Source organism: Pseudorasbora parva, chromosome 20, assembly GCF_024679245.1.
Source record: "Pseudorasbora parva isolate DD20220531a chromosome 20, ASM2467924v1, whole genome shotgun sequence".
In the NCBI taxonomy this organism is placed as follows: Eukaryota; Metazoa; Chordata; class Actinopteri; order Cypriniformes; family Gobionidae; genus Pseudorasbora; species Pseudorasbora parva.
This window is the reverse complement of record NC_090191.1, coordinates 16701538-16769791: the sequence shown is the minus strand read 5'-3', so window position 1 is coordinate 16769791 and position 68254 is coordinate 16701538. Positions and strand designations below refer to the sequence as shown.

The following is a 68254-nucleotide window of genomic DNA, read 5'->3' as shown; positions in this document are numbered from 1 at the left end:
AAAGATTTGAAGAGACTGGAGACGTTTTTGACAAGCCCAGGTCAGGCAGACCCCGCAAGACAACTGCTCGAGAGGAACATTTGTTGGCTCAAAAATCCAAGGCCAGCCCATTTTCCACTGCAGCAGAGCTCCACGAGACCTGGTCACCTGAAGTCCCTGTGTCAACCAGAACTGTTTGTCAGATTCTGTCTCAAAATGGCCTCCATGGTCGAATCAGTGCCCAGAAGCCAGCACTAAACAAAAGACAATTGAAAAACCGTGTGGCATTTGCTAAGGCCCACAGCCTGCTAAAAGGATGGACGCTGGAAAAGTGGCAGAAGGTGGATTTTTCAGATGAATCTTCTGTTGAATTACACCACAGTCGCCGCAAATATTGCAGGAGACCTACTGGAGCCAGAATGGATCAGAGATTCACCCAGAAAACAGTGAAGTTTGGTGGCGGAAAAATCATGGTCTGGGGTTACATCCAGTATGGGGGTATGCGAGAGATCTGCAGGGTGGAAGGCAACATCAATAGTCTAAAATACCAAGAAATCTTAGCTACCTCTTATATTCCCAACCATAAAAGAGGCCAAATTCTGCAGCAGGACGGTGCTCCATCGCATACTTCCATCTCCACATCAAAGTTCCTCAAGGCGAAGAAGATCAAGATGCTCCAGGATTGGCCAGCCCAGTCACCAGACATGAACATCATTGAGCATATGTGGGGTAGGATGAAAGAGGACGCATGGAAGACGAAACCAAAGAATATTGATGAACTCTGGGAGGCATGCAAGACTGCTTTCTTAGCTATTCCTGATGAGTTCATCAATAAATTGTATGAATCCTTGCCAAACCGCATGGATGCAGTCCTTCAAGCTCATGGAAGTCATACAAGATATTAAATTTGGATCTCACAGCACCACAACTTAGTTTGCTGACATATTTTTGTAGTTGCAGTAAATTTGTTTAATGTCTGTATAGGCTACAAAACTTTTGTCTTGCCAAAATTTGACCTTTCTGTCTTGATTAAATGATAAATATTTTTTCTGTGAAAATTACTTATTTCAGTGCATTAAACATAATTTGGGATGGTTTTAGCTTTTCATATGAGCTATTTCTAACACCAGTGAATTAATTAAAAGTCAGGTTAATATCAGGTGTTTCTAGAAAATAGATAAGCGACAAGACTTTTGTCAGGGACTGTAGAATTCTGTAGATGTAGAATTATAACTTGATTGATAATTTGATTGTCTGTTTCCTGTTCATACTGCTGCATTACTTTTATCACATAATTTGGTATTATATGTCCTTTATTTGGCAGTCTGCACTGTAAAATCCAACAAGTTCAGCTAACTCATATCATTTGAGGACACTGGTTACCTCAAACCATTTAAGTTCAAAGAGTAAAAGAGTAAAAATCAATAGATGTGAGTATTCTAAACTTATTTTAACTCCACTAAAACAAGGATATTAATTAATATACAATTACACTGCTTTTAAATACTTGACAGCTGAAACTTCCCTACATTTCCATACAAAACTTTAAGAATTTTCCCATAAATGTGTCATATATCAATGAAAATGGGAGAATCTCAGCTTTAATGTGGTATATGGCTCATATGCAGGATAGTTATGGATCAAATGTGTTGCAGTTTTAAAAATAAGCTTGTTTACATTGGAATTTCTCAAAAACATGATTTTCTGAGCCCCAAATTCAGCAAATCTTTAACATAGCCATACTCAGTTAATATTAGAGATATCAAGGTTATATTTTAACAGAATGTTCTTTACTGTAAAATCAAGGCTTACAGTTTTTCTCGATTGTTTACACACAAATACTGGTACTGGTGACACAATGAACACAACATGTAACTCCTGCACCAACCCCCTGAACCAAACAAGAACAATTAATTGCAGTTCTAAAACATACTTTTTGTTTTTTTTTAAATCACCGCACAATTCTCTGCATTTTGCATAATTTTCATGCAGAAAATCTCTTGTTCTCACAAGGAACACACTACCATTCAAATATGTACACTGACTCATCACATAGGCAAACACCTGTCACATGGTTTACAATTAGCAAACAGAGCTTTAGCATAAAAGGGTGTTTTGGAGCAATGAATGCCAATATTGGAAAACATTTTTTACTGTAACTGTATACAGTAAATTCTGTTGTTTTGTATGTAGACCACTGTGTGCAACTTTGTGTTTGGTTAGGGTTTACACTGTGTTCGTTGTTTTTGTGGGGAAAATAAAATATATTGTTTACTGTTCATGTGTGTTCTGAGAATAAAAACAATTGTCTAAAATCTAAAATATTTTTCAAAACACTTATGTTATGTCTGTAGTAAGTGTAACACTGAACCAAAAACATTGAAAACATCAGTGTTCAACTGGGTCTTAGAAATGTAAATTATCATGATGATTTGTGTGTCTCATTTGAAAACAAAAGACCATTTTGAGAAGGGGATTTTGCTGTGCACACAGCTCGTAAGTTATCAAAAGTGAAAATGCCAAGAAACCCCTCAGCAGAGTGTCTCTCTCGCACTGTATGACATGACAGACAAATAGTTGTTCAGTGCGGTTCCGTTCACACAGTGCAGTGAGTCCAGAAAATCTACGAGTTTGTTTAAAGAATGCGGTTGTCACATAACCGTATGTGTGTGAACATAACCATAATATGGACACTGTAAAAGCCAATAATTATTCTTACTTAGACTTATTAATTAACTTTACTTAATTACATTAAAAAATGTAATCTGAACTATTTGCATGCCAATGCATTTGTTACTCAGAAAACCCAAGTAAACATTACTTGACTGGTTTGAGAAACATTTTGCCAAAGCAAAAAAATTTATAAAATAAAATAAAAAAAACAGGTGGGCGGGCAAAAGGTTGAGGCGGGGCAATTCTTAATTGACTTTTCACAAATTTCCTCCACTTATGCAGTAATCGTTCTTCTTAGTTGCATTCACTCATTTTCCAGTCATCTTGAATGTTATTGACAATACAACTAAATACTTTAGGAGAGCATCACATAAGCTGACTTCATAAATTTCTCAACATTATGGTGAACAGTGTTCCCTTTGGTTGGGCACTTGGAACTAAATTTCTATTACTGTAAATCTCTTCCTACTGATGCAGCAATGCATCACGAAATCACAGTTATCTGATTTCAAATCAGCACTGAGTGTTGCTTTCTTATGGAACTATTTTCCTCGGTTAAATAATGGGTGAAATGGAACAGAAAAGGCTGTTTGGATCTAAAATTTAAGTAACGTATTAATATTAATTAGGCTACTTGTTTATTGAACTAGGCTACACCATTCATGCTACACAATTCACGATTGCAAAGTCGACTTGTGTTATTAACAATATCATAAATTATAAATATCAACAACTACAAAAAGCTTTTCTTCAGTGATTCTGCTCATTATCATCAGGTGTTCATCATTCATTCTCAATCATCACTTAATTATCTAATTAACGGCAACACTGCTTCAATGGTACTTTAACTTAGTAGTGAGCACACACATGAACACCGGGAAGTGTTAATTTAACATGAGCATTTTTCTGTTTAATTTGTGTATAACTGGCATATATCAATCACATTCAGTTTATTAATACAATTACATAAATCTTACCTGTTTCATACTTACAAATATGAATCACATTAAGTTTATTAATTTTTTTATGTAAAAATAATCCAAATACATTGAAAATTTATATGCAATTTAAATACATAAATCTTATGCTTTTGTTTCTTTTTTTCTTTTAGTCTTTACATTTTTATGTAATACTTACTGGTTTTATATATATATATATATATATATATACACTATAAAAAATTATTGTGATTTTAACGGTGTAAGGTTGTAATATTCTACGGTTAAAAACTGTTATTTGGTAAACAGAAAGTTTCCGTAGAAAACAGTACAGGTTCTGTACTATATACGGTGAATAACTGTAATAGATCTAACCTTATGCCTGTAAAATTTACAGAACAACAATGTAAAATCCCAACAGAGTATTATTGGAAACCCCAAAACATATATTTTTTGTTTAAATCACAATGAACTTTTGTAAACAGAATATTGTGTTATATTTACAACAATATGTGATTATAAACAAATTTGTTTGTTAAACCTACAAATATTGGTATCAAAAACAGAGAAATACTGTAATACTGTAAAAACTATTTAATTTGATATCTAAATATTGTAAAAAGTAAAGTTTTAGTCAGTTGTTCTTAGAAATGTAAGTCATTTTACAAGTTTATGCACTTAAAAAAATGTCTAAACATGTATGTGAATTGCATATAAATGTTCCATGCATTTTGATTATGCAATTTCGACAAACAAATTAATAAATGTAATGAAAATCTTATTTGTAAATCAAGCATAAATGAAACAGGTAAGATTCTCAGATGAGAAGCTCACTACTGAGTTAAAGTACCATTGAACCAGTGTTGAAGTTAATGAGATAATTAAGAGCCGATTGAACATTAATGATGAACACCTGATGATAATAAGCAGAATCACTGAAGGAAAGAGAAACACGAGAACTACAACTGACTTCAGACACAGCCTTAGATGAAATCAACTGAAGATAAAAGAAGACATTAAATCTCTGAAGATCTCATCAGAGGATTAAACAACTACACAAACAGCATTACCAGCTTCACACATTACTAACCAGACTGACTTTATTTGTGTAATTTATGTTTTAATGAAAATAATAGTTTTATTTGAAGTCACCATAATGGTGAACAGTGTTTTCTTTAGTTGGGCTCTTGACCCTTGACTCTCCAACATTAGTTTTCTGGCAGCTTTAATTGTGTTTATAGCACTATTGTTATGGCAAGGAAAGCAAAGCAAAAGGTTTTAATCTATGGCAATTATCAGACACATACAGATATCAAGAATCAGCGTATGAATCTCAACAATGGTGACAATCAATGAAAAGCTTCATGCTGCAGTGCATGCTGGGTACCACCAATCAAAACTCTCCCATGGGCACCAGCATGCATTGCGGCATGAAGAAATTATGCATCTGAATTGACAAATTTTCTTTGATTCTTGCTATTTTTTTTTTACTTTTGCCGTTTTTCTTGTGACGTTTTATAGTAGCTTGTGTCATGTTAAGAGTAGATGTTTATCTGATTTTTTTTTTTTTTTTTTTTTTTTTTTACTTGTCACCATTGTAGAGATACATACACTGATTCTTGATGTCTGTGTGTGTCTATATAATGCTGTAGTTTAAAACTTTTTTTTTTATAAACCTGCATATTGTGTGATTACGACAACAATACTTGATATCATACTGTAAACCACATGGCTATTATTACACATATTACACAATTAACACATTACCTTTATAACCAGAGCATTAGAATCTGAATGAGCTCAGTGATTCAACCACTACATGATGATTATAATCATCATTAAAGAGCCAAATAACCTGGCCATGTTTCTGTCTTGGCTTTCCATGCTGTAACAAAAGTGCTTTATAACCACAGTTAAAGCAGCCAGAAAACTAATGTGAAAGAGATAAGGGTCAAGAGCCCAACTAAAGCAAACACTGTTCACCATCATGGTTATCATCAGGTGTTCACCACTAATGCTCAATCATCACTTAATTATCTCATTAACGTCAACACTGCTTCAATGGTACTTTAACTCAGTAGTGAGCACACACATGAACACTTGGAAGTGTTAATTTAACATGAGCATTTTTCTGTGTGCTTTTCCATAATTCTTAACTGTTTAATTTACGTATAACTGGCATATATCAATCACATTCAGTTTATTAATACATTTACACAAATCTTACCTGTTTCATTTATGTATACTTAAAAATATGAATCACATTAAGTTTATTAATTTGTTTATGTAAAAAAAATCCAAATCCATTGAAAATTTATATGCAATATAAAAAATCTTATGCTTTTTGTTTCCTTTTTTCTTTTAGTCTTTACATTTTATGTAATACTTACTGGTTTTATATTTATATTTATGTAAAAAAAACACACACAAAAAAAAAAAACAGTGCCTCCTCTAACCACGCCTAATTTTGAATTTCATAGTGTGCATAGTTTCATAATTCTCTGGTAAAGCCAGCTGCAGCGTTTTCCCGTAAAAACAACAGTTTTTCCCCATAAAATTTACGGTAAAAAAACGGCAGCTGTGGTTGCCTGAACTTTACTGTAAAAAAGTAACGTACGGCAGTAACGTTTTAGGTTTTACGGGACAGCACCATATAATTTAAAGGTTTATAATGTAATAATTACGGTTAAAAATCATTTATTTTACAGGTTAAAACTGCACTGAAAAAAATGACTTTGTGGTATTGTAAAATCTATTACATTAATTCATGTAATTTATACATTGTAAAATCAAGATTAAGTTGGAACTATATATCTTATGTAAAATTTACACAATTTATTAATGTAATAAATTAACTGAGAAGAGAGAGTACATTTTACTATATATTTACAAATAGTATTTAATGTTTTATAGTCACAGCACATTCACCTAAAAATACTAAGTAAATTTTAATCTGAAAAGCAAAGTGAATCTGCCCGCCCGTTTTTGTTGTTGCTCAAAAAGATCCCGGTTCAGTGGCAGAGACGGTCGGTTTGGGATGTCGCTTTTACATGGCTGACTTATTCTCGGTAAGTTCTGACTTTTCTATTTTAGATTTGTGATAACGATGTACTTCGTTTTGATGGTTTGATTATTGCATAGACGTTACGGTTTAAAATTGACTAAAAGTGAGTTTTAATCACAATAACGGTAGCTAAAGCTAAAGCATTATCCACTTCTATAAAGTTGAGACTGGTGTTTAGTCAAAGATAGAGGGGATTAAATGTAGTTAGCCACGTTCTTGTAGAAAAAGTCACCCTGTCTGGTTAACTTCAAAATAATTTAATGTTAGCTGGCCGTGATTAAGTGCTTTTTCAAAGCATTTTTTAAAAGTGTCTAAGTTAGTTGTTTTTATATCCACTGAAAATTTCACAGCAATTATTATATCAAAGCATAAGTTAGTCTGCACTCTGCACTAAAGAAGGAAAGTTTGGATGGCAGGTGAACTCTGATACCAAATAAGCATTGATGTATAACGTTAGCAACAAGTGCATGAATGTCAGCAATTCTATTTTAGTGAGCTAACGACATGAAGGTCCGGTCACCTTTTTAATGAAAATAAAATGTAATGTTATAAATGTAATTCTATTTCTTAAATGGAATTGTGTTCTTACTTTCTTACAAACTGTATGCAGGAGGACAGTCGCAGTGTTAAGATGGTCGTCCATGGAGCTGATTGAGAGGATCCAGTCGATGAATGAGCATTAAGGAAAAGTGACCATTCTGTTTCAGCTGGACTATGCATGTGCTCGTCATTAAAGGGTTAAGTTAGTTCAGTTCAGTCAAAAATGAAATGTCTGTCATTAACTCCTCTCCCTAATGTCGCTCCACACCCGTAAGACCTCCGTTCATCTTCACACACAGTTTAAGATATTTTATATTTAGTCCGAGAGCGTATGCAAGTGTATGCACACTATACTGTCCATGTCCAGAAAGGGAATAAAAACATCATCACAGTAGTCCATATGAGACATCAGTGGGTTAATTAGAGTCTCTTGAAGCATCCAAAATGCATTTGGGTCCAAAAATAACAAAAACTACGACTTTATTCAGCATTGGCTTCTCTTCACCGTTTGAATCTTTATTTGAGGATTGAACACAAACACGGAAGAGAAGACAATGCTGAATAAAGTCGTAGTTTTTGTTATTTTTGGACTCAAATGTGATACATTTCATATTTGGCTGAACTAACCCTTTAATGTTAGTTATGCCACTGTTGGCTGCTGATGTTTAGTTGAACCATACATGGTTAATTCTACAGTTATTGTAAATTATAATGAATGTAACTTAACTACTTAATCAGTTGATGTGAACATTACTGATTTCATGGTTAATTGTAAATTTTGACATAATAAACTGTTCAACTTCATTGTATTTATGTGTGATTTGTGATAAATGTATTTGATGCAGAGAAAATTATTACATTTATTTGGTTTTAAATAGCAACATTTACATAATAATAGTGAGTAATATAAATTAATTCAACTAAGTAATTCAAAATGTCAAATGGACAAACATTATAAAATTTACTTAATTACTTCATAAGAGTAAATAATACAGATTTATAAAATTTTCACAATAGTTATGCTCCTTTTAAAATTAAATTTACTTGATTACTTTTAATAAATACAACATGCTAAGTTAAATATAATTAAGTAACATTTACTTAATGTCTTTGCAAATGTTACATTTATAGATAAGTACATTTTACTTAATATTGGCAAGTAAGTTGTACTTGATATCGCAGCAGTAAATTTTACTTAGAAAAACTGAGTGCAAATTGTTACAAAGATTTTATCAAGTAAATCTTACAAGTTGTTTTTATATAATTTAAAAGTTTATACATTTTATTTTATTTACAGTAAAACACCGTTAAATGTACAGTTTTTCGAAGTGAAAAAGAACAGGTCATTGTGTAATTAACAGTGAAAAACCATAAATTGACATTCCCAGAATTCCCCACGTGACACTTCGCATTTGATGCATTTTCATTGTCAGACCACAATTTGACCTTAATTGTAAGAAAGTTGACAAAACAACAATTTTTATATAAACAAGAGGGCAAAAGTTTCTTCAATATCATACCAAAGTCCCTAGTTAGTCAATTTGAGGAGAAATTAAAGCACCTGGACTGGAATGATGTTCTGCTGTCTGGCGATATAGAAAAAGCATTTAATACTATGATGGATATAGTTAATAAGACTAAAAATGAATTTTGTAAAAATGTATGTTACTCGAGTAAAATGAATCTGCCATGGTTGACTGAACATCTCCGGAAGCTAATGAAGCAGAGAGACGTGGCATTAAAGGCTGCTCTAAAATCTAAATTACCCCATGACAAGAGAAAATTCCAGGATTTGCAAAACAAAGTAGTAAAGGAATAAAGACAGGCCAAAGCTGATTTTTTTATTAAGTTGATTAATGATTCTAAAGGAAATAGTAAATTAATTTGGAAAAATATTGATAAAATTACAAAGAAAGAGAATAAATCAGCATCAAGTCGTTTTTCAGCCCCTTGAGGTCCCTCAGTTCTCGACATCGTTGGAAAGCCACGCCCATATTTACTTGTGTTTGATTTCTTTGTTTATCCAAAGACTTCTTGTGCATTGCCTTTACTTGTAGGCCTACTGTCTTCCTTTTTTTTTGCATTGTTTGCCTTCGCTGACTGCAAAACCCGGCACCGTGCATTTTGAATGCTTTTGCTCTTCTTAGGGTTGTGCACGTGTGGGCAGAACCTGTAGCGGTGGTTGCCATGGTAGCGAGAGAGAGTGACAGTAGCCCAAGTCAATCATTTGTTTCATCCCGAACGAAAATAATGAGTGGTGTTTATTGCAGATTAAACAGTCAAGAGTTACTTGATTTTTATACTCTCTTTTTCAAAGTACTTACATTTTAATTATGTATTGACATATAAAAACATTTTAAACAAATTTGGACAAAAGTGTTTTAGATCATTCCTACCTACCCTACCTTTAAGAAAATAACGATTCCCAAGTTGTATAATAAAATAAGAGGGGACTGCAAACCAAACATTCAGGTTCATAAGCAGGATTTTCTTTAAAGAAAAATAAGCTATTTTACATGGTCAAAAAGAAATCTACCTTTGGGTCTTCATCTTATATCTTTTATTTAACACTTTTTCTAGATTACTGTGGAAGTCCATTAGAGAACAATTGTGATGTTTATTTTCCAAGCATGTCATGCATTATGCATTTAAAGAAATTAATTCTAAATTCCAAAAAGTGGCAGTAGTCTAAATACAATTTATTAAACAAAACTAGCATACAACATAAATAATTACAGTGCGCAGTACATAATTATGTCATGAAAAAGTTGTATAAAAATAAAGCATATGTCTTTGTTATGCACAGCAATTAAAACTTGTGATGAAATACAAAAGCTTCTCTTCTGTTCTTGTTCAATGAGGGGAAAGTCTTTCTGGTCCGTTATACAAAAACTCTGTGAAGAAAAATACATGGAATTTATTAGATACACACAAACATAAAAACATGGCATCAATGCTAATTTAAAAATGGAAATTTCAATCAACTTCCCTTTTCTTCATTACTAATGACTAACAGGAAAAATCTAGCATGGGTCTAGATTTTGTCCTTTGGGAATTGAAGGGGCCGTTGCAAACTAAATGGAAGAGGGTTTCATAAGAGTGATGGTTGCTGGAGGAGAGGGATTGAAACTTGAATAGCTAATAGACAACTGTACTGCATCTATATACCCACTTCCAATGTATTCCCAATGTACAAAATCTAGTCCCATGCTATATTTGGGGTGAAGAGGCCTATTGTTTTCCTTGGGTAAATCCAAATGCAACTTTCGGACGCCATCTTTTTCCCCCAACCCAACTTTCACAGAATGGAACACACAGGCTTGTGGGATATCAAAGGCAGCAAAAGATACATATATGTTGTCTTCAAAAATCTATCAGATGAAGGTATCTCAAGAGACAGGAAGTGAAGCTAACATCTGATTCGTACGTGCCTTGATGCCTCCCTGCCTTTAAATGTGTCCTCCGAATGCAGCATTTTCTAGGTTTTGGACACAGCACTTGTGTTTATCTTTCATTCAGTGAGTCTGCTCATTATCATCAGGTGTTTATCATTAATGGCCAATCATAAATTATTTAATCTCTTAATTATGGTACCAGAATAATATACCCTGAGCAGTGTTGATTTAACACTGGGGATTTTGCTGTGTATGCACATTTCACAGAGTTCACATTAACGAAAGCTAAATATTCGAGCTGCATCTTATCATCAGCGGATTTCAAGATCACAGGCCCCTAACGAGCTTAAAATATGGGTACACAAGATAACAGTTTAAAGTATGTTTTTATATTTATTCATCACACTGTTAATATTGACAGCATTTTATTCCATAGGGAGCTTCAAAAAAGATGCATGTGTCCTGTGTTTTTCAGTATCCAATTATATTTTTGGGTAAAAAAATAAAGTAAAAATGAATTTGATAATTTTTTCCCCAAGGTTTGTATAGACATCGCGATATATATGGATATCGTGAATTCTTTTGGCCACAATAACTGTGGTGTGAAAAATCTAATATCGTGACAGCCCTAGTTTGAATGTTTGATTTTTTTTTTTAAACAATTAGGCTCTGGCTTTTTATCTGCTTCTCCTATGGGATTCACACGATTCACACATAATTTGTGAACATGGTGGCAAGATATTGAAGATGTTAAATTCTTAACGGATATTGGATATCTCAAGCAGTGTTGCCATGGCGAGCTTTATAGTAATGACAAAAAGAGAAACAGGAAGAGTCTCATATCTTGACATAATCCTTTTACATTTACCCAGTTTAAATGCATATTGACTGTACAGTCTCTCTAAAACCTCTGGTGTGGCGATGACGGGCCAAAGGCCTGGTGGCATCGCTGCTTGCAGCTGTATTATGTCTTGTTTCTACAGCTATTAGTAATGAAGTAGAGGGAAGAATAATGGATCTCAATTTTTGTTTTAAAATTTATAAACCACTGCAACATTTAGATGTTATGGTCTTGTTGCAAATAGTGTGTAAAATTGCATCCATTAAATGTTTAAGTGAAACATAGACACATACAATACTTACGTTTATAACAAGTTGTTATAGATGGGGAAAAGAGGGTTATCTCGTTCACAGCAAAGTTTCCGAGCCCTCAAAACATCCCGCACACACTGATGGATATAAGCATACTGACACTGCAAAAGACAAGCCCATCACATTAGGGTGCATATAAACCAATTAATATATTTCATTAAACCTACAGAGGCAATACAGTAACTACAGTAAGGATAAGTAATTACATGTTTAGTCAATTGATTTCTGTCTTATGGTCTGTTCACCAAAGACGATAATTATAACAGTAACTATAAAGTAAAAAAAAACCCAAATCTAATTCTATGAGAATATGGAAGTCCATATCTGCAGGGTAAAATGTTCTAATCAAATTTAGGGATTTTTTTAAGGCCTGCACAAATAAAATGAATACCATATGCATAGGGCAATGTTTATGGTAATTAAAAGATTTTAAAAATCTGCCCATTATTCAACAATCTCAGTGGTGCAATCAGTAAAGCGTATGGCTATTGGATCACTGTTGTCACGATCAACACGGTTTCTAATACGCCTTTTGTAGAGCTTGCTCTTCCCTCTTTTCTCATCACAAATCACATTGGAAAGGCCTTTGTTTTTTTTGTTTTTTTTTAAATAAAATGTTCTAAATGTGGAAATAAGGTGCCTAACAAACTGTTTAATTATAATAAAAGCATTTATGGGGTAGGGTTAGGGATAGGTGTAGAGAGAGCTTTTAGTGTTCCTTTAAGGCTGCATCCATTTAATAATTTAAATAAAAATAATTACTATTCTGTTATTATTGAATCCTGTTTATGTACAACAATAATACTGAGGGTGCAAAATAGTATGTATCTGTCAAAATAAAGTATAAATTACATGTAATTACTATTTATATTACAAAGAACTGCAACTTTATATAATGTGAATAAAAATACATAGAATACATCACTATTTTCACTTAGTAAGAAAATATATTTTTCCTATACCCTCAAATAGGGTATTATTTAAGGGGACAGCCATTTGTAGGGGTGTCCGGACGTTATTGAGTGCACTCATTCAATCCCACATTGCACCGCAATAACGAGTGTAGTTTGTATTTGAAACGTCCACATCATTGCATTCTGTTTTTATTAACATTTTTTTTTGGAATCGGGTTTGTACAAACAATGGCTTTCCAAATTCACTCACTCGTTTTTATTCACTCCTTTAAGTTAACTGAATTAGTGGACTAACATAGGGAATAGTTAATGAGGGATTAGTTCAAAACTAGGAAAGACATGTTTTTATAAAATGTAGTGGAGTAAAAAGTTATGATGTTATGCTTTGGAATGTATGAAGTAAAATTAAGTGTCCCAAAATAAAAATACTCTGATTAAGTACATGAATACTTGAATAATGTACTTAAGTACAGTAACAAAATAAAAATACTTTTGTTACTGTCCACCACTGGAATGGGCCTATAGACTGTGGTCTTTATAGTTATCGTTCTTGGTGTGAATGTGCCTGTAGACTGTGATCTGTTCTGATCAACTCTGTTCCCGTGTTGCCATTTGTAAATGTTGCTGATGTCATTACACACAGACTCATACCTCAGTTTGTACCATGTATGAACGATGCAGACGTAGATCAACCACACAGCCGTAAATGTCCACTGTGCCGTTCCTGTCTAGTTGCTGTAAAACACGATCCAACACGATGAAAGTGCCAGTTCGGCCCACACCAGCACTGAGAGAGAGAAAAAAAAAAAAACATATCCATTATAGATATGATTTTGTTTGTGAACACCCTGAAATGTCTTTTAAAGCTGTTTAGGAGGTGATACACAGATACCTGCAGTGTACTGCAGTTACTCCAGGACTGGTTGTCCTGTTGATGTAATCTCTGACTGTGCGCACAAACTGAATGAGTGATTGGGTTGTTTCCGGTACTCCGTGGTCTGGCCAAATGGTGTAATGGAACTGACGCACTATCCTGGGGTATCTCAGCTGACCCTCCTGAAAAAAAGACCTCGCATTATTATTTCAGAACTACTACATGTTGCTATTATATAGTAATTTGGTCGTGCACTTTCTTAGCGCATACATGCTTAAAAGAGTTTCTGTGCAAATGAAAAAATTACTTTCCAAAGAGGTTTCCCAAACTGGTAAATCTTGAAAAAGAAATTCTATTTTGCATTATGAAAATAAAACCTATTTGTAGGACAACAACAAATATTGCATTTCTGCACATTTCCTCATATTTTTCATTGTCATAACTGTTATACAGTCATGCAAATATTTGATTGCATATATATTTTATTTAAATCAGTGGAACTTGAATTCAGCGGAACAAATATAATTGCATTGATGATGCAAATAGTAGTATATGTTAATGTACACTGTATATCCAACTGTACTTTACATTAGTATATACACATAATTACTATAATAAATATTTACTACTTTTGCAAATAACAAACAGTGAACCTAATTTTTTCCCTTTTGATTATAATGAATAACCCAAAAATGTTTTTTTTACAATTTAATTTTGGGAAAAATTACACACTTCACCTTTAAGTAATGAATGAGTATTTCGGTTGTATACTATTTACACTTATTTAAAACTTACACATGATATCTTGAAGTCCCGAATGGTCCACTCTGGAAGGACCGTCTCAGAAAGCAGTTGCACCACAATGTCACCATAATACAAAGGTTCACTGTCAATCGGCCAGTAGCGATCACACTTCACCTGAATCATACATATATTCACATAGTTCACAAATTCAATAAATATCGTTTATTTATTTATTTATGAATTCAAAAATCAGTTTTGTATTGTAGCTTGGTTTGGGACTCTTATATTGTCAAATGGAATAGGTTGAATAGCCTTGTCAAAGCGGCAGGGAATGTCATGGGGTAAATCAAATTTAGCCTATTGACATTTATCATAGACAGGTTTTAATTAAGGCACATTCAATTGAAAGGAAATTAGATCACACATTATATAAAGATTTTTAATCGTTGCTTTCTGGGCATCATTTTGGAATGCCAGAGGTGGAAGAACAAAACGATTTAAGGTGACTGCTGGTTTAATGGACTCTTCAAAGGTAGATTACATTATGAACTATGTTTCCCTTTCAGTCGGTCACGTTCAACGTACGTCAGAACTGAACCGACGAATGGGATCTTACTTTAGAGACCAATCCTACTTCGAGTGTTTAAAAACGAGCCAATGAAATTTGGCATGCGATCCACGCATTCCACACTCCACCCCGTGGTGCGGGTATAAAACAGGAAGTGGAATGGTAGATCAGCGCTTTCTACTTCGGAGCCGAGCAGTGTTACTGTTTCCTATGAAGAGTGTTTGACTACGAGTCAGTAAAAGAGTGTTTGAGAGACTGCCAGTGCGGGTGAGACAGCGAGAGTTTTTCAGTGACTAAAAGAGCTTGTTGGTTCGGTGGGCGAGTCTCCCATTCAAAACCTGTTGGTTCGCTGGGCGTTACACACAGCACACACACAATCACTGAGAGCTCACACAGGCTTGCAGATCGAACTGTGTGGAGCCGCGGTCATCTCCCTGAGTGCTTCAGCACACTAAAAGAGCAGCTTTCCGTTCACAAAAGAGCAACACGGTTTGACCCTGCGTCTTTTTCAAGATGTCATTCAAACCGTGTGTTTCTGGGTGCGGTCGATTTCTGTCTCCGCTTGATGGGCACATTCGTTGTCTCATGTGTTTGGGCGCTCAGCACGCTGAGGCTGCGTTCGTGGATGAGTCATGTTCCCATTGCGGGAATATGACCATCGCAGTGCTACGGTCCAGCCTCCAGTACCTCAGAAGAGTTGGAGCGCCATCGTGCATCCCCCGATCTAGCGGTCCTCCAGCTGCAAAGCAGAGGGCTGCTACTTTGGCTGATGACCTTGGTGGGGACCTGAGGGTGACGGTCAGGGCAAACCCGACAGGTCTTACGGCTCCTCGGGCCCCTCCCCCCTCCACTGTGCCGGTGGAGTTTCCGGAAGGGCGTGCTGACTTCCCACGTGGAGCGCCAGTCGTCTCTTTCGGGGCTCCGGCGGAGGATCAGATGTCGGTTGCTGCATCGGGGGATGAGCTAATGGCTCTGAGGATGAAGATTCGGCTCTGCTGCCCCCTTCGGGTGTGACAGCATTGCCCGAGTCCGACCCGGAGCTTACGGCTATGCTTGCCTGGGCCGCCACAAGTGAGGTAGGCACGCTTTCCCAGCGTTATCCAATAGTCATTCTGAGTGGGTCTTGCAGAAACAGCAGTGACTGTACTCCCTGCTTGGAGCCCTGACTTCCGTACCATACTAGACGGTGCAGTGTGCTCAAGCAGGACGCTGGAAGGGCCAGCATCCTGGCGTTTTCCATAGGGATCCCATTCGTCGGTTCAGTTCTGACATACGTCGAACGTGACCGACTGAAAGGGAACGTCTCGGTTACGTATGTAACCCTCGTTCCCTGAAGGAGGGAACGGAGACGTACGTCCCGTCGCCAGGTGCTGTGCTTACGCTGGGAGTCCGGTTACCTGTCGGCTCCTCAGCAGGAAAAGTGCTGATCTACCATTCCACTTCCTGTTTTATACCCACGCCGCGGAGCGTGGAATGCTTGGATCGCATGCCAAATTTCATTGGCTCGTTTTTAAACGCTCGAAGTAGGATTGGTCTCTACAGTAAAATCCCATTAGTCGGTTCAGTTCTGACATACGTCTCCGTTCCCTCCTTCAGGGAACGAGGGTTACATACGTAACCGAGACGTTTTTTTGTGAGATGAATATTGTGTATTATCTGTGTATGTGTTAACTCCATCAAATAAAAGTAAACAAACAAAAACAAACTCACCATGCCTCGCTCCACACACTGGGTTACCATTACAAGGCTGTGCACATTTTGTTCCCACACCATGCGCCAGAAATCATCCTTGGTCCCTGGGAGAGGCCCTTGTGTGGCAATATACTCCCATTTAAAATGGTTTCCCTGTTAAACAGATACAGAAATACGTTTGAGCCTGTGGACACAAAGGAATTCTCTTGATATTCATGAACAGGGTACACAGATTTAGTCTTTTTTATTTTATAAAAAAAAAGTATTGTTAGTAAAAATCAAACAAACAATAAATAGAGATACATTTTCACATAGAGCGTTTGCTGAAGGCACAGAAGTGGTCATTTGCTGCATTTCAATTTGAAGGCTCCTTCAAATATGGCCTCGAAATGCACACTTTGTTTCTCGTGAAATAAAGTACACAACAGATGGATCCTTTGCGGCCTTGTCTACCCCAGAATTCATTGTGACAGTGACAGTGATGAGACAGGATTTTTTTTAGAGTAATTGCCCAATTACACTTTTAAATCTAAATATTGGTTATCCACTAAAATATGTAATGATACAAATATAAAAAAATATAAAAAAAAGGTTTTTTTCTTTATATCTTTACCAAGATGTGATATTATAATATACAACCCCAAATCAGAAAAAGTTGGGACAGTTTGGAAAACGCAAATAAAAAAAGAAAGTAGTGATTTCTAAATTTACTTTGACTTGTATTTATTTGCAGACAATATGAACACAAAATATTTCATGTTTTGTCTGGTCAACTTCATGTCATTTGTAAATATGCATCCTTTCCTGTCATTCAGACCTGCAACACATTTAAAAAAAAGTTGGGACAGGAGCAATTTAGGGCTAGTAATGAGGTAAAAGGGTTAAATAATGATGTGATTTGAAACAGGTGATGTCAACAGGTGATTGAAATTATGATTTGGTACAAAAGCAGCATCCAAGAAAGATCTAATCCTTTAGGAGCAAAGATGGGCAGAGGATCGCCAGTTTGCCAACAAATACGTGAGAAAAATATTGAAATGTTTAAAAACAATGTTCCTCAAAGAAAGATAGGAAGAGATGTGGATATTTCACATTCAACAGTGCATAACATAATTACAAGATTCAAGGAATCTGGAGGAATTTCAGTGCATAAAGGACAAGGCCGCAAGCCTAAGCTGAACAACCGTGATCTCCGATCCCTCAGACGGCACTGCATCAAGAATCGTCATTCATCTATAAGCGATATCACCACATGGGCTCAGGACTACTTTGGCAAACCTTTGTCAAGTACCACAATACGTAGTTACATCCACAAATGCCAGTTAAAACTGTACTGTGCCAAAAGGAAGCCTTATGTTAACAGTGTCCAGAAGTGCCGTCGACTTCTCTGGGCTCAGAGGCATCTGGGATGGACCATCACACAGTGGAAATGTGTACTGTGGTCAGATGAATCAGTATTTCAGGTATTTTTTGGGAGGAATGGACGCTGTGTGCTCCGGACCAAAGAAGAAAAGGATCATCCAGACTGTTACCAGCAACCAGTCCAAAAGCCAGGATCTGTCATGGTATGGGGTTGTGTCAGTGCCCTTGGCAAAGGTAACTTGCACTTCTGTGAAGGCACCATTAATGCTGAAAAGTACATAGAGATTTTGGAGCATAATATGCTGCCTTCAAGAAGATATCTTTTCCAGGGACGTCCATGCATATTTCAACAAGAGAATGCAAAACCACATTCTGCACACATTACAAAGTCCTGGCTGCGGAGGAAGAGGGTACGGGTACTTGACTGGCCTGCCTGCAGTCCCGACCTGTCTCCAATAGAGAATGTGTGCCGCATTTTGAAGCGCAAAATGCGACAACGAAGATCCCGTACTGTCGCCCACCTTAAGACTTGTTTGCAGGAAGAATGGGACAAAATTACACCTGAAACACTTCATCACTTGGTGTCTTCAGTCTTTTAAGTGTTGTGAAAAGGAATGGCAACATTACAAAGTGGTAAATGCTTTACTGTCCCAACTTTTTTTGAAATGTGTTGCAGGTCTGAATGACAGGAAAGGATGCATATTTACAAATGACATGAAGTTGACCAGACAAAACATGAAATATTTTGTGTTCATATTGTCTGCAATGAAATACAAGTCAAAGTAATTTTAGAAATCACTACTTTCTTTTTTTATTTGCGTTTTCCATACTGTCCCAACTTTTTCTGATTTGGGGTTGTAGTTTATACTCTTTATTATGTGCATAAATGGACCATGGTGAACATATTTAGACGGGTTATAAACTTTTGTTTTGTTTTTTAGGCAGTTGAATGTTGCTTAAGTTGAAAAACTTAAAAAAAGTCAAATGAAAAATCACGGGCAGCTTTTAAAGTTCCTAGGAGAAAGTCATCTGTAGGCTACACTGTTCAATTGAAAAACACTCAGTCTGACCTTTGCAGCCTTCGAAGGAATCTTTAATGCAACATTAAAGTGGCCTTTAATGCAAAAATATGTGTAATAATTACAGTTTTTTAACAATTGCTATGACAATTTTTTCAATACTTTTAACAAATTTCCAAAATTCTTAACTTAGCACAACATCTGTCTGTGTGGGCTATACAACTAACACATGTATTGTTGCTTTGACACAAAATACACATAGTTAACACAAATTTAAAATGCTTGTACTTATTTTTCACACAACCTCAAACAAGACCAAAACAATGGAGTTGTACAGCCAAATTTGCCAATGCTTTAACACTGTATCTCAGAACAGATAACACCATGTTCTAAACATAACCTTATAGGCTAAAGTCAAGGTAGAAAGCTGTTTATATTGTGAATTGAAACAAATACAGTCTTGTTCAAAATAATAGCAGTACAATGTGACTAACCAGAATAATCAAGGTTTTTAGTATATTTTTTATTGCTACGTGGCAAACAAGTTACCAGTAGGTTCAGTAGATTGTCAGAAAACAAACAAGACCCAGCATTCATGATATGCACGCTCTTAAGGCTGTGCAATTGGGCAATTAGTTGAAAGGGGTGTGTTCAAAAAAATTGCAGTGTCTACCTTTGACTGTACAAACTCAAAACTATTTTGTACAAACATTTTTTTTTTCTGGGATTTAGCAATCCTGTGAATCACTAAACTAATATTTAGTTGTATGACCACAGTTTTTTAAAACTGCTTGACATCTGTGTGGCATGGAGTCAACCAACTTGTGGCACCTCTCAGCTGTTATTCCACTCCATGATTCTTTAACAACATTCCACAATTCATTCACATTTCTTGGTTTTGCTTCAGAAACAGCATTTTTGATATCACCCCACAAGTTCTCAATTGGATTAAGGTCTGGAGATTGGGCTGGCCACTCCATAACATTAATTTTGTTGGTTTGGAACCAAGACTTTGCCCGTTTACTAGTGTGTTTTGGGTCATTGTCTTGTTGAAACAACCGTTTCAAGGGCATGTCCTCTTCAGCATAGGGCAACATGACCTCTTCAAGTATTTTAACATATGCAAACTGATCCATGATCCCTGGTATGCGATAAATAGGCCCAACACCATAGTAGGAGAAACATGCCCATATCATGATGCTTGCACCTCCATGCTTCACTGTGTACTGTGGCTTGAATTCAGAGTTTGGGGGTCGTCTCACAAACTGCCTGTGGCCCTTGGACCCAAAAAGAACAATTTTACTCTCATCAGTCCACAAAATGTTCCTCCATTTCTCTTTAGGCCAGTTGATTTGTTCTTTGGCAAATTGTAACCTCTTCTGCACATGCCTTTTTTTTAACAGAGGGACTTTGCGGGGGATTCTTGAAAATAGATTAGCTTCACACAGACGTCTTCTAACTGTCACAGTACTTACAGGTAACTCCAGACTGTCTTTGATCATCCTGGAGGTGATCATTGGCTGAGCCTTTGCCATTCTGGTTATTCTTCTATCCATTTTGATGGTTGTCTTCCGTTTTCTTCCACGTCTCTCTGGTTTTGCTCTCCATTTTAAGGCATTGGAGATCATTTTAGCTGAACAGCCTATCATTTTTTGCACCTCTTTATAGGTTTTCCCCTCTCTAATCAACTTTTTAATCAAAGTACGCTGTTCTTCTGAACAATGTCTTGAACGACCCATTTTCCTCAGCTTTCAAATGCATGTTCAACAAGTGTTGGCTTCATCCTTAAATAGGGGCCACCTGATTCACACCTGTTTCTTCACAAAATTGATGACCTCAGTGATTGAATGCCACACTGCTATTTTTTTGAACACACCCCTTTCAACTAATTCAACTAATTGCCCAATTGCACAGCCTTAAGAGCGTGCATATCATGAATGCTGGGTCTCATTTGTTTTCTGAGAATCTACTGAACCTACTGGTAACTTGTTTGCCACGTAGCAATAAAAAATATACTAAAAACCTTGATTATTCTGGTTAGTCACATTGTACTGCTATTATTTTGAACAAGACTGTATATCCCCTGTATTTTATTCCGTTGTTACTGAGAAACAGCTGATCGAAGTAATGCAAATATATAAATCACAGCTGATTCCCATCTAGGAAACAATCAGGGGTTGATGTTCTTTCAATCACATGACCATATGGTATACAGTACATGAGGGCCTCTTTGGGCTGATCTTGTGTGAAAAAAGGAATATAGAGCAACACAAAGAAAGTAAGTGCCTGCATGAGGGAGAGGAAGATGGGACAAGGGAAGAGGTAAAAAATTTGGAATGCATGGTGGTGCTCCAAGATGGGCCAGAATTAGGGTAACTAATTAAATAAGAGCTAATATCATAGAGAGGCTGGTGAACGAGTACGACCAAATCTAAGCCGTGATGCAGTGGCATCCATTATCCGGATTTTTCAAGAAACCAACAGGTATTGTATAAGGGCTTCTCCTACTGCAAAGTGTAAACATTTTTACCATGTATTACAGTGACTGTCTCTGGTCTCTAATATTATGTAACTGTATTTTGTCTATCTAAGGATTCAACGTCTTCCTCCCTCAGGAAAGCTCCTAAATGAAGAACAGGAACTTGCTATTGTCAACACGGTGATTGCTGATAATGAAATAAAACTGAAGGGCATTCTATAAAGCTACTTCGAGATGGGTCATTCATTTTGTGTATTGAATTTACGCAGCAAAAGAAGCAAAATGCATGCATTTACGAAACCCAACAAAACAAAAATGTGGAGAGGCTTCAATAGACACACAATCTATGATCAATAAAATAGACTGTCCATTTGTATAAGGGCAGACCTGACATAAAATAATGCCATTTCTGCAATTCCATTTGGTGTTAGTGTTTTATGACTGTGCTATGATTGACTAAATTTCCTGTTGGAAGCGAACAGTGTTTTAAAATTTGATTTGATTTGGAGACATGTTTGCAGTGTTTTGGTAAACATAGTGTATTTTGTTAGTGTATTATTGTAGTTTAAGAATTAATGTTGGAGTTAGTTTACAATGTGTGATTTTTGAGCATGAAATTAACCATTTGCCAATTGTGTGTTGTAGCGTTAACAGTTTAGAAAATATGTAAAAAAATAAATAAAAAAAAAGTATTTTGAAAAAATGGTCATAGTGATTGTAAAAAACTGTAAGAAAATGGAATGAGATGAATTGTCTTCCCAATGATGTTACTCACCTTCTTGTCTGACCATTTAAGGTGTTTTATGTTACAAATCGTGGTAACAGACAAAAGTAGATATTTAGAAATTTGTGTTCCACATAAAAAAAAGAAAGTTACACAAGTTTGAAATGACATTTGGCTGAGTAAGTTTGGTTACAATTTATTTTGATGGTCCACTTAAAAAAAAAGACAATGATTTGGAAAAAAAATATCCCCCAAAAATATTACAAGCTATATTATACAACTGTTCATCTTGCTTCTCTCTTTTGATGCTTATTAAATGTTTTATTAACAAAGTTCGGGAGTTCAAGTGATCTATCCAAAACAACTCATCATCAGCAATTACCACATTGATCCTATCAGCATGAGAGGAAGCCTATATATATATATATACACAGTCAACCCACCGACATTCCTCTACAGTTTTCAGCATCCCGCCACCACCCCAACTCCTAACTCTTGGCTTGTTCCTACTAGAGCCAAGACTACAGGGGTGGGGAGCACTCTGGGTTCAGGCCAAATACAGAGCTTTGCAGCATGCCAAATATGTGTACTAATTATTCTATATCACTTATTTGTAAGTGTGAACTCGTGAAAGTAGGAAAAGTGTGAAAAGATATGTCATCTGTCTTATTTATAGCATTGCACAGACAGCAAAACTACATTAGATACAATTAAATGTATTTAAATGCGTTAAAAAAAAATTAATTATATATCATAGCCATTATCAAATTTAAAAGACACTGTTAACAAAATCTGTTGCACTGTAACTTAAAGAATGTCATTGAACACATTTAATTACCTAGTCATTGACCACAGCATTTCAATTATCAGAAAGCATTTGCATTTGATGTCTCTGCTAGGTATCAGTATAAAATCCACAACCTCAATGAACCTTTAGCACCTAAACCACACAACTCATGATTCCACACAGATTTTAGCCAATGAACAATCAAATGAAGAATATATATTCAACTCACAGGTATGTAGTTAGCATTGATGTAGTCTGAGCAGGGGTCGTTCTCCAAGCAAGACAATCTTACCCGCGTTGAGTCATCTGCAATTAATTAGTAAGGTGGTTAATGAGAAGAGGGTCTAAACTACCAGTAGTCTTTCTTGCAATGCGTACAGGTATTAAGAACCACGTTTAATGCAAACATAAACGCTGCTGCTGTGATAATTTAAGGTTATTACTAAATATGTATTCTATGCATGTATTATTTTTTTGTATGTTGTTTAGATAATGCAAATGCCCACCTGTTTCAAATGCAGAGTTCCTCAATCTTTCCACATTATTATTAATAATCATAATGAATTTAATAATGTATCATTTATTTTTATTAAGTTAAGTTTAATTAGAATTTTAAGCTACAATAAATAAAAAATTAAATTAAAGTTGTTTTGCATTATTGTGTAGGCAACTGCACAGTAAAAATGATAGGACCCCCTAATAGCGGCCAACCAACGCAAATACTGATTAAAGACATTTGAATGCCTATACTATATCAGTGTGAAAATGATTATATCATGGCAAGTCTAATATAATCAGAATGCATTTTCTTACAATGTCATGTGTCTGTACTTACAGGGAAGTATATTGTTGTAGCGATTTTTGCTTCGGTTCCCAAGTAGACGTGCAGCACTCTGAGTTTGGGTCCGTCCCATGTCCTTTAGACCCTTTTTAACATTGGGTAAATGTTAATGCAAAATGCTACATTTGCACAACCCAAATGATATATACATGTCAGCTTATTTGCTAATAAATTATTTAAATTAGAGTAAAGTGGAATGATGACTTGACTGGGCTTTCAAGGCTGCTATTGTACAATTACTGCTTTGATGGACTTTAATATTTAGTATTCAGTTTGATTATATGCAGTGCATTACCTCAAACTCTTCAGACAAAAGGTAACTGGAATCAGCTTGAAGTTTAGCCAGATGGGACTCAAAGTGGGCTGCTTGGACTGGGCTAGTACATAATAGAAACAATTTAAAATCAATAGCATCAATGCTTATAATAATAAAATCATTAATATTAACAGAAATTGAGTATTTTGGTACCTCCTTATAGCAGAGCACATCTGTGAGGTAGGCAAGGCCTTCCACATGCACATTTTCATCACTGGACTTTCCTGCACAGCTCTTAAAGAACACAGACACAAATACTCATCAGCAAAGTAACAAACATGCACGCTGGGTTAAAACAAGTGTGTGCGTGTGTGTGTGTGTGTGTGTGTGTGTGTGTGTGTGTGTGTGTGTACTCACATTTTGTGAGCCCTCTTTCTGTAAATCAGTAAGACAGTCACAGCGAGCACCATAACGACTAGAAATGTAGCAGCCGTGATTCCCCCTGTAAGGCCACTTCGTGGTGCTGAGTGACACAAACATAAATGACAAAAAGTACACTACTTAATAAAAAAAAAAAAAAAATAGGTTGGGGTTGTGACACAATTGTAGTGCAAATGGGAAACTAGTGTAAACCTGGCCTGTGTCATATACTTGCAACCTTCAACTCAACTGTGCTGCCATTTCTAAACACTAAAAAGCACATAAGGAAAGATAACAATGTCTTACCTGAGCGAGTTAATAGTGGGAGGGAGAGGTAAGTGTCGGTGTAAAGGGGATGTGCAAATTCTCTGTTTTCTTCATCAAACAGTTGAGTGAAGGCACGAACACTTAATCTGAGACAGTAAAGTGTGAACAGATTTAGAATTACATAATCTTAAACCAGCCTGAATTGAAATTTAATATGAACCCACCCTCATATTGTACAAAACCTGTGACTTTATTTCTACTGTGGAACATTAAAGGAGATGTTAAACAGAATGTTCAGGTTGCTCTTAAGGTGCAGTCACATTTAATGTTGCAACTTGCTTGGTGAAATGTAGTCAACTGAATAAGAATCACAAGAGCTGTGTCCGAAACTGTGCCCCATCCACTATATAGTGCACTATATCGGTTGTATAAAAAGCCGATTCGAAAGATCACCGTTCGCCAGCTTCTTTGCTTACAAATAGCACGCGGAACCATCACAACTCTGCCGTCATTATGTTAAGCCCGCCCTCGGACTCGATACACGATGTGATTGGCCTGACCAGAGTTTGGTTTTACAGCTTACAATCCAATCGAGAGTTGCTAGATGACACTGGCTGCAAATTAGATTTGCTGCTGGTAGGTTGGGTCTAGATTTCTAGGCTAGCACAATCTGGTAAGTAGCAAATAAATTTATTGTTATTTTATCGTGAGATTTTTCCTCACTTTCGACTATTGCTGTACCCCTTCTAGCCACAACTCTTCTTCTCCATTTTTTGTGTATATTTGTGGCAGCGTATCATATCGTTTTGAGTCGGTTTCAGTGGTTGTGTGTGTACGCAGATATTTCTTGAGACAAGGGGGAAAAAAGGGAAAGCTCTTGCTTTGTGTGGATGTGGCCTAAGGTTTATGTACACAGAGGAAAATTAACAATCAAGACACAGCTGGAAACAATCAGACCAATGATAAGGGGAAGCAGGAACAGGACCCAAGCAAGACTACAAACTAAAAGTCCTCATACAAAACCAGGCCACAAGGACAGGAAGAGCATGACTTTGAGTTTCTTGTGAGGGCGATAAAGTTCCTCCCTCACCTCGCTGACCAATATAAACGTACTTGGGTTGAAAGTGAATTTTGTATGAGCTGTGCTTCATACATCGCTATGCTACTGACAATGAACAAAATATATATTTTTGGTGAGTAGGACCAGAAGGGCTACACTGCTGCCATGACCCAGATAAGAGTGAGGTTTTGGGGTTTTAGGTTTTGAGTGTTGCCAGCTAGTGAGAGTTGTGCAGGTAAAACCCAATCCACTGATCTCAAGAGGCGCACTAGTGACTGATGCTAAAGACTGTGGCCTTGTTAGCGTGCCTCCCATGCCATGGAGGGGTTACACATGCACTCAAAATGAATGGGGACAAATGTTATTTCTGTAATATATTAATGTAATCACTTTTTTTGTCTTTTTTAGAATTTGACAGAACCCATCACCATTAACTTTCAGAGCCCCATGAACATTCTGCTAAACATCTTTTCTGGAGTTCCACAGAAGAAGGAAAGTATGATGGTGAGTAAATGATGACTAGTTAAGGGCTGTGTTTCCCAAAAAGGATCGCAAGCTTAAGTTAAACCAATAGACTTTATGATCAATGATGCTTTTGGGAAACGCAGCCCAGGTGTGATATTCACTAACATTTTTTAAATTAGCACTTTAAATGCTAAATGGCAAAAGGTTATGTAACAATTTTTAGTTTAAATATAAAATTATTTGTATTAAAACACATTGAAGTTCAGATTAATTCATGGTTTACAACCCTAAATGTATGGTGGAAACTACAACAAATATTGAATAAAACAACAAAGCAGTACCGATATGATGTTCTGGGCTTGAGCGGCCCATCACAGAGATGTTTTCCATGCTGAATAGATTCTGGGTCCCATTTGCAAGCTCCCCCCAAACGTTTCACCCCTGCTCCGAGGTTTATCTCAAAAACACGGATCTTGCTTTCAGATCCCTCTGCACACAGACTGTGAAAGTAGCCTGTCTGGTATGTTTTGATGGAATGGTTTTGTCTGTAGTCCAGATAAGATGGCAGAGGATGTCTCTGCTCTGGCAGGACATTATCAGCATCTGTAAATAAAATGTAAATGAGGCTGAATTTGGTTTCTTGCATTAAGGCATAATCAGGGACAAATTATTTAAATTGTCTGGTACCATTTGTCTCTGTGACGATTACTGTGAAGAAACGAATGGCGCCATTAGCATCACTGAACCAGCTGCAGTTGAAATTAAATAGGATGGTGAAAGGGGTGATGACTGCAGACTGCTCACTGACCCGTACTGTCACCGGTGGGATGGGGGGCCCTTAAAAACAAATATTGACCAGCTGAGAATATGTCGTAGCATTTTGACAACTTGAGCAAATCCAAGTTATAAATTAGAAGCAGGGCTTGACATTAACTGATTTTTGCTGTGACTTTAAGATCTATGTGTATATTATATATAAAATTCAACCTTCCAAAGTGGCTAGTCGGAGTGACTGTGTTACATGCCACTGCTGATACTGTATATACCCGCATTTGGTGGGTGTTAATGTCAAGCCCTGATTAGAAGTATTCTTTATATACTGAATTTCAGGGTTCCTCAAACTCGGTCCTGGAGGGACGCTGTCCTACAGAGTTTAGCGCCGACCCTGACCCATACACACCTGAGCAAGCTAATCAAGGTGTTCAGGATCACTGGAAAATCACAGGAAAGTGTAATTAGGGTTGGAGCTAAACTCAGGACAGCGACCCTCCAGGACCAAGTTTTAGGAACCCTGCTGTAATTAGTCTGTTAAAGGCTTGAATACACTATATATATTTTCAAATGGGAATACATATTAAAACATTAGGGATCATACACTTGGCAAAAGCTGCCATCAAACATTAAATAATAATAATAAGTTTGATTTATATAGCACATTATGCAAACTCAAGGTTGCTTTACAATAAAATAACAAATAACATGACAGTGACCATAGAGAAAATGCTTAGACAAGGCAAACGTCTGGAAAATGTGGCATAATTGGTGGGCTTTGAAATGTGTAAAAGTGTGAGCTCACCAATGTGTTGGGGAATAAAACTAATGATTGTGGGGGCAGAGATACAGAAGGCCCTGTCACCAAACAATTATATTTTGTGCCAGTATTGAGCCAGAATCAGAAACTGAGAATCAGAAACTGAGGTGTAAGAATGAATAAGATCAGAGATATACAGAGCGGCAAGATTTTAATGTAGTAAGTGTCTTATATTGAATGGGATTGTGAATAGGTAGCCAGTGTTGTCTGCATAAAAATTGAGTAACATAGCAAAATTTCTTGGCATAGGTGAGGACCCTGGTGCAGAGTTCTGAATGTACCAGAGCTTATTTATTGTCCAAGTGGGCAAGCCTAAGAAGAGAGAGTTACAATGATCTAGTCAAGAAGGAATGAAAGCATGAACTAAAATCTCTGCTTCTTTAATATTAAAAAGACGTCCGTAGACAAGCAATATTACTGTAACAATCATGTCATGTTTAGTTTGGTTTTCATGGTTTCCTGAGGTCTCATTTCTAGATTGTTGCCATAGCTTCCAATTGAGTTATGCACCTTTTTCTTGTTTCATTGATTTTCCTTGTGTGTATATAAGCCCTCTGTTCCCTATAAGTCTGTCACGTTTGATCGATTAATGATTCATGAAAATTATTGTAGAGCCACTGTAGTGAGATGGACGTTTAACAACGTCTTTAGTGCCTTTTATGGGTCTTGAGAGAGAAAATTCCATTGGTGTCAATGACAGCCTTTCTGAGCCCTCGGATTTCAACACAAATATCTTCATTTATTTGAAGAAAAAAATATTTTTTTACACTGAGTAGGTTGCCCCTCATGATGTCTGTCATATGCACTGACAAAGTGACCAGAATTCTTTAATGAGAGTTTGTGATTTGAAGAAGAAGGAGCAAGATTGTGTTCTACGGTTACTTACTGTCGATCATAGTGATAACGCTGTTTTTTGTGGTTGAACTCCGCTTGTCTCCAGACATCACTGTGATGTAAATGGTGTAGTTTCTGAAGGGTTCCAGCCTGTCAAAATGCTGCGAGAGAGCATCATGTCCCAGTGTGTAATTGTACACTGGCGTCCCGGATCCCTGTGTGTGGCATTCCACAACAAAAGAGTCATAATCGGACTCTGGAGGCATCCAGGAACAGGATACAGAGGTGGAGCTCAAGGGGAAACAGTGGATGCTTGGAGATGGATGTGGAGCTGTAGAGAAAAATAAATATTTAATAAACACTAAATCTACAGCAATTTAAAGAGATTAATATTTGAGTTTGTGTTCAAATATTCATGAAATCACTCTCCAAAACCTTCACCCTCTCTTCTCCTCCACCTGAACTGTTAAACCATCACATCTTTTTAAGAAGTATCTTCTGCAAGCACTAATACTGCTGGCTCTTTGACAAAATGCTTTAGTTCCTCTTAAGTCACTTCAGATAAAAGCATCTGCTAAATGCAAATGTAGCTAAATGTACAATAATTTACATTGCAGTCAAGTTTTTGTATCTAAAAACTCAACACACAACTCAGAACTCACCCACACTTTTTTGTTAAAATTGTACCACTTATTTTTATCAACACTCCAACCTTATAAACTCTATGACCATACCAGGGCTGGAAGTTGATTCTAGAAAATCTGATCATTTTTCAGTGCCGACGAATCGACTGTGTTCATTACAAAGTACTACACATTCCAGCTGGGATGGGATTGGTTCATTCTTGTGACTAGACACTTTTGATTCTGTTCACCAAAAACTCTCAATAAGACTTATTCTCTGCTTCATTCGGACACAATTGCAGGGTACATTATTAGTCTTTAAAGTATCATGAGCAAGTATATTATATATCCACAAGTTTTTAGATTTTACTGTAGCTATGTGTTCTTTCATCAGGTAAATCACATACTTAACTTTAGTTAAAGTTTTTAATTTGTTTAATACTGTAGGATGTGAAACTGGCCACACATAACTTTCAACATAATCTGTTTTGTCAGTCCTGGTGTGAACCTCTAGTGGTTGATGAATCTGTACTCACGGGTTCTGACAGTTTGGTAAACAGGACTGCTGTAGGTCACAGGATTGTGTGTGATCCCACTGACAGTCCGTAGGCTGATATTATAGAGCCGGCCTGGATGAAGTCCTTCCAGGATGCGCTGAGTGGAATGAAGACCAGAAACCTGAAGTGTGTCCTGCGGAGACCACGTCACTTCAAAATCATCATAGTCTCCAGTATATGGGACATGCCACTTTATCTCCAAAGAGCTGGAGGAGCTGCTGACGGAAACTGATGATGGTGGTGCAGGAACTGTTTTGATATAATAGGAGTAATTTAGCTTTAGTTTTAGCAAAATGTAACAAGCTGCTTTATTTGATTAAATATTTACTGCTGAGCTCCAAAAATGTCACAAATCAGTATAAAAGTATCATGACATTTTCATTAGTATGACATGGTCACTATATTTCAAATCTTCTGAAATTGTATGATACTCTAAGTGAGAATCAGATCCAAGGTTAAATCATTAATTACAAAAAAATTATAGATGCAGCGGAGAAGAGGGTTTTAAATATAGTAATATTAAAAAAATGAAATCCAATCCAATCCAATCCACTTTATTTATATAGCACATTTAACAAACAACAATCAGTTTCCAAAGTGCTGCACAAAATTTAAAAAATAAAAAATAAAAAATAAATAATTAAAAAAAAAAAAAAAAAAATCAATAAGACACAGGACCACACAACTCACGCGGAGTTAAAAGCCAAGGAATAAAAGTGGGTCTTAAGACGAGACTTAAAACATTCAACTGTGGGAGCCGTTCTAACCAGGGGAGGCAGAGCATTCCACAACCTGGGGCCAATCACTGAGAAAGCCCGGTCCCCCCTGGTTTTAAGTCTGGTCCTAGGAACCAAAAGCTGGAGCTGGCCCTCAGACCTCAGTGAACGCGACGGTGTATAAATTTGGATGAGGTCCGTGATATACTGTGGGGCCAGTCCATTCAAAGCTTTAAAAACAAACAATAAAAATGAAATGAAATAGGCTCATCGCTATGGCATTAGATCAGTGATAATGTGAAACATAATTCTAGGGCTTTATGACTTGCAGCAGCACTGACCTGTGCGCCCTACTGCAGTCGAAGTGTTGGTCAGATCTTCACTCCAGGTCTGAATCGTAACAGGATAAAGCCGACCAGCCACTAGTCTGTGGAAGACCACCTGAGTGCTCTCTGGAGCCAAATGCTGCTCAAAGCCATCTACAGTGACTGAATAGCCAGTAAGTGCTCCAGGACCACGTGTCCAGCTCAGAAGAAGACTGTCCATTTGACCCTGATTCTCAACATGTAAGTCTATGACGGAAGCAGGAGCTGGGAAAACAAACAAGTTTTGTCAAACATTTAAACAACAAATTAAAATAGAATCCATCAAATTTTTTAACTGATAATAACTGGACAGCTTTTTACTGACAATATCTTCATATACAAAACGTGTTTACTTATGTGCTTTTGGCTTGTTATGTCAGAAATTACCTGAAATTGGGGGTTGAAGGATAAAATGAGAAAAAGTTACAAAAATGCTACATAATTTCACTGGTTAAAAAATGTTTGATGTACTGTACAGTAATATAAAATGACATCAATTCAATTCTAGGCCAGTTCAAGTTTTTTAAATTGTTGGATTTAGAATTGTATTTTGTTGTTTTGAATTTGGTTTAGATTAGTTTGGATTTTGTTGTTGTTGTTGTAATGTTTTGTTTGTTTGAAACTAAAAAAAAAAAAGTTCACTTTTGAGTGGAACTTGATGATGCTAAGCATGTCTTAACGTGCCTGGACCACAGTGAGGTGTTTTTGTTGTTTGAGACTGTATGGCCATACATTTTTTTGTTTTGTTTATGCTGTTATAATGAGACAAGAACATTTGGCATTGTGCGGAATTGTGTCGCGGAAGTCTGGTGATGAAATATGTGTGTTTTGAAAATGGGAAGCTTCAGGTGCCGCTTCTCGCTGCCTCCTTGTAGAAAGGTGAAGAGGCTTTATTCCTCATCTTTACATGATTTCTTGAAAAAGCATGATATTGAACTTTGTGCATCTGCCTTTGTCACCGCATGTTAAAGAAACTGTATGTAAGAAATGTGTTTCAATTAATCATAAAATGGTCCTGATATGTTCCTAGACATTAAGAAATCATGTTCATTTCAAATACTTATATTACTGACAACAGTAGTCCGGCCAGGATATTGTATTTTAAAAGTTGTTGTTGCAGCCCTCAACTGATTTTGATGTTGACATGTGTTTTGGCCTGAAGCTCCGCCCTCCACCTATCGACCAATCACGAAGTCAGTAGTGTTTCGCTCTGCTGGCATCCAACCCGGATGCCAGGTTGCCAGCTCTTCTCTAGTTACCACAGCTGCAGCTACAAACGTTCTTGCTGGATCCTGCAGCCTATCTGGCAACCTCGAGTCAGGGGGGAGGGGGATACACCGCTCTACAGTAATTTAAAAGTGATTGCAGTACCAGTTTTGGCCACAATCTTACATACACTACCTTTAATGAACTCTCATGTGCAAATAAAACTAATCTCTGCACAAGTATTATTTTTTCGTTATTCTATTTATTTTGTACATTTATAACACAAAAGATACTTTTTGTCAGTTTTGTAGCTGATTGTGACCAAATATACTGAGCTTCCGTTTTCACCTGTACGTGCCCATATAGATGACTGACTGCTTAGCTCCCCACTCCTGCTGATGATCACCATCTTGTACAGTGTTCCCGGCAGCAGGTGTGTGAAGGACCAGTTCAAAGCATCTTTTCCCAGTTTCCTTTGAGACTGTAGGGTCTTGCCCTGATCATACAGATCAAGATCATATCCGTCAACCTTGCCTTCCGCTGCAGTCCAGCAGAATGTGAGGTCGCTGCTTGTGTTGGAGCATATGTGTAGTCCGGTCACTGCTGCTGGACCTGAGGAGATTTGGAGAACAGGTCTTGTCCTTATTGATCGATTTGGAGCAACTCATAATGTAAAAACTGCCCATAATGTAATATGTATTACATTATTATTATAATAAAATATTTATAATGTAATAATTTTTTCAAAAAAGAATACAATCTTGAGCTAATAATGTAATAATTTTGTACATATGAGGAAATTATTACATTATAAACTAACCAAAAAAATATTTGTATTTTAATAGTTGAATATATATATATATATATATATATATATATATATATATATATATATATATATATATATATATATATATATATATATTGGTAACACTACATTAAGGGTGCACTAATATGCATTAATTAATGCTTAACTAATGCACAGATAATCATGAGCTAATGTATAACTCATGAAGAACTAAACCATTTATTAATGATTACTGTATAAGCAACTAATGAACATTCTATATGATTCATAGATTAAGTAATTCACTTACTAAAATACCACTACCACTTGTGAAAGTGGTAAGTCAGCAAGTGACAAAAAAACGTAACTAAATTGGGTCAATTTTGATTTTATGTCACTTTAAACACACAAAAGGTGTCTTACGTGTTTGCCCCTCAGTGGTGATGTCCTTGCTTTTGGCTTTGCCACTGATTGTCTGAACGTGTGTTTTGTATCGCCTTCCTGGTGTTAAATTCTTAAACAGGTAGCGGTTGTTAGCGCCGGTCACTGAGGCGTTAGCAATCACTTTGTCACTATCATCTAGTAGCTGGAGACTGTATCCATCATAAATACCCACAGCTGCCATCCAGCTTACTAACAGACTGTGTGTACTGAGTTCATTATCTGCTCGCAGGCCAGTGACTGCAGAGGGGTCTGAAAAATACACACACACACACACACACACACAAACACACACACACACACTAGACTTTAGTTTCTGGTTTCAAGCACTTGACAATATTATTGAATACATCAAATTAAGGAAGTGTTGTCTTTCCACTTGAAGTTCTTGTCCTGACATGTAAATCACCATTATTATATAATGAGTGTTTCTCACCGGTTCTGCCACTAGTTGTGCTGTTGTTTGTCCGAGTTCCACTGACCGTCTGCACAGTAACTGAATATAGTTGACCAGGTATTAGGTTGTGGAATTCTGTCTGTGTGATGTGTTTAGGGACATGTGTGATGTCCTTGATATGTGTCTCCTGAAACAGAGATACTACGTAGAAGTCCATGTCTCCATCACCAGAGGACCAAGAGGCTTTGAGACTGCTGTCTGTGGTGCCAGCACTCAGACGGACACTCCGAACCTGACTGGGTACTGGTTGGTACAAACCGATGAAAAAAAGAAAATAAATGACACAGCTGTTACACAAAGGATAGTGATGCTGATAATGATGCATCCTGTCAGGTTCAACACCTAATTGAGTGTATATAATTAGTGTATAGTCTATGATTCTTCTGTTCAGATTTATTACAAATGAAAATGATTTTACTTATTTTGAAACAAATATAATATTAAACCACTACTAAGGCAATGCTAAAATATTTAGCTTCATAATAAAGCATATTACATTTAAATCTGAATCTTATAAAAAAATATATGTAAGGTTGCTTTTGCTCCACATTTTGCCCCAAAGTCAAAACAAAATGATTTAATTAAAAATATATTTTTTTTTATAAAGAAAATTAAATTAAAATTAATGTATCAAAGGTAATATGATATTTAAATAGGATTTGGAGCAAATTACATTCAAGCAGACGTACGTGATCAATACAAATCTTGCAGTACCTGTGCGTCCCTCAAGGATCTCGGCACGCTGATATGACCCGCTGTGAGTAGACAGCACCATCTTGTAGAGCCGGCCTGGTGTGAGCGAGGAGAACAGGTGTTCCCTAACTCTGCTGCTCAGATTCACAGCTGGAGACACCTGTGTGTCATTGAAGAGAATCTGAACCTCATAATTATCCACATCTCCTGGCGCAGACGTCCAGTTCACCCTCAAAAAGCTGCTTCCACACTCCGTGAGGGACAAATTACCTACAGCACCCGGGACTGAAAAACACGAGTGTGAAATAAGATACATTTTATTGTAGTCAACTGATTACATCTTTTTCATACAAGAAAGCAAATAACAACTTCATTTTTAAGGGTCATGACATGGATAACCATTGGGCCCTATCATACACCCGGCGCAATGCAGTGTTTTTGTTTTAGTTTCAGACCGACGCAGTTATCATTTTCTCGTCCTGCTTCAATAGTTGTTTAAATAGCAGATGCATTTTAAAATTAAATGATCGTTCTTACAAATATTTCAACTTTTTGATGCAAAAACTTGGCTAAAACTTCAGTCTTTTCATAAACACTATTTTGGCCCTTCAGATGTATCCCAAAAGTTATTCCCAAAAGTATTTGTATAATTTATTTTAAGTAATTAAATGTTTTTTTAGCTCTCAGTTTAAGATAACTTCAGGTTTGGATTAATTTCAAACATGTTTTTGCAGAATTATCTGTATTAAGAAGCACATGTGGTGCTACGTACATATGCTTCTTACAGATAATTCTGCAAAAGCATACTCTGGTTGTTAATTAAATGATGTATAATATAAAATAAAACTTGATAAACAAATACAATTTTATTTTATATTATTTATTTATTCACAAGTGCAGGCATTAGCACAATGATTCATCAACATATATCAAAGCATTGTGAAGATGTGGTAGATGTGGTCAAATTAATTGATGCGAAACAAATACATAGCTTGGTATCAAAACACTTTAATTTGATATTGATTCAAAAGTTAAGTGGTGTTCACATGAAAGGTTCACATTTTTTTATTTTAATGAGAGTTTGTTGCTTATAATAAGGAAAAGAGATGCTAAAACATGATGTCACTCACATGTTCGGCCATGTATCGAGATGGCAGAGTTGTACTGCCCACTCCAAGTGCTGATGGTCACAGTGTAGAGACGTCCTGGAACCAAATCACTGAACAGACACTCACTTTGTGTCTTATTGAGTTTCTGACTTTGAAGATGTGTGTTGTTATACTCAATCGTCACTTCATAATAATCATAATCCCCAGAGGCATGATTCCAGTAAACCTTCAGAAAGTCATCTCTGGCTGAGTGGATGGCGGTGGGATTCTGGACCGTGGATGGCTCTGAAAGAGGAAATTACACATTCATGACACACATCTTTAATGTAAATATAAAGTAGTTTTTGTTAATGAAAAGTTGTAGCTTTGTCATCATCTAGCTTTAGGTTTAAAGTAATTTTAACAGTATGGTAGCACCTTGTACATTTGTGCTTCTTACAGATAAATATATGGCTATATATTCTGATTGTTTAAATTAATTTTAAATTCTGATTATTCCAACATTAAATTTGTTAATTAAAATTATCATTGATAAATAATTATATAATATTTAGTGCTGTCAAATATGTATTCAAGAAAATATGTGTATAAAATATAAAGTATTTCTGTCATTCATATATATATATATATATGTATATATGTGTGTGTGTGTGTGTGTGTGTGTGTGTGTGTGTGTGTGTGTGTGTGTGTGTGTGTGTGTGTGTGTGTGTGTGTGTGTGTGTGTGTGTGTGTGTGTGTGTGTGTGTGTGTTTATTTATATATATATAGATAGATGTGATTATTCACGATTAATCGATTTGACAGTACTAAAAATAATTATACGTAAAAAAATCTCCTAAATCTCCTAAAACATTAAACTTATCAGATGCCCTAAAATAAACTACTTCAAAAGCCAATTAATTGCCTTTTATTTGTTTGGTTGTAAAGTTAAACTTTTGAGATTTAATATAATTGTTTGATTTTCATTATTGTCATGCAGATTTATGGGAACAATATTAGTTGTGATTGGAAAGTCAACTTTTAAAAATGAAAATTTCTTAAGATTTCATTCATTCTGCGGTGGAATGCATATGTTTAGGAACTGAGAACTAAAATATGATAAAACAGAGCTACTAATATTTCTTACTTGTTCTCTCCTGTACAAACGTTTGGTTCCTATAACTGCCGCTGTGTGTGGTGATGGAGATGGTGTACAGTCGGCCGGAAACCAGGCTTCTGAACACACACTCTGTGGTTGCTTTAGATGCAGCGAGTGTGTGTATGGTCTTCTCCTGGTCCTTCAACATCACCATGTAATTGTCCACATCTCCTTCTGCTGCCTTCCACGACACATTCAGAAAGTCTGGACCACTGTTAGTGACAGTGATGTCAGAAACAGCAGCGGGTACTGAAAACAACAGAGATAATAAATATACATGATCAATATGATAGCCAAATAACAGTGCTCACTGAAGTTTGAAATGCTTTTGGAACTTGGAAATGAATTTACCGTAATGAACCACTAACACAGAGTAATGGTGCTTGCTTAGGTTATATATGATATATAGAACGGCACTTATAATCTACCTGTTTGTGAAATGTACAGCTAGTTCTGAAAAATAAGGTTATTTTTAGGAATTATATATATTATATAAGGAATATTTTCCTGTTGAACACTGTAAAACTGCGTTGAAACAATCGTCATTGTAAAAACGCTATATAAAAAAAGTTAACTTGACTTAACATACAGGTTTAAATAAAGATTATATTTAATGTGTAAACATCCAACGGGATTGTGTGATTAATGTGGACAGAGAGAAACTGGCGAACATGTGATAATTAATTGTAAGGAATATAATGAAGAAAAAGAAGTGCTAAGAGAAGAAGTATGGAAGAATTAATGGAAAGAGTTAACATTAAAGAATATATTGGACTCAGATGTAAGAAATAGTACAGTAAATGGGCAAACAACATTCAAATCCAACTCAGAACATTCCAAAAGCGAGTATGAATGTGACATGAATGAAATGTAGTATGAAATGTTTAGTGAAATGAAATGTTTTTTATAGAATATTTTCATTTGGTATTTATGGTGTCTAGTGGCTATAGTCCTCCATTGTTTGGGCAACTTCACAAGAGTTCATTAAACACTAGCTGAAAATAGAAAGAGCATTTGAGCCCAGCAGGATGTGTTTATGACCGGCTCCTTTTATGCGGAGCTTCCTGAAATTCCATAAATCCCCTTTGTATTGAACTGTGAATAGTTTTGCAGAGATGGTGTTGTGAACTTAATGTGGGAAAATAGTTACTATCTACATTAGCAATCTACTTTATATAATACATCTTTAGCATATTCTGAGATATCACATATAAATAAATGAAAATGTTGTTGTTGATGTTTTTGTTACATGAGTTAATACATTATTGTCTTAAAGATTTTTTATTCAAACATAATGTGGCAATAATTATTTATAAAAATTTGCATTTTAATATCAATATCATGTATAAAAGGTGTCAAAAAACGTGCCAATAGTCTGGCTCAACAAGAGAGTGCATTATAACTCATAGAGTGCATTATAACAATAGAAAGTGTATACCTTGCTTTTGTAAACAGAGAATGTTACCTGTGCGGCATTCAGCCTCGGCTAGTTTGGAGGTCTGTGATCCGCTGACAGTGGTAACCATTAACTTGTGTAAAGCACCTGGTCTGAGGAATGGGAGCAGGGTGGAGGTTGTGTTTGCTGAAACAGAAACGTTGTGCACCATTTGCTCGACCTGTAACAGCAGCAAGTGGTAGAAATCCAGATCCCCGGTTGGTTTCTCCCAGCTTGCAGTCAGACTGTCTGTATTTCCCTTGTTACTTAGTTTCAGGTGATTCACCTTTAATGGCACTGAGAACACATCATTTGATTACAGTCAGATTATTAGAAAATATTACATTTCCTTTAAAAATATAAAACACAGGTCTGCTTGTTAATATTTGTTAATGCAATGAAATTGAATGTTTTTATTATTAAGTTTATTCTGATTTAAAAAAAAAAAGTATTACTGGTGATTGTTAATTGATGTCAGTTCATAATGCTAGTTAGTTTTTTTTTCTTCTTCTTCTGTGACATGTGCTGAACAGGCAACACAACTTAGAAAATGTTTTAAAGGATTAGTTCATTTCAAAATGAAAATTTACTGATAATTTACTCACCCCCATTTCATCTTTCCATGTCTTTCTTTCTTCAGTATGAAAATAAATTACGTTTTTGTGGAAAACATTCCAGGATATTCCCTCACATTATAGACATCAATGGCAACCAAAATGTTAAATGTCAAAATCATGGCAGTTTCAAAGGGCTTCAGAGATTCTTGCACGATACCAGATGAGGAATGGGGTCTTATCTGGCCAAAGCATCGGCCATTTTCAAGATACATAAAAAATGTATATACTTTTTAACCTAAACTGCTCATCTTGCACTGCTCTGTGGCTCGCCATGGATTGCGCAGTCATGCCGGGAATGGTCACGCTAGACGTAGGTAATAATAATACTAATTAATAATTAGTTACATTTGTATAGCGCTTTTTCTGGATCCTCAAAGCACTTTACATTTAGAAGGGGGTAAAATCTCCTCAACCACCACCACCAATGTGCAGCATCCACCGGGATAATATAGCAGCCATATTGCGCCAGAACGCCCACCACACACCAGCTGATTGGTGGAGAGGAGACAGAGTGATTAAGCCAATCAGTATATAGGGATGATTAGGAGACCATGATGGACAATGGGCAAATTTGACCAGAATGCCAGGGTTACACCCCTACTCTTTTTCCGAAGGACATCCTGGGATTTTTAACGACCATAGAAGGTCAGGACCTTGGTTTAACGCCTCATCCGAAGGACGGTGGTCTTTGGTCTTGGGGCGGTACTTCCACCTACGGCGAGCCACAGAGCAGTGCAAGATGAGCAATTTAAGTTGAAAAGTATATTCATTAAAACTAATTCGGGGGGGTTGGGGGGGATGGCCGATGGTTTTGCTAGATAAGACCCTATTCCTCATCTCGGATCGCGCAGAAGAGCCTTTGAAGCCCTTCAAAACCCTTTGACATATAAGAAAAATCCTGGAATGTTTTCCTCAAAAAACGTAATTTCTTTTCGACAGAAGAAAGACACGGACACCTTGGATGAGATAGGGGTGAGTAAAATATCAGGGCATTTTTATTCTGAAGTGAACTAATCCTTTAACACAATTTTCCAAAGAAGAAAAACCTATAAAATCATCCGTTTCATCAGACATATTCATCTACACCGTCAGAAAATAAACACGGTTATTACTTCTAGACTCTTAAACTAAGAAAAAGTTTGTAATCTTTCTTAGAAAATGGCAAGATAAACTTACATGTTCTTCCCTTTAGTGTAGCAGAACTATGAATGTTCTTTGTCATGGTGGTTACAGTAATGTCATACAGGCGACCAGGCGTGAGGACATTAAAGGTGCACTCCCTCATGTCACGGCTCAAGTTGCGCGTTTGAATAACTGTAGACGTGTTGCTTTGGAAAAGCTGAACGATGTAGCCATTACGGGATGATGAGCCAGAGGCGTGAGTCCACAGAGCGCTTAGGGAGGTCTCATCTGAGTGACGGATGTGCAGTTTAGATACTGGTGGAAGACCTGAAAGGATGCAGACCAATAGCAAAAGAAAGATGTTACATAATCTAAAATACAATTTAAAATAATGCTGTGTTAGGAATAGCACACAACCACATTACATTTCTTTCAGTTAGTATTATTTTCAGAATTACAAAAAAAAAAAAGGTTACAGGAAGTGCATGGGGCAGGTTTTAATGTTTAAGTTATTTTTTATAAAGCAGTTAAGATAATAATGTTATAAAACCACTTAAACCAGTTTGTTTCAAGGTTTACTTTGTTACCTTTTCACATGATGCATTTCCACAGTAATCAACAAATAAAAAATTATATATAATGCTACACTTTGTGTAATATTACAAGATTTATATATATATATATATATATATATATATAATATATATATATATATATATATATATATATATATATATATATATATATATATATATATATATATATATATATATATATAATTAATTTGTATTATATAACTGACTACTTGTTAGGAGCTAGTGCGAATAGCACTTGCCAACAAGCCACGCTATTTTCACTTGTTGTAAATATACACTATATATATTTATAAGAGCAATAGATATATTAATAATACAAATTAACGTTGCTGTGAGGGTGTGTCTAATATTGTTGACTGAGTGAGTGACAGCAAATTTGATATCCATCTCTTTTCTGACTGCTGTAAATGAATATTTTGTGCTTTCCATCATTTTGACAGAATATAAATATTGCCACCTTCTGACAGAGTGATTTTGCATTTTCATTCATTTAGCTATTTCTTTTGCATTGATCAAAACAGAAAAAAAGAATTCTGTAAATATTGCATATTGTCTTGGTGTGAATGGGATTTGAAAGTTAGTCCTAAAATTCAGGTCATGCATAGCAATACAAATATTTTTAAATTATTTATAATGAATGGTAAGCGATTTTAAAACAAGTTTAATGTGTCTTCTCCTTCTTGTATTTTAGATAATAGTTATTTAGAGTATTGACAAATGGTTACCTATTTCCCCCTGGTAATAGACAGTATTAGCCAGGCCGCCATTCTCTACACTGACTGCCATGCTGTACAGTCTGCCAGGCTGTAGATGTAACCCTGGCAAGAGTATTTGCTTTGCTGTCCTGTCCACAGTTTGGTTAACCAAGATTTCGCTTCCATTTGACAGCACCACACGGATGTGCTCCCATTCTCCAGGAGGGGGTGTCCAGGTGATCTTTAGCACTCCACGATCAGACAGATTCTCCATCACAAGATCTGACACCTTCCCTGGTTCTAATTGAAAAAAAAAAAAAATGTTACACCATGTGTAAAAAACAAATTAGATTATATTTACACTCATATTACAAGCATATTTTTAGAGCAATAGATGCTATTTACAGTGTGATTATATTTATTAAAATGGTGGATGCCGCCTTAATGGGACAATAAAAGCCCTCCCTACACCTATCCCTATCCCTACCCAATAAATGCTTTTATTACTATTAAACATTTCGTTAGGCACTTTATGTCCAATAAAAAATAAAATAAAAAAATGTCTTAATGTTTATTGAAAGTAAACGCCTTTCCGATGTGATATGTGGTAAAGATGAAAGAGCGAGCTCTGAAAAAGTCAGATTCGACCCGGGTCGATCACGTCAAAAACTTGATATTTAAGCCTTATGCTTAACTGACTACTTGTTAGGAGCTAGTGCAAATAGCACTTGCCAACATGCCACGCTATTTGCACTTGTTGTAAATATACAGTATTTACTTTAATTTCTAAGTTAAGATCTGGGCTTTTGCTTTCTTCAGGCCTCAGACTAGTGTTTTGGGGTCTTCTAAACTTGGGAGATTCCTGCATTTGACTTCATTTGCCCACCACACATACACTATTTACAATTATTAAGATTTAGTTCTAGTTGACCAGCTCACAAGTAGACGATTTACACCTTGTGTTTCAGTGTTTTTCTGTTTTGTCCACTTTCGACCACTTCTGTCCTGATTCAAGGGGAAGAGCCTGGACAGGCTGTCATAACTCAAGCAGACGAAGCTCAATATACTCAAAGTAAAGTTTTTTTTTTCGTTCTTTGTTTAGGTAAAAAAAGAAAAAAGAAAAAAGACAAAAATACCTTTCCTCGCTGCTGGGAGTTACGGTTTCCTCTCAATAACAAAATAAACACGCAATAAAAATTACAACGGTGAGAAAACAGCCGTTCAGAAAGCATCTGATCATAGCAATGAGGATGTGTGTGCACCAGCTCTTCAATTCACACTCAAGTCATGTTTATTTACATTGCCCTGTATACAATAGACTCCTTTAAAGCTAGCATCACTGCAGCACAGAATATGAAAACAGTGTTAGTGTTGCTTCAATTTACAATTACAACAAAAAAATTCTACTCTAAGGCAGCTCTCCAGGGTGTTCAGGTTTTTACTTTTGTCTGACAGACTGAACAGAAGAAATTAACCAAAGATATCTACATCAAGGTGGAACCTTAGAGCCACACTTACCGATTAAAAAATCGCCACAGAGCCATGGTAGTTCAACAGTGCAAAAAATTGCTTTTCTTACTTAGTATTTTTGTGTTGTTTCTAGTCCAAACATCTAAAAATTCTTAAAACAAGAAGTATTTACTAGACAAGCAAAAGTAATTGCTTTGTTTTGGGGAAAAAATAACTCAAAATTAAGAAAGTTTTTACTTAAAATAAGCTAAATAATCTGCCAATGGGGTAAGCAAAATAATTTTAATTCAAACATAAAACAACATTATTTATTTGAAGCAAAAACTCTTATTTTTGAGTTATTGTTTCCCAAAACAATACAATAATTTGTACTTCTCTAGTAAATGTTTCTTAATGTAAGAATTTTTAAATATTTTGGCTAGAAACAAGACAAAAATATTAAATAAGAAAAGCATTTTTTGCAGTGCACGCCAGAGTGAACTTTTCTGGGAAGTACACTTTGGTTGGTCTGTTTCAAAGTCCCGAAAACGTTCTTTCATACTGATATAAAGAGGCCTGATTTTGTACGAAATTATGTCACACAAGTTCGGTTACTTAAAATTATATTGTAACTAATACATCAGTGTTTTGCTGCTGATGTTGTTGTTAGCAATCAATTATGCTGCACCAAATTTCATGCATGTATATTAATGGTGTTTTCAGATCTTTTTTAATCTAAAAAAGCATGACCATGCTGAACATTGTGGGTGCGTGTTAGAAGGTCTATTGTTTTTGTTCATCAAATGAAACTTGTGACTTCATTCTGTGAAGCTTAAATCATAGCACGCTTCCCAACAACACATCTCACAATGATTATGTATTATGAAGTGGGTAGAGATTAGTCTTTTGTGGCTGTTCAAATACATAAACCTCATGGATGTCAACACTAAAAGCACTGAAAGCTGAAAGCAAACTGGTTAATTTGCGTTTTCCAGGGCTGCGTTTTGGTCAAGTGGACAAGCTTAAAATGTTTTAGAACCTGTATACACCTGTAAACCTAGTGTCCATATGATTGGATCGGCAAACATTAATAAATCCACTACACTAACTTACTAATACTAAAAAAATATAAAATTAGTAAAGCCAACCAGCACAAGATATCTTCCCCTGTGCAGTGCACCTCCACAAAAAAAGTATGATATTTATGAATTAACTATTCAGTATTACTGAAGAAATGTAATGTACAGCCCAAAGTTAACTCATTTATCCAACAACTTGTTCTAACCATTTTTTCCTGTGATCCATGTCTTATTAGAAAGTGTTCCACTCCTGGTGCTGACTGAAACCTGGTAGGACTTTCCAGGACTCAGATTGTCAAACATCACATCTGTACTATTAGGGGACAGGGCTTTCTCAATAGAGTTTGAACCAGGTATTGTCAGACTGACAAGGTAATTGTCCACATCACCAGAGGCTTTATCCCACAGAACCATGAGGGTGTTCTGGTTGCCATGGTTCTCCACCCGTAGGTTAGAGACAGCAGCTGGTACTGTAAAGGAAGAGGGACAGGGATAGTCACATTACTCACAAAGTAGTAATTAAAATGCATTATTTTTAAAGTACAGAAAAGTTTGTCTTCATTAAGGTAAGGCTTAGGTTTTTATTTTAGTTTTTATTTTATTTTTTCAGCTTCAATGTATTTATTTATTTTTGTTGCAGTTATTTTACCAAGTATGTTTGTTATTTTTGTTTTTTTCTTTATTAATTATAATTTTAATTTTAGTCTATCAGTAATTTTTTATTGTATTTTTTTTGTATTTTATAACTCCTTTGTGTATTGTTGGTGACATTATTCCTTAGAAATTATTATTATTAAATTTGTATTATTAGTCCAGATTTTTCATAAAACTCTAGTGTATTGCTATTGACATGCAATATACAGCTGATACTGAATAAGCTTTATGTCGGACGTCAAATGTACAAACAGGAAAACAGGGCTGCGTTCAGCCCCGACAAAACGTTTCAAAATGTTTTTTAAACGGAAACGGGGGTGCGTCGAACTGATGACGCAGAAGTTGCAACAATTTTAGCTGAGAAGGCCATTCTGTGTTTAAAAAAAAAAAGCCTTATGAAATCGGTATAAATACATGTTTAATGCTGCAAAACACGCTCAATGTTACAGTCACTGCCCCTTCTGTCCAGAATAAAAGAGTGAAGGGATTTGTGGAAACTGTGTTAACCTAACTGTTGTTGTGATTCAACATTTGCCTCGCATTTCAGGATGAAACGAGACATGTATTCAATATTCGGCTGTTGAATATTGCAGCAGACACATTTGTAAATGAATTTACTTGGACCCATTGTGCGAGCTGTCTCTTTAACACCAAGCGATTTGTTGATTGGGCTGACATTTTTAACACAGCCACCAAACAAGAGAAAACATCCCTGCGTCCATATTCGCATACTATCCATACTCGAAAATAGAATTAATTTGTCCCAAATCCTAGTATGTTGAAAAGAGTATTCCAAAGAGACCCGGATGGTTTACTATTTCTGGTCAGAATCCAAAGTGCAGATAGATGCACACTCTAATGGCTGACATTGCCCACAACCCATAGCGAGTTGTACAAGGATTCGATTAGAACTACAAATTTGGATAAAAAGTGTTAAAAAACTACAAACATGGTGGATGTGCGAGTCCAACGGTTAAGTAGAGAGGTTCAGATAAAGGGGTTTGAGTGACCAACTATCAGTATTTAACCTGACAAAATATATTTATTCAGTGTTGTCCACATTATATTTCACCAGCAGTAGTATTGAGAACTTTTGTAATGACCACAGTTAGGGCAAACCTGTCGAGTGAGCCTCCGCGGGACCCTAATCCCTCACAAGCGCCGCAACCGGTGGTGCTTCCTTTGGGGCACCCGTGGACGAGCAGATGTCGATCGCTGCATCGGAGGGGGAGTTTCAGTCCTCTGGGGATGAAGATTCGGCTGTACTGCCTCCCTCTGGGAGAGTGGCAACGGTCGAGTCGGACCCGGAGTTGACCGCTATGCTTTCCCAGGCCGCCGAAAAGGTCGGGCTTGAGTGGAACCCGAAACTTATAGGTTGAACGATTGGTTTCTCGGGGCGGGCCACGCTGGTTCTCAGCGTCCCGCCCCGGTGCCTTTCGGAGGTGCATGAGGAGCTGACTAGGTCGTGGAAAGCACTGTTTAGCACCCGTGGGCGACCTAGTGGCTCCTCCCCCCTCACTACCCTTGATGGCGGGCAGGCCAGGGGGTATGAGGGTCTCCCACCGGTGGACATCTGTCCTGCCACTGGCCCCGCGGATGCCATTGTCTTGGCGTATGAAACCCAAGACGTGCCCTGCCCGCTCGGGATTAGAGCCCACTCCACTAGGGCTGTAGCTTCGTCTTGGGCGCTGGCTCGTGGCGCCTCGCTGACAGACATTTGTAGAGTTGCGGGCTGCGGACACCCAACACGCTCGCTAGATTTTATAGCCTACGTGTAGAACCTGTATCTTCCCGTATACTCACTTCTCATAGTCGGTAGCACCGAAGTGCCCGTTATAGTGTCGGCTTGCTACACCACTCCCTTCCTCATGGAACGGATATGTGCGCTTATATGCTCCAGTCGAGTTCCCCTGTATGGCAAACCCTGTCAAATCCTCCGCAACCCGCGGCAGTTAGACGTGGCGGAGCGCCTGATGCCAGGTCTAACACTCGTATGCAGTGTGGAACTTGTGTTAGGCTGGGTTCCATATGTAGTGGCCCCCACGGCGGTCCCATATGTGTATTCTCCTCGGTATGGCTCCCTACGGCAAGCCTGTGTCTTTCCCTTGGCAGAGACCGCTCTGCCGTCTCAGTGCGGTGACTGTCCCCCGCCCAACAGGGCCGGGGCCACCCCTGGGACTCCCGTATGTAACACTGCCTACGGCCAGTCCAAACGTGTAATTTCCACATGGTATCCCCTTTCGGGGTAGTGTGGCTTCCGCAGCGGCCTCCAGGGGGACGCTTTCCCAGCGTTATCCAATAGTCCACTCTTTGGGTCTTGTGGGATGGCAGTGTGACTCTCCCTACAGGATTTTCCCTACCCGCTGAGACAGGGTCCGAGGGACTCCGGCAGGGCGCTGGAAGTGGTAGTAATTGTGGCGTTTTCCATAGAGATCCCAATTCGTCAGTCCAGTCCGACATACGTCGAACGTGACCGACTGAAAGGGAACGTCTCGGTTACGTACGATAACCCTCGTTCCCTGAAGAAGAGAATGGAGACTTTCGTCCCGTTGCCACAGTTGCTGTACCATCACTGCAGTTCGAGCCACAGGTTCGGCTCCTCAGAGAAAAACAACAATGTGTAGGGATCGCTTCCGCTTTATACCCGCACAGCGGGGCGGGGTGCGATATGCAAAGCAAGCACGCCAATGTTCATTGGCCCCTTTTTCTATATCTCGAAGCTGATAGGGGCTCCCAGAAGTGATCCCAATTCGTCGGTCTAGTCCGACGTATGTCTCCGTTCCCTCCTTCAGGGAACGAGATTTACTATACGTAACCGAGACGTTTTATTCTATTTACATATCTAAATGTTAGTGGGAAAAAAAAAAAAAACCTTTTATATATCAATCTGCATATGCGATGAACAATGGTTATGCTCATGTTTGCTCGCTTCTTTGAAGGAGGCTCTATAAAATGGCTCTTTATTTAATGAAGCACATACAAAAGACCTAAACCTGAAGCGTTGAGTCCTTTTTTACAGAATACAGAAGTTTGTAGCGCATAACCCCTATATTTGAATACTGAATTGTGGACTTGCTTAATTGATATTTTAACATTTGTTATGATAGCGCACTAATGTATTTTTGCAAATATTTTCCAAAAATGTAATTTTTCTTTCCTGGAACACAACAAGGTTAATATGTTTAAAATGGAATGGGTCCCGTTTTAAAAACATAGAACAATTTACTCACGATTTATAAAAGAACTGATGCAATCTTTTGCTAATCTTTGATATCTTATGTAACACTGTATTTCATTTTTTATTTAGTCTTTTATTTTGTTTAACTGTCTTTTATATATTCTTCAAATTATTTATTCTAATTAAAAATATGTACAACTGGACCTGACAATATTAGAGACACAAAACAAAAGTACTTTTTTACGAAAGAGATCAGGAACAAACAGTACCTTAGTTAACCAAGACGTGCTGATGTAATACTCAATAATACTCATTTTAAAATAAAGTAAGTTCACTCCTTATTCTGACTACTAGTCCAAATCTGATTTTTGTGCATATCAGATTGCAATCCGAGATTTAGCAAGTGTGAATGCCAAAACATGAAATGTGATTTTACAAACACATTGTCATGTTGTAAATAAGACAACAGATCTATACTGCAAATCCCTCCATGATGCGGTTATTGTTGTTATTGGCATATACTTACCAATGCAACGTCATTGCCATAGAAAACAATGCAGATATTTAGCAAAAACAAAGGAGCGACATGGAAACACGGATCTGAACAATTGTAATACACAATGTGGACAGTCAATAATGTTAGAGTATAGATTCCAATTGGATACTTTCTTATGATTGAAATGAGCATGATATAATGTGCATGACATAATGTGACATTACAGAAGGAGACAAAGGTGACATTTCAGTGCTCAAAACAGGAAAGGGTGTTAACATATCTGCTTAAAATACAGCAGAGGAATTCATACAGGCACATATATATGATAACATCATCTGTATTGTCAAACTAATTAGTACATATGTTATTTCATTTATTACTTGATGATCCAATACAAAATACCTGTTTGTGCTTGTCTAGATGTTGAATTCTGTAGCTCTCCAACTTCTGAGATGATAGTGATGTTGTAGAGTCGTCCAGCAATAAGCCCTTTTATTGTATAAGAGGTGGTCGTGTTTTCAACTGTTGCATTCCAGATTGAACCTATGCCATTGCTGTCTATGAGCATGATTCGATATCCCTCTGTTTTGCCTAAACCAGGCTGCCATGAAACTTTTAGGCTGTTCGCATCCCCAGAAACCCAGAGGTCTTCCACTGCTGTAGGTCCTAACCAAAAGACATAAAAATACAGTCAACCATGTAGGAAAAAAAAAAAAATCATTAAAATAATAATATATAAATAATATATCATTATAATTAAATGAATGTGTGTGTGTATATGTATGTATGTATGCATATATATATATATATATATATATATAGAGAGAGAGAGAGAGAGAGAGAGAGAGAGAGAGAGAGAGAGAGAGAGAGAGAGAGAGAGAGGGGGGGGGGAGGGGACATATTTAAACCTATTTAATACGTTAAATCTTGCATACACTGTGCTAAAACGTTCTACATACAAATAGACACAAAATCAGTCTCTTTGGTCGGTTTTGTAGCCTCAGACAGATGTCATCATAACAGTCCTTCTAATATGTTATAGTGCTCTCTGTGAGAACTCTGTTAGACAGAAAGGAAAGGTGTGGACACAGTGGGTCCTGCTGTGAATTATTCTCAGTGAAAGCAGCGGAATGTCTAACAACTTATATGTGAAAACACGATAGCCCTGCTCTTTGCTTTTTTAAGAAAGCTCTTCCTGATGAGGTTTTGTTGAAACGTTATTGTGAGAGAACAGGATAAGAAACCTTTAGGGTTGAAGGTCACATTCAGGCAACCTCTTCTAATGACTTTTTCACTCTCTTTCTTCTAGGTGTATCATAGATTTTTTTCATTAACAAATATATTTTACCCATTTTAGGAGTCATTGTTGAAGAATATAGTTTATCCCATGCTTTAATTATCCAAGTTACCTAATAAAAGATAATATTGAATAGTAGAAAATGAAAATACCACCCTAACCATTGGCTTTTGTTTTAATTATATAAATATATGCAGAAGGCGCTTCTGTCCAATAAGCACTTCCAACTATGTTGCGAGTGAAAAGTTCTGTTTGTGATCTACTGACAACGTGAAAATTAAAAAACACTGAGGCATATTTCATAATGACCAACACAATCTACAAAGAGTAGTGCAAATTAGCATCTGGTTTAAGACGTGTTTTTTTGGGCGGTAAATAATGGTGCAAATACCAGTAAAGTGACAAGCGCAAACCTTAGTAAATCACCTTGTATGATTCTCCTCCCATAAATTGTGATTCTGAAATAGATACTCCTACAAATGCATATCCATTAAGGTCAGCTGCAATAATAACCGTCCGCACCTTTTTTACTGCATGTCTTAAGTAAATCCTGACAGTAGTTTTTTAACGCCAAAAGAGGGTTTGTGATGCCACAAGCTGTTAGTAAATCTGACCCTTTACCAATTACTTAGTGTCACATTAGCACTTGAATTTGTATGTAATTTTTACTTTGATATTTTGTTCTCAAATGCAATTCTAAGTATAACCTAAGTGTCCAAATGAATTTGAGGGCCACTGTACATTATATAAGTGTCACTGTAATCAGTCTGACCTCTGAGAGCTAATGAGTCTTTGTATATATTAGAACAAAAGAACAATGAGCCGGATGGGAGGGAGAGAACAGTCTGAAAGAACTGACCTACAGTCAAACTCCTGTTTTGGATTTTAGCCCAGGCACGTATACACAGGACATTATCAGCACAATCCAACCTTTCCTCATATTTAGAGAAGCTTTTGACACTTAGCCATTTGGATTTACCCAGCACATATAGTTCTAGATTTACATAATCGGTGTACACACAGTTTAAAGTTATTTTACATTGCATCAGTGAAATGTCCAAAAATATTATTGTTCATTGTTGTTTTCTGTTTAATCAAAATTTGATTAAAAAAATCTGATACAATCGACCACAGATAATCATAACAGCACTGAAAATCAGAGTATGATCGTGACGATTAAAAACATTCCTTTTTAGACAATAAACTAGTTCAATTAATAAGAAGTTTATATTAAGTAACTTACATAGTACTTAGACAGAATATTGCCTATATTTGCTTCACCATTGAAAATAGTTTGAAGATTCAGTCACTTAATGATATCTATTCTACCTTGTGATGCAATGTGTAGCATTGTTCCTATAAACATTTAAAGCGCAAAGGTGTATTAATAACTTATTTTGATGCACAGTTCAACTGTGTAACAAAATCCAAATTGTACTTTTTTACTGCAACAGTTTCTATGGGCTACTGAATTTCTCCAGTGGATCAATGGAGACAAATGACCCAAGTCATTTTGTACAACCGAAAGGGATGTGTTGTTTAAACCTGGGAGATATTTTCAGAAACCAGGTTATGCAACATACCTAGATACCTAAGTAACAACTTATTGTAAACACCTGCTCCAGAGCAGGGTTAATTTACTTCAGAGGTTTAGAGTGCTGCAGGGAAAAAAAAAAAAAATTGTAGGCCAAAACTCAGAAACAAGTTAACATTTAACATTTTTTGTCCTGAAGTCAATGGATTTTTATTTAAATGCCTGAGATAAGGTCTGCAGTTGACACATTTTAAAGTTGGGTATAAATATATATACAACTTATACATCTCCATTTACATTTATGCATTTAGCAGATTTTATCCAAAGCGACTTACAACTGAGTACAGGAAGCACTCTATCATGAAGAGGAGAAGAAACACAAAAAAGTGCCTTAAATACAATGTTTTGGACATTACTCAGAGTAGCAAAAGCTAGAATCGAGAGGGAAACAGCAGTCCATTGAGATCTCCAACCAAGATAAGTTGGCAAAACTTATATAGGAGATTACGTTGGGATGTAGGAACCTAAGAACGGTTGGCAGGGGAACCCTGGAGAACAAGGCTTGGTGGTGGAGTCGATGGCGAGTCTATCATCCAGGGACCACTGAATGGGACTGATGACAACATTAAGTAGCAACATGGTTTCAGGATTCTCTGGAATTTCTTCTGGAGAGTATAGATGGGACAGGACAGGGAATCTGCTTTACATTTTTCATCCCTGGATGATAGGAGATGGATAACTCAAACTGTGTGAAGAAGAGGGCCCATTTTGCCTGTCTGGGGTTGAGCCTCTAGGCTTCTCTGAGATACTCTCAGTTTCGGTTGTCGGTGAGTACCAGAGAAGAATCAGGATTCAGACAATGCTGCCACTCTAACTTGATAGTGAGCAGTTCTCGGTTGCAAGTCTCTTAATTTTGCTACGCCATAGATTTTTTTGGAGGAGAAGGTGATGGATAGAGCCGGTTGTAGAAGCATCCACTCGTTTCAGGTGCTGAAGGCATAGATAACTTCTTGGGCAGAGACTTGGGCTTGGACCTCAGGAAGGACTTATCTCTAGATTTAGTGGAAGGACTTAGTGGAGTGGGGATGGAACAGTAATTCTTGATGAAATGGCACTAGAAGTTAGTGAAACCAAGGAAGCATTGGAATACCTTCATTGTGGCTTTCAAATCAATCAATCAATCAACTTTATTTATAAAGCACTTTTACAATCACGATTGTGTAAAAGCAGCTTCACAGTGTCAAACAGGACAATATTGCAACAAAATTAGATTTGGCTGTACAGTCGTTCTGGAGAAAACTGTGATGTTATCAGCTTATTTTAATTTATCATATAGCGACAATGTTGGCAGATCTGTATTATAGTTTATAGAATTAATTAAAACCTAATTCATACATTTTATTTGTATAATTAGTTGAATAACTTTGATCATAATTTTAGTGTCCCCAACTGAGCAAGCCAAACCAAAGGCGACAGTGGCAAGGAACCAAAACTCTATCAGGGCATGATGGAGAAAAATTAACCTTGGGAGAAACCAGACTCAGTCGGGGTGGCAGTTCTCCTCTGGCCTATTAACACACAGTGTATGATTATTATTCAGGCAACCTTACAGGTCAGAAATCATATTAGATTGGAATATTCAAAATTTCAGGGTATCACGGAATGAGCCATGGGTCCCTCGATTACACTTCAGCATTAACATTGACTTCTTGTAACATTGACCCGTCTCAGGCACAATAATTCCGATCTTTCATGTATTCATACTCATGTGTAATCGACGCACCATCCTAAATAAACCTGTCTCTTCTGTGATACCCTGAAATTTTGAATATTCCAATCATACACGTGTGTTAATAGGCCAGAGGAGAACTGGCACCCCGACTGAGTCTGGTTTCTCCCAAGGTTTATTTTTCTCCATCATGCCCTGATGGAGTTTTGGTTCCTTGCCAATGTCGCCTTTGGCTTGGCTTGCTCAGTTGGGGACACTAAAATTATGATCAAAGTTATTCAACTAATTATACAAATAAAATTTATGAATTAGGTTTTTTTTTATTCTATAAACTATAATACTGATATGCCAAGACTGTCTCTCTATGATAAATTAAAATAAGCTGATAACATCACTGTTTTCTCCAGAATGACTGTACAGCCAAATCTAATTTTGTTGCAATATTATCCTGTTTAACACTGTGAAGCTGCTTTGACACAATCGTGATTGTAAAAGCGCTATATAAATAAAGTTGATTGATTGATTGATTGATTGATTGATTGACTTCTTCAGAACCAGGAGGACAATGTTCTCGATATGAAGACAGCCCACGTGCAGTTGGATGGGTCCCACACAATAATGGATTGGGGACAATTCCAATTATGGACTGGACCTTTTTGGATGTTTCAATGGACCTCTATTTGCTATTGAGCTGGTGGCAGAGTTCCCTTGAAATTAAGTTGCTGGCTAACCCAGAGTCGAGGAGGGCTGAGAATGCAATTAAGTAAGCATAATAATAGTGGGACGTGGAGATGTACTGACGTTAAGATAGGTTGCAAAAGTCACCAAGGAGCATAGTGGTCAATTGGGACACATCACAATGATTGAATGTTGAAGATGGTAGATTCTCAAGAGTCGTCCAGGCAGTTTTTCATACAATGCACTGAAAAGCCTGTCTTGTTTAAAAGTAAATCTACAGTAAAATGAAGTAAAACAAATAAATAGTCTCTTACTGGCACGATCTGACTGGAACTTAATTCAAATTAAAGTTTATAATCATTTTATTAATTTTAGGATCACAAGGATGGCAATGCAAAGACTGTGCACTTCAGAAGTATTGTTGCTGGAGTAATCTCCCTGTGCTTGTTTTTGTCTCATATTTACTGCTACATTATGTTTCAATCTGTGGGCAGGGCTAAAGAGGCAATTAAGTAGGTGTTGATCTTCTGCAGAGTCTTTTATCGCATGACATAATAATTTGACAATCTGAAACAAGAAATTTTCTGAGCATGGTATAAAAGCTGTTTTTGGATTGACAAGGGAGTTTTCAGTTCTGTTACTTACAGTATATTTTTATAGTACAGTGACCTCATATATGTCAAAAGATCAAGTTTTGAAATTTCTCGATTTATGACCCCTTTATTTTGTATAGCTTTACACTTATTTATATTATTATTTATAGATGTTATATGTTTGTTGATATTATTATTTATAGCCTATCTTTAGCTTTTTAATTCTGAAGATTGTATTTGGACTCTAAAATTCATAGACATTATCATGTTGAACAAAACAAGAATCTTAAAAGAGATTTATCACCATTGTCACCAGAATGGCTGTACAGCCAAATCAAATTCTGTTGCATTATTTTACTGTTATTACTCTGAAGCTGCTTTGAAACAGGCATTGGCATTGTAAAAAGCGCTAAAAGTGTTATATACAGTGGGTACGGAAAGTATTCAGACCCCCTTACATTTTTTCACTCTTTTTTATATTGCAGCCATTTACTCATTAATGTACACACTGCACCCCATATTGACATAAAACAGAATTGTTGACATTTTTGCAGATTTATTAAAAAAAGAAAAAACTGAAATATCACATAGGCCTAAGTATTCAGACCCTTTGCACAGTATTTAGTAGAAGCATCTTTTTGATCTAATACAGCCAAGAGTCTTTTGGGAAAGATGTAACAAGTTTTTCACACCTGGATTTGGGGATCCTCTGCCATTCCTCCTTGCAGATCTTCTCCAGTTCTGTCAGGTTGGATGGTAAACGTTGGTGGACAGCCATTTTCAGGTCTCTCCAGAGATGCTCAATTGGGTTTAAGTCAGGGCTCTGGCTGGGCCATTCAAGAACAGTCACGGAGTTGTTGTGAAGCCGAAATTCGTAATTTTAGCTGTGTGCTTAGGGTTATTGTCTTGTTGGAAGGTGAACCTTCAGCCCAGTCTGAGTTCTTGAGCGGTCTGGAGAAGGTTTTCGTCCAGGATATCCCTGTACTTGGCCGCATTCATCTTTTCCTCGATTGTCGTTCTGTCCTTGCAGCTGAATAACACCCCCACAGCATGATGCTGCCACCACCATGCTTAACTGTTGAGACTGTATTGGACAGGTGATGAGCAGTGCCTGGTTTTCTCCAGACATACTGCTTAGAATTAAGGCCAAAGTTCTATCTTGATTGTAATTATTCAGAGAATTGTATTTCTCAGCAGTCCTTCAGGTGTTTTTTTTTTTTTTTTTTTGCAAATTCTATGCAGGCTTTCATGTGTCTTGCACTGTGGAGAGGCTTCAATCTGGCCACTCAAGCCCCAACTTGGGCTGCAGTGATGGTTGTTTTTTTTACAACTTTCCTCCATCTTCCGACTGCATCTCTGGAGCTCAGCCACAGAGATATTTGGTTCTTCTTTACCTCTCTAACCAAGGCTCTTCTCTCCCGATAGCTCAGTTTGGTTGGACAGTCAGCTCTAGGAAGGATTCCGGTCGACCCAAACGTCTTCCATTTAAGGTTTATGGAGGCCACTGTTCTCTAAGGAACCTTAAGTGTAGCAGAATTCTTTTTTTTTTGTAACCATGTCCAGATCTGTGCCTTGGCACAATTCTGTCTCTGAGCTTTCCAGGCAGTTCCTTTGACCTAATGATTCTCATTTGCTCTGACATGCACTGTGAGCTGTAAGGTCTTATTTAGACAGGTGTGTGGCTTTCCTAATCAACTCCAATCAGTATAATTACAAAAAACAGCTGGACTCAAATGAAAATGTAGAACCATCTCAAGGATGATCAGAATAAATGGACAGCACCTGAGTTATATATATATATATATATATATATATATATATATATATATATATATATATATATATATATATATATATATATATATATATATATATATATATATATGAGTGTCACAGCAAATGGTCTGAATACTTAGGACCATGTGATATTTCAGCTTTTCTTTTTTAATAAATCTGCAAAAATGTCAACAATTCTGTATTTTTCTGTCAATATGGGGTGCTGTGTGTACATTAATGATAAAAAAAGCACTTAAATGATTTTAGCAAATGGCTGCAATATAACAAAGAGTGGAACATTTATTGGGCTCTGAATACTTTCCGTACCCATTGTAAATAAAGGTGACTTATGACTTAAAATAATCTTATAAACATATGTCACGTTTGCCACAGAGCTTATTTTTTCACACAATATTATACATTACAGTTATATATCTTTTATATTTATAAATCAGTATTATAGCATAAAGCAATGTTTATTTTACTCTATTTTCTTCATTTGTTTATATTTATATGCAATATGCATTTATTTACTTATTTTGCAATCGGACGTTTTCTATATAATGTATTTTTGTAATAAAGGTACACATGCATCTCACCTTACAACAAACGTGGAAGCAAAATGGCTAAACATAAAGAAATAAAACAATATAAGTTCACAATATTAAATAATGAAAGATTAAAAAATGTTGAGCCTCACTTTATAAGTGTCTTTAGTTACTATGTATGAACATTTAAATTATTAATTTGATAGTATGCACTTATTGTGTACTAATGCATTTTTTCATTATACTTCTATTCAAAAATACCTGCATGCAATTACAGCTGTAATTCATTTCTGTTGTTACAATCAAACAGAAGAAGAAAGTATTTCCCAGGGCTCTATCTGAGCATAGATTATGATTTTGAAATGTATGACTTACTCAGTGTTCAAATTGAATGGCATTGGACAAAACTGCACAGATGGAGCTTTTTAGAAATTAAGGAAACTACAATGAAAAAGTATTGACAAATGTTATAATAGCACTTTTCACCTTTAAAGGTGGTGCTTTGTATTTGTTTTTATCGCATCTCTGTAGTTATTTGCTCATAAGTATTGTTGCTCAGTGAAAAATAAATAAATAAATAAACAATAAACAACATTTTTTGAGAAATCATAAATGTCTGGAGCCCAAATGCTGATGAGTTACATACATGCAAGTTTAATAATTACTATATTAAACCCCCTATATTATATCGAATCACAAACCGTTCAGAGCGAAACAGTAAAAGAGATTCTTGATTGAAAATGAGGCAAAGAAGCAGGATTCTTACTAGTTGGCAGGGAGACAGTGTGTTGAATCTGTTGGTTTTCACCCAACTTTGCCTTTATATCCAGGTGATGCCATGTTCCAGGATCTAAATTCTCAGTTTTGCATTCAAAATGTGAGAAATGTTCATGGTCTTGATGACAGTCTTTTGAGTCATTGCGTCTCTCCCTGACAGAAACTGTGTATTGGCATTTCACATCTTCATTATCCAGCATGATAATTATTGAGTCTGTGGTCGAAATAGTTTTCACAACTTTAATGCTACATTCCCATGTGTCTGCCACAATGGTACTCTGAAAACAAAAGTTGGAAATAATTTTACTGGGCTGATTAAAAAGCATTCAGAAGACACACATACAGTAATCAAGTTTAGGTTTTGCAAGAGGACTATTACTAGTATTACTATTAAATATGTTAATTACTAATGTTATGTTAATTATGTTGACTTACCAATATTCCACATGTTACCCAAACAGCTACATGAATGGCTTTACTTCCCAGCATTGTTATTGTTGGTTTTTAGTTCTTTTTGTTTAATACACAAAAATCCTGTTGGAAAAGGCACATCATTCCTTGGTGTATAATCCAGGAGTTCTTGTAAAGTACTTTTCTGCGATGTCCAGTCTGGAGGACCTCTGTGGGAACTGCTCACTTTCACTCATTAGCCCACAACAATCAGGAATGTGTGAAGGAGAACAATTCTGTCTCTAAAGGATATCCTCAATCAAACGTCTACTGAAGCTTTGTTTTTGTTAGTCCAGTGGAGACACGTAGTACAGTCTGTCTGATGGCAATCTTTTGCCTAAAGTACCCTAACTTTACTAGACTAGTTCATAAAAAACATGACAAAGATTTTTTTCCTTCAACCTACACCCTCCACTAAATGCATTTTAGGTCATAAATGCCTGAGAATTGGCACTTTTGCTGGAACAATAGATGTCAATGATTTTGGTCTCCATGAACACTCAATACAGCCCAGCCCCACTTCCTTCCTGTGTCCTCAGTGCTCCTGCAGAAGGATGTGTTGAAGAGAAAACTCGTCTAATAATAGGCTTGTAAACGTTTTAAGAGAATTAAATGAATGAAAATGATTTTGGTTACACTTTATTTTACATGTCCTTGTTACATATACATACTTATGCATATATATAACTGTCACATGCCTGTCCTGTCGTGTGTGCACTTGTGGGTTTTGTTATGTTGAGCATGTGCTCGTGTCCCTGTCAGTTCCCTCCCCCTTGTTATCTGATTATTGGTTAATTTGCCCCACCTGTTCTCCCTCATTATCTGCCTTGTTTGTTCCCTTTATAATCTCCTTGTGTTTGTCAGTCTGTGTTGGATCCTGTGTAATGTCTGCGTCTCCCGTTCCCCCAGTGACTTCTGTTGGTATGTTTTGAGTTTTAGTTTATGTTCTATTATGTGTTTTGCCCCCTCGTGGGTGTTTGTTTTGTATTTATGTTTTATTTGTTATAAATATATATCCTTTTCTGCACTTGAGTCCTCGCACCATTTCCTTTGTCTGTAACGTGACAGAAGGATCCAACCCTAGAGGATTCAGCAAGAGGATTTTTTTGTTTTTGTTTTGTTTGTTGTTTGCTCGTTGGACTATGGAGCTAACCAGGTGCGTACAGGTGATGCGGCAGGTGAACTCTAAATACATCCGCCAACAGGGGGCGGGTGTAAGAGAGTTCGCCTGTCAATTCCTCAAGGAGGTGCATCACCTGTACCTTAACGACACAGAGAAGGCAGAGGTTTTTAACCTCTGCCTGGACATGCCTCTCAGTCCCACGGAGGTGGAGAAAATGGGGACTCCGGACTTTTGGGAGTTTGTGGACCGGCTGGACTCCAGTCCCTCTAGGACCAGGGTCCGGATAGCTCCGGTGGTCCCTGTTCCGGTGGTCTCCAGACGGAAGAGGAGAAGGAAGGCTCCCTCCGTGCCTGCTCTGGTGGTCCCAATTCCGGTGGTCCCAATGCCGGTGGATCGCGTTCCGGTGGTCCCATTGCCGGTGGATCGTGTTCCAGTGGTCCCTTTGCCGGTGGATCGTATTCCGGTGGTCCCAATGCCGGCGGATCGTATTCCGGTGGTCCCAGTACCGGCAGATCGTGTTCCGGTGGTCCCTGCTCCGGTGGTCCCGAAACGGAGGAGGAGGAGAAAAGCCCCCTCCGTGCCTGCTCCGGTGGTCCCGATTCCAGGGGTTCCAGTACCGGTGGATCGTATTCCGGTGGTCTCTTTGCTGGCAGATCGTATTCCGGTGGTTCCAGTACCGGCGGATCGTGTTCCGGTGGTCCCTATGCCGGTGGATCATGTTCCGGTGGTCCCTGTGCCGGTGGATCGTGTTCCGGTGGTCCGTGTGCCGGTGGATCGTGTACCGGTGGTCCCTGTACCGGTGGATCGTGTTCCGGTGGTCCCTGTACCTGTGGATCGTGTTCCGGTGGTCCCTGTGCCTGTGGATCGTGTTCCGGTGGTCCCTGTGCCGGTGGATCATGTTCCGGTGGTCCCTGTGCCGGTGGATCGTGTTCCGGTGGTCCCTGTGCCGGTGGATCGTGTTCCGGTGGTCCCAGTGCCGGTGGATCGTGTTCCGGTGGTCCCAGTGCTGGTGGATACTGCTGGACTGGAGAAGTTTCCCAAACGCCCTGCCTGCGCCGCTGAGGCGTCCTGCTCTCCGTGCGCCGCTGAGGCGTCCTGCTCTCCGTTCGCCGCTGAGGCGTCCTGCTCTCCGTTCGCCGCTGAGGCGTCCTGCTCTCCGTTCGCCGCTGAGGCGTCCTGCTCTCCGTGCGCCGCTGAGGCGTCCTGCTCTCCGTGCGCCGCTGAGGCGTCCTGCTCTCCGTGCGCCGCTGAGGCGTCCTGCTCTCCGTGCGCCGCTGAGGCGTCCTGCTCTCCGTGCGCCGCTGAGGCGTCCTGCTCTCCGTGCGCCGCTGAGGCGTCCTGCTCTCCGTGCGCCGCTGAGGCGTCCTGCTCTCCGTGCGCCGCTGAGGCGTCCTGCTCTCCGTGCGCCACTGAGGCGTCCTGCTCTCCGTGCGCCGCTGAGGCGTCCTGCTCTCCGTGCGCCGCTGAGGCGTCCTGCTCTCCGTGCGCCGCTGAGGCGTCCTGCTCTCCGTGCGCCGCTGAGGCGTCCTGCTCTCCGTGCGCCGCTGAGGCGTCCTGCTCTCCGTGCGCCGCTGAGGCGTCCTGCTCTCCGTGCGCCGCTGAGGCGTCCTGCTCTCCGTGCGCCGCTGAGGCGTCCTGCTCTCCGTGCGCCGCTGAGGCGTCCTGCTCTCCGTGCGCCGCTGAGGCGTCCTGCTCTCCGTGCGCCGCTGAGGCGTCCTGCTCTCCGTGCGCCGCTGAGGCGTCCTGCTCTCCGTGCGCCGCTGAGGCGTCCTGCTCTCCGTGCGCCGCTGAGGCGTCCTGCTCTCCGTGCGACTCTGAGGCGTCCTGCTCTCACCGCGCCGCTGAGGCGTCCTGCTCTCACCGCGCCTCCCTGGCGCTCCCTGCACTGACCGCACCACCCAGGAGTCCTGCTCTCACCGCGCCTCCCTGGCGCCCTGCTCTACCCATGCCGCCCTGGCCGCCTGAACTCTGCGGGCCGCCCCGGCCACCTGAACTCGGTGGGCCTCCCGACTTCGGCGGGCCACCCTGGTCATTCGAACTTTGTGTGCCACCATGGCCTCCTGAACTTTTTGTTTTCCTCGTTCCTCCCTTGTTTACCCCTCCCTTGTCTGTACCTTCTTTGTCTGTCCCTCCCGTGCCCCCCTGGTCTGTCCCTCCCGTGCCCCCCTGGTCTGTCCCTCCCGTGCCCCCCTGGTCTGTCCCTGGCGTGCCCCCCTGGTCTGTTCCTCCCGTGCCCCCCTGGTCTGTCCCTCCCGTCCCTCCCTGGTCTGTCCCTCCCGTCCCTCCCTGGTCTGTCCCTCCCGTCCCTCCCTGGTCTGTCCCTCCCGTCCCGCCCGGGTCTGTCCCTCCCGTCCCTAGTGGAGCGTCTGGTAGCCGCTCCTTAAGGAGGGGGTAATGTCACATGCCTGTCCTGTCGTGTGTGCACTTGTGGGTTTTGTTATGTTGAGCATGTGCTCGTGTCCCTGTCAGTTCCCTCCCCCTTGTTATCTGATTATTGGTTAATTTGCCCCACCTGTTCTCCCTCATTATCTGCCTTGTTTGTTCCCTTTATAATCTCCTTGTGTTTGTCAGTCTGTGTTGGATCCTGTGTAATGTCTGCGTCTCCCGTTCCCCCAGTGACTTCTGTTGGTATGTTTTGAGTTTTAGTTTATGTTCTATTATGTGTTTTGCCCCCTCGTGGGTGTTTGTTTTGTATTTATGTTTTATTTGTTATAAATATATATCCTTTTCTGCACTTGAGTCCTCGCACCATTTCCTTTGTCTGTAACGTGACAATAACCCTTAAAACTTTAACTATTTCTTAACTTCCCAGTGTTTTAAAAAAAAGTTGCCAGCCACCTCCAGGGTTTTTGACAATTTTCACAAAAATGTAATAGCCAAAAGAATATTTTGTTTTGTGCAATATATCATCAGAAAGAGCTGACCCTTTTATCAACACTTGAATATGGGTAAGTTTCATAAAAAAGCAACATTTTGAACAAAACGATGAGAAAACAACATGTTTTTTGGTGAAAGACTACACACAGATCAGAGAAATTAGTTCAGCAAATGATTCAGAGCAATGATCAAACAAAGATGGAGTAGATCGAGTCCATCATCACCCCTAATGCTTGCACAGTCCTGTAGCTCGTTCTGGGTCCACATTTCATTCAGTAACATTAGATAGTTTTGATTTATATTACGTTTAATGTTGATGATCATGTTATTTTTAGGGCTGGGACTTTAACGCGTTAATTAAGAGTAATAAATTACGGGACTTTAACGCGTTAATTAAGATTAATTAATTATGGGACTTTAACGTGTTAATTAAGATTAACTACGCAAAAAATAAAGAACATTATTTTAACCACACTTTTTGCACCACGTTTTTCAATGAATGAGTTTCGACGGACCGATTATACTGAAACACCAACTAGCGTTTTTGAGTCACGACAACAACAAACCATAGTGAACATGAACGAAGAAGCTGATGAGAGCGCTTTTCTTGGCCCCTTGGATGGGACATTTTGTTTTAAAAAACGAAAGGATGGAAGCGTCGACAAGAGCATGGTTGTGTGCAAGCTATACAATAAGGAATTTGCGTATCACAGCAGCACATCGAGCCTCAAATATCACGAAAATGCTATTGCTAAACTTAATGGCAAACATTGCACTGGTCTGCTGGACTGAAATAAATAAACAATATTTTGTTGATTTATCTTATGTATTCAGTCATTATTCAAAGGTATACTAAAAATCCATGTAAAAAAATTACTTCTCACTGTTCTCAGGTCAAATATTTAAATGCAATTAAAATGCGATTAATTTCGATTAATTAATTACAAAGCCTCTAATTAATTAGATTAATTTTTTTTAATCGAGTCCCGGCCCTAGTTATTTTGCATATGCTTACATAAGTTTGCTTGTTTTACTGTGTCGTACTTTGATCAGGAGATTCAGTACCCCCAGCCTATGTCACATATGGACTACTTTGATGATGTTTTTATTACCTTTCTGGACATGGACAGTATAGTGTGCATACACTTGCTCTCGGACTAAATATAAAATATCTTGAACTGTGTTCCAAAGATGAACGGAGGTAGCCTGACAAGCCAGACCCACATCAAGATGTTTGGTCTGAAAACTCACCATTGACAGGACTCAATCTGAGGGGCGGGATAAACGGTTGTCTTTCAAACTCCCTCTGCACACAATTGGATAGCGCTACGACCAACCAGAGCAATGAAGGTGAAGCGGAGCTAGTTGGCAGATTAAACTTTCGCCGTTTCCGGTCAGCAAAACTCCGAACACATCTTCCCTTTTTAAGAATGACTTCAGTGTTCTTTGTTCTTTTCTCAGAGAAAAGCTTAACTCCAAGTCTTCCAGAGTCGTGGTCAAAGCTGATTTGAAAGACTGCCATTCGTCAGCTTCTGTGTTTAGTCTGTTTACTTGCAAGCGCAACTCGGCCGTCAATGCTGCAGTGATTTAGCACTGTGGAATGGTTGTGAACGTGTGGCAAACATGCCAAGAATATGGCTTAAAGGACCTCTGATGGTGACGTCATCAGAATGCGCACATCAGGGGCTACAAATAGACATGTGACAGGTGGACTCTCAGGTACTGGTGTCTTCAGAACTGCATTGTGTGTTGTGTGCTGCTTCTTTCTAAAACTATTCCTTTGGTTTGGTGTTAGTTTTGTCAGGCAGGACTATAGCCTTTTTCACTCTCTTTCATACAGAGCCCCTAAAGGGGCCTTTGCAAAAAATAAAAATATACAGACTTTCACATGCTCCATAGAAACTTTGTGCATGAGAAACGTAGCTAATCATTTGTGCATCACTGCCCATGAAGAAAGCTATAATATGGATGCACATTAATTAATAAAGCTGTATTTGCTCAAATTTTGGTTTTCAGTACACTGTAAAAAATTGCTGTAATTTTACAGTATATTTATACAATAAGACCACTGTAATTTGAATTATACAGTATTACTGTATTTTGCTACATGGGAGCACACATTGCAGTAAAATTACAGTACCTTATATCTTAGGGCTGTATAAAAAATGTTTTTAATAATTTAATGTTTTTTCTTATGAACTCTGGGAAAATGATTAAGCAGTAAGTGGTACAGTTTTATCATATAACATTTTTAGGCTACATGTTTCTTTATTAAAAAAAGAAAAAGCCAACTGTTGCAAAAGTTTTAAATAAAAGTTTTGTTTTTTCACAAGTCAATAGCACTGAATTCACCCGTAATAAATACATACAGCATTTTAAATCAATTATTTACTCAATGTAGATTGTGACATTTGATTATATAATCTACACATCTAGTAAAACGGTTGGCTTTTTTAAAAACACACACATGATTAAATAACAACGTAGTGGACTGCATGTATGTAATTTCATCATCAGCAGCAGACATCTTGGGAGTTTCCAAGTGCTGCATTTCGCCCTTAAGTCCTGCACGACGCTGCGATTACCGGAGGAGGAGAGAGAGACAACAAGGTTGGACTGCAATATTACTTCTAAATTTTCATCTGTTTGATATACTATTATTTTAGATAAGTTGTAGTCATGTAAACTTTTAAGCATTGCAATTAAATTGTTCAAATTAAATTGTGTAGGTTTTATGTAACTGCTTCACTCAACTGCCAAGACATTTATATATATATATATATATATATATATATATATATATATATATATATATATATATATATATATATATATATATATATATATATATATATATATATATATATATATATATATATATATATATATATATATATATATTTTTTTTTTTTTTTTTTTTTTTTTTTTTTTTTTTTTTGTATTATGCTAACATTTATATATATATATATATTTTTTTTTTGTATTATGCTAATATTTTATGGTATTCATATTCAAATAAATTCTGAGGAAGTACATTCAAAATCGCTGTTCACAAGTTTTATTGCTGTAAATGTATTAGCTTACTAGCTTCAGTTTAAACACAAAAGCCACTGACATCCAATAATTGTTTTACCAGTCACAAAGACATGTCATAGTATAACTTGACAGATAGTTTTATTTTGAGATTTTGCAAAGGGGATAATCTAGATTATTTATCCAATTTTATGATACTGAATTTGCGTGATGAGTCCAGTCACAGATTTACAATTTAACGTTAGTAACGTTATTTCTTCCTTCATGAAATTAATCATCAAGTGTGATTGGACTGCAATATTACTTATACATTTTTATCTGTTCTATATACAATTATTTTAGATAGTTGGTAGTAATGTAAACTTTTAAGTTTTGCAATTAAATTGTGTAAGTTTTATGCAACTCTGGTTGCATAATTTTCATGTGTTTGATAAAGATTCTGTAACAAAGTTTTTTATTACATTTTTTTATTATGTTAATATTACTTGTAAGGGTTCATGGTATTCATATTCATATACTTCAGTCTGTGAAGTTTTGATTTAATTGCAGTCTTTTCTGTTATGAGAGTACAATCCGGAGTTTTGTGCGGCATGTGAAATTGGATAGAAATGTGCCTAAGTCACGATTTAGATGTGGTGTGCCTAATAGATTGCTCACGTTTTTGCTAAGTTTTCATCATTGGGTGCATTTACATGCACATTCTTAAGCCGATTATTCCTAATAAGCCGACAATGAACATGGTCATGTAAACGTAACCCGTTTTCTTTTATCGGAGTAAGTTCATAAACAGCGTAAGAATAAACGGGTCGGGACAGGTAGTTTTTTTGCCTCTTACCTCGATTTCGCACTGCTTATAAACGCATTAACCTGCTTTCTGTCAGCTTATTGAAGTGCGCATGCGCGATAGGGGACAAAAGCGCAAACTTCGAGCAGATTTAAACGCATCCAGACAGAGCGAGCTAGCGTTTTACATGAAATAAGGACCCAGAAAACTGTAAAGATGTGTTCTCTTCTCATGCAGTAGATGTTCAGGTTCAAGTAGAGGTTCAGTCAAAACGCTGCATCTGTAACTTCATGAGGGATAATATGAGCTGTAAATCTCCCGCTGACATGGTGCACGCTTTATTTAAAATCACAACTGATCGTAACATTTGAAAAATACGAATACGGACAGTATTATTTTTGACGTCACTACATGGAAATAACCCGGTTTATTAATAAAGTCATGTAAACGTGGTTTACTTGCGTTGTCAGTTTACTGGTTTGCATGTAAACAGGGAAAACTGATTATTTCAATAAGTTTATCAGCTTACTGGTGTGCATGTAAACGCACCCAATGAAGTCCCAAATATCACAGGGAACGCCACAGGCCTGCGAAAGAGTATCAGGCACAGATGTGTGATCAAACATTTAAATGCCATGTAGACTTGTGAAGTTCAATGTGGGACCCTAACACAGTTGTCTCATTTGAAGAGTCACATTTAGTCAGGTCTGGAGATCCGGTGCCCATTTAGTTGCAACAAGACATTTAAAGCTACACTGTGTAACTTTTTAGTTTATTCTTAGCTAAAAACACTTAGTTCTTTCAAAAATATATGTGCTCATTAATGTATATTTACTTCTTTCAAGTAATAAAGTATTCTCGTAAGTTTATAATATGCCATTGAAAATACATACGGGTGAGGGGTTCGAATGCTGGTCGCCATGTTGCCCCTCCATCTTGAAAGTATATTAGCCAAAGAGGGACATACCCATAAATTCAAACTTCGCCTTTTGCATTTTAACACTCGAAGGCACCGTGTCGAATGTGAAGTGGGGGATTGTCGTGTTAATCTTGGTCTAAATCGGCCACGGTAGGAGTTAAAACGAAATCATAATGCAGAGGAACAGAAATTATTATTCACTGGATGGTCATATACCTTTTCACCACTAGATGGGGGAAAATATCACACAGCGTAGCTTAAAGGTGAGATCTACATTCACGTCACATGTATCACATACACTTAAAATGTGCCCTGCAAACAATCTGATGGAGCCTACAATGACCATGGAAACTACAGTTTACCTCAAAACAGATCAAACATAGACCACATGCAACTTGCTCTTTTGTGTAATGAGCAAGATTTTAAGCAATTTGGATCAGCTCATGTTTTTAGATCACTAATTGAAGATCTCAAAGATCTTGAGGAGAATGGTGTTGCTGTGAATGATGACAACTTTGAAAGCTTCTTTGTGTTCCATCGACTAAATAACCATGGGGAGTATTGAGGGGAAAGGAAAGAGGATTCAAATTTTTATTTTGAGGTGCATGGTGTTCTATCAAAGTATCAAGAGGGAAATTCTCTGGTCTTGTGCATCTTGCAACTCTTAATGGCCCACCTCTGTTTCTGTATTCTATTTCACAGTTCTATTCTCACTCCTATTTTTCTTCAATGGCTAACTCTCTAAGGGCGCTGTTTTTTTGTTATTATCTCTGAACCATTCTCTCAACACTTATTAATCTATACCTTTCTTTTTTTATTGTGTTTTATTTGAATCCATGGCCCTAAGCAGGTGGATGATGTAAGTCGAGAGGGAAGTTGTCCTGTGTCCATGTTCAAAGGCATTTGTTGAGGGCCTGGCAGCATTGTTCACAACCTATTATATAACTTGAAACTTGCCTATCAGGAGGAAGCTGCATGCACGCTGGAATTTATTCAGAGGTATGTCAGAGCATTAACTCTTACTCAATATGTGATCGTTTTTTTATTGAAATGTTTTCAAACAAGCAAGAAACAATTGCTAACCACACACTGAATAGAGTACTTGCAAAAGTGCAAGAAACATTTTGATTAAAAACTAGACAAGCACAAACAGACATTTCAGCAACTAGCAAACCCTGTTCGTTTCTCAAAGCCAAGTAAGCAAATTTCAGACTTGAGTCCTTGGTAGTTCAGACTTCATGCAAGTCTGGTAATTCTGCAAAAGGAACAGCAACGTTCTTGAGTGTCACTGAGCTCTCTCTGGCTACTCCGATTATTTCTGTTTGTATATTTGAGGTTACAATAAAAACAAAATATGTTAAACACCACTCTGCCTCTTTTTGTTTTCATAAAGAAAAAAAAATATTAATAGCCACACAAATGTGGTTCAGGCAACGCATACATTATCTTCATTGCATATATATATTTAGCAAATCTAAATATAAATCACAAACCTTCCTCTTTTAAATATTAAACATTAATATGTGGTTCACGCAATTAGTGGGTGTGCATTTAACTGCTCCATATCACGGAGGGCTCCCTTTAGACCAGGGGTGTCCAAAGTCGGTCCTGGGGAGGCAGCTGTCCTGCAGAGTTTAGCTTCAACTTGCCTCAACACATCTGCCTGGAAGTTTCTAGTATGCCTAAAAAGGGGTTGAAAATTGGGGTTGAAGCTAAACTCTGTAGGACAGTGGCATTCCAAGTGCAGTTTTGGGACACCCCTGCTTTATACAATACACTAACTCACTGGTTCTCAACCCTGTCCTGGGGAGCCCCACCACTGCACATTTATGATTCTCCCTCATCAAACACACCCACTTCAAGTCTTGCACTCACACTCTGGTGACACATAAGACTTATATTACATCTTGTATAAAGGGGCATAATAGGTGCCCTTTAAGTGTTATGTGTCTCCCTTTATATCTAAAGTCCTTTATGTCTATGGCATTGTTCAGGAAGTCAGTTTAAATCTAGACTAAAATGCATCTCTTTACTATGGCATACACATACACCATTAACAGTTTGTATTAGTCAAATCAATTAACT

At 37.6% G+C, this 68254-nt stretch overlaps 1 protein-coding gene across 1 annotated transcript; it reads right to left on the bottom strand.

Moving 5' to 3' along the window:
• Nucleotides 1-9443: 9443 nt before the first annotated feature.
• Nucleotides 9444-57861, bottom strand: ptprb (protein tyrosine phosphatase receptor type b). Its single transcript, XM_067427524.1, has 30 exons — nucleotides 57419-57861; nucleotides 56973-57261; nucleotides 48454-48717; nucleotides 43930-44193; nucleotides 41226-41495; nucleotides 39959-40231; nucleotides 38196-38462; nucleotides 36719-36979; nucleotides 35614-35877; nucleotides 34505-34768; nucleotides 33770-34033; nucleotides 33316-33585; nucleotides 32454-32717; nucleotides 30876-31124; nucleotides 29798-30067; nucleotides 28691-28969; nucleotides 26901-27050; nucleotides 26555-26816; nucleotides 24728-24834; nucleotides 24419-24524; nucleotides 24215-24295; nucleotides 24041-24122; nucleotides 23740-23830; nucleotides 23134-23210; nucleotides 16552-16686; nucleotides 14325-14447; nucleotides 13548-13711; nucleotides 13307-13442; nucleotides 11733-11842; nucleotides 9444-10088 (listed from the first exon to the last, which is right to left on the bottom strand). Exons 1-29 carry the CDS (start codon nucleotides 57470-57472, stop codon nucleotides 11735-11737), a joined length of 5688 nt encoding a protein of 1895 aa, XP_067283625.1. The 5' UTR covers nucleotides 57473-57861; the 3' UTR covers nucleotides 9444-10088; nucleotides 11733-11734.
• Between the last annotated feature and the right edge of the window lie 10393 nt (nucleotides 57862-68254).

Bases quoted from the DNA above. Each gene is read 5' to 3' on its own strand.
- ptprb (XM_067427524.1), bottom strand. From the start codon at position 57,472: ATGCTGGGAAGTAAAGCCATTCATGTAGCTGTTTGGGTAACATGTGGA. The intron at 44,194-48,453 runs GTATTTTGTATT...CTTCCTTTACAG, and splicing joins ATCTAGACAAGCACAAACAG to TACCAGCTGCTGTCTCTAAC. The intron at 14,448-16,551 runs GTGAGTTTGTTT...TGTATGATTCAG, and splicing joins AGTGTGTGGAGCGAGGCATG to GTGAAGTGTGATCGCTACTG.